Source organism: Scardinius erythrophthalmus, assembly GCF_964197995.2.
Source record: "Scardinius erythrophthalmus genome assembly, chromosome: 4".
In the NCBI taxonomy this organism is placed as follows: domain Eukaryota; kingdom Metazoa; phylum Chordata; class Actinopteri; order Cypriniformes; family Leuciscidae; genus Scardinius; species Scardinius erythrophthalmus.
The window spans coordinates 26,876,887-26,941,108 of NC_138224.1; the positions used below are offsets into that span (position 1 = coordinate 26,876,887).

At 40.0% G+C, this 64,222-nt stretch overlaps 1 protein-coding gene and 1 long non-coding RNA gene across 5 annotated transcripts; one reads left to right on the forward strand and one right to left on the reverse strand.

Moving 5' to 3' along the window:
* Positions 1-8,931: 8,931 nt before the first annotated feature.
* On the reverse strand, positions 8,932-9,534 carry LOC308689561. Its single transcript, XR_014030019.1, has 3 exons — positions 9,466-9,534; positions 9,322-9,369; positions 8,932-9,069 (listed from the first exon to the last, which is right to left on the reverse strand). It is a non-coding gene; the product is annotated as an uncharacterized lncRNA (long non-coding RNA).
* A 15,388-nt stretch (positions 9,535-24,922) lies between these two features.
* Positions 24,923-40,710, forward strand: LOC308689524 (uncharacterized protein). 4 transcript variants are annotated; one of them, XM_081363271.1, is made up of 4 exons: positions 24,923-24,974; positions 25,112-25,138; positions 25,697-25,848; positions 38,876-40,710. In XM_081363271.1, the coding sequence occupies exons 3-4, from the start codon at positions 25,764-25,766 to the stop codon at positions 39,829-39,831; spliced, it is 1,041 nt and encodes a 346-aa protein (XP_081219397.1). In that variant the 5' UTR covers positions 24,923-24,974; positions 25,112-25,138; positions 25,697-25,763; the 3' UTR covers positions 39,832-40,710. The 4 variants fall into 4 exon arrangements, with proteins under 4 accessions (XP_081219397.1, XP_081219396.1, XP_081219398.1 ...); XM_081363272.1 differs by lacking the exon at positions 24,923-24,974 and adding an exon at positions 32,150-32,274 and having other exon boundaries at positions 25,012-25,138; XM_081363270.1 differs by lacking the exon at positions 24,923-24,974 and having other exon boundaries at positions 24,979-25,138.
* The last annotated feature ends 23,512 nt before the right edge of the window (positions 40,711-64,222 follow it).

The window sequence follows — 64,222 nt, forward strand, 5'->3', positions numbered from 1 at the left end:
ATTCACTTTCGTGGTCACTTTTATTTGCATTCTTCACTTCCTTATACATTTTCTTGAGGCTTTTTATTTTCTTTTGTCATGTACATATGAACACCTGTGGCCACATCTGACCATCTCCATTGCTATATTCAAATATCGAGTGGTTATTGAAGACAGTCTCTAATTTTGATTGTATAGAGGCGTCGCTACATTCCATATATTAAAAGTCCTATGACATGCTACTTTTTGTAGGCTTTAATATAGGCCTTAGTGGTCCCTAGTACTGTATCTGAAATCTCTTTCCAAAAATTCAGCCTCGGTGCAGAATTATAGCCACTACAAGCCAGTCCCAGAATGAGCTTCCTTCAGACAGGCCGTTTTGGTGTCTGTAGCTTTAAATGCTAATGAGGAGGAGAAAGGCGGCGCAAGGTGGAGGGTGGGTGTGGCCTTGACCATCTTGCGGCAACGGTACCATGCATGTTTACGTTGGATATATTGCAATGGCACGAAGACACGCAGTCGTTGAAGCATTTCAGTTTGACCCAGAATCTGATCCAGATGGAGAAGCAACGGATGAAGAAGTTGCAACTCAGCGGCTGCAGCAGGACGTTTGCGAATGGTTAGTTTAAAATATTATGTCTGGATACGGTACTTTATTCGGATGGTTTACAGTTATTATTACCTACTGTTGCCTTTTCATGAGAGATCTGTAACGTCTTTAATTTATCTTATTACAATTACATCAAGCTCTGCGATCTTGAAATGCGGATATCGCGCGCGCCATATAACCAACAGGAAAACGGTTATCCAAATAACAAAGAAGTGTACAACACTCGGGTTACAGTGTGTGTATTCACACACTGAATTATTAAATCCCATCACATAGAGCCTCTTTCACCTAGCTATCATCATATAGAGACTGTGTCTGTTCCCCGAATTTGGAAATCCAAAAAACGTTTAAACCCATCTAAGGTTAAAAATTTAATTGATGTTCAACAAATAAAAAACAGCTATAATACAGATGAGCAAATGCTAAAGCTTGGGTTGCTGAATATTCAATCGCTTTCTTCAAAAGCACTCATTGTTAATGATATGATTTCAGACTATAATCTAGATGTGCTGTGTTTGACAGAAACCTGGCTAAAACCAAACGATTACATTACTTTAAATGAGTCCACCCCGCAAGATTACTGTTATAAACATGAGCCTCGTCTGAAACGCAAAGGGGGAGGAGTTGCTGTAATTTATAGTCATATTTTCAAAACCACTAAGAAATCAAGTTTTAAATATAATTCTTTTGAAGTGTTAGTAGCCTACTTAATGTAAAAATATATAGTATAAATGATAAATCACGTTTGAGATTTGTGTTGGCTACTGTATACAGGCCACCAGGGCACCATAAAGATTTTATCCAAGAATTTGTGGACTTTCTATCAGAATTAATATTGACTGCAGATAAAGTACTAATTGTTGGTGATTTTAATATACACATAGATAATGAAAAAGATGCATTGGGTTTGGCATTTAAAGACATTGTAAACTCTATTGGAGTTAGACAACACGTGTCAGGACCTACTCATCGTCGTAATCATACTCTAGATCTAATATTATCACATGGAATAGATGTTGATGCCATTGAAATTCTGCAGCAGAGCGATGACATCTCAGATCATTATCTAGTCTCATGTAAACTTCATTTAGCCAAGGCTGCAAAGCCGACTCCGTGTTATAAATATGTTAGACCTATCACTTCTGCCACTAAAGATTGCTTTATTAATAATCTTCCTGATCAGTTTCACCATATCAGCATCCCAGATAGCTTAGAAGAACTAGATATTGCGACAGAAACTTTTAACTCTCTCTTTTCCAGCACTTTAGACACAGTTACTCCGTTGCGCTTAAAGAAGATTAAAGAAAATAGTTCAACGCCGTGGTACAACGAGCACACTCGGGCCCTTAAGAGAGCAGCCAGAAAAATGGAGCACAACTGGAAGAAAACAAACCTAGAGGTATTTCGCATTTCATGGAAAGAGAGTTCGATTACTTACAGAGAGGCTTTAAAAGCTGCTAGATCTGCTTATTTTTCAACCCTATTAGAAGAAAATAAACATAATCCTAGGTATTTATTTGAAACAGTGGCTAAACTAACGAAAAAGAAAGCTTCAAGCACCGAAGTTTCCAAGCAACACAGCAGTAATGACTTTATGAACTTCTTCACTTATAAGATTGATAATATCAGGGAGAAAATTATAACTATGCAACCGTCTACTACAGTATCGCATCAGGCAGTGCATTGTAGTCTCCCTGAGGGAAAATTTGATTTGTTCGTTGCTGTAGAAGAGGAAGAATTTACTAAACTCGTTAAATCATCTAAATCTACAACATGTATGTTAGACCCTATACCGACTAAGCTACTGAAAGAAATACTTCCAGAGGTCATAGATCCTCTTCTTAATATCATTAATTCATCTTTGTCATTAGGATACGCACCGAAAACCTTTAAGCTGGCTATGATTAAACCGCTTGTTAAAAAAACGCAACTTGATCCTACAGAATTACTCAATTACAGGCCGATCTCGAATCTACCTTTTCTGTCAAAGATATTAGAAAAAGCAGTGTCTTCACAACTGTGTTCCTTTCTTGAAAGAAATTATATCTGTGAGGATTTCCAGTCAGGATTTAGGCCGTACCATAGTACTGAGACTGCCCTCATTAGAGTCACAAATGATTTGCTCTTATCATCCGATCGTGGTTGTGTCTCTCTATTAGTGTTACTCGATCTTAGTGCTGCATTTGACACCATTGACCACAACATTATTTTAAATAGACTAGAAAACTATGTTGGCATTAGTGGAATTGCACTAGCATGGTTTAAATCATACTTATTACATGGCTTGGCTGAATTCCAATGTAGAATGCGGTCTGTTATTTCTTTATAACAGACCGCTGCGGAGTATAACAGACCGTTGCCATGAAAAACAGCGCGTTGCTATGGACGCGGAACGGACTATTTTCTTTGGCGGAAGCAATACAATCGTTTTTAAATCAATAAACTCCTTTTTAAATCAATAATTCGTGTCAAATTATTTATTTATTTTGTAGGTAGCCATGTAATAAGCGGGATAATGTATAGAGAGGCGGTCGTTATAGCGAATAACAAGCCCTTCAGGCTGTCAAGACCCCTCCGCTTCGCGTCGGGGTCTCGTTCAGCCTGTCGGGCTTGTTATTCGCTATAACAACCGCCTCTCTATACATTATCCCTTACTTATCTGACCGTTATCAGTTTGTAGCAGTAAATGAAGAGATGTCTCATCGATCACAAGTTCAGTATGGCGTACCACAAGGCTCAGTACTAGGACCGCTGCTGTTCACTCTGTACATGCTACCCTTAGAAGATATCATTAGGAAGCATGGCATTAGCTTTCACTGTTATGCCGATGATACTCAGCTGTATATTTCTTCAAAACCTAACGAAACTTACCAATTCACAAAATTAACGGAATGCATTGCTGATATAAAAAATTGGATGACTCGTAATTTCCTTCCACTTAATTCTGAAAAAACAGAGATTCTAATTATTGGACAAAAAAATTCCTCACGTAATAATCTAGAATACTGTCTAACACTTGATGGCTGCTCTGTTAATTCTTCGTTGTCGGTTAGGAACCTGGGTGTGCTCTTTGATACCAATCTTTCATTTGAAAGTCACGTGTCTAGCATCTGTAAAACTGCATTTTTCCATCTTAAAAATACATCTAAATTACGTCATATGCTCTCATTGACAAATGCAGAACAGTTAGTTCATGCGTTCATGACCTCAAGGCTAGATTATTGTAATGCTCTACTGGGTGGTTGCCCTGCACGCTTAATAAACAAACTACAGCTGGTCCAAAACGCAGCAGATCGAGTTCTTACCAGAACCAGGAAGTATGACCATATTAGCCCGGTTCTGTCAACACTGCACTGGCTCCCTATTAAACATCGCATCAATTTTAAAATATTGCTGATCACTTACAAAGCACTAAATGGTTTAGCTCCGCAGTACTTGAGCGAGCTCTTAACACATTATAGTCCTTCACGTCTATTGCGATCTCAAAATTCCGGCCAGTTGATAATACCTAGAATATCAAAATCGACTGCTGGCGGTAGATCCTTTTCCTATTTAGCACCAAAACTTTGGAACAGTCTTCCTACCATTGTCCGGGAAGCAGACACACTCTGTCAGTTCAAATCTAGACTAAAAACACATCTCTTTGACCTAGCATACACATAACACATTATAGACTTCTATAATTCAATGTTAGGCTGCATAGATTAGGTCAGCTGGAATCAGGAACACTTCCCATAAATCCTGATGTACTCGTTACATCATAAGAAGAATGGCATCTACGCTAATTTTAGTGTCTTTGTTTATCCCGAGATTTTCCCGCAGCCTGCCGGATCCAGGCCGTATCCAGATCTGATGAAGGACCTGCGCCTGGACCCGATGACAACGCAGTGCTGAAGTGCCAACTAGTCTCTCCCTATGGAGGATCCCTTTACCACTCTACAGATAAAGCATTGTCGGGAAACTCAATTCGCGTATCTACCCCGAATTGATAAAATAAAATAAAATTCTGTATCAAAAATTATAAGGAAACACCAGTACTTTGTTTAGGCTTGGTTTGTAGGGAATTTCAAACCTGCGCACATATATTCAAACGCACATAACTACAGAACCAATTCTTAATGCGCATGTGACCGCCATCTGCGTTTCTCACCGGTTCGCGTTTAAAGTCTGTGTAGAGAGAATGGTGTCGTCTTAGCGGCCACAAATTTAATAACAAATGATCGTTGCAACGGAAGCGAATCAATCAAAACTAACTTTAGCTGGAATATAACTTTAATAAAGAACCGCTATAAAGCCAAAACAATCTCTGTTACCTTAAATTATACGTTTATCTCTGTAAAGCTGCTTTGAAACAATCTACATTGTTAAAACACATACTTGATGCTGTCTACCTTTACATTAGCGCAAGTAACTGCATAGCTAATGTTACAGCCACATTCTACGTATAACAAGCTAGGTAACCATAAACAGTAAAGCAACAACACACTTATATATCATTAGTTGACTTACTTGTCCGAGGTGTGTAGCTGAGCCAAAGAGAGTTGGTACTGATCCAGACTTTAGTTTCAGATGTTCAGCAAGCCCAGCTCTGTACTGACCCTTCGGTGTTCATTTGTACATCCAGTTATTGAGCAATTATTATGCTTCGCTCGCTCAAAAGCCATGCTATCTCTCGTGGACAAACTAAAATTGCGCGCGCGCGCTTTCCTACTAACTAGCTCATTTTCTCATGGGCGGAAAATATTCTCTGGGCGGGCAAAACAGAGAAAGGGGAGGTAACATTTCTCCTTATAACGTCATGAAGAGATTCAAGATCAGCCCGGCAGAGAAAGATAGCAAAAGCTCGATTTACACCAATTAAAATTTCTAGAAACTTGGGGACCATATACAGGCTAGGGGAACTCATATTAATGTTAAAAAACCTCAGAAAGTGAAAATTTCATGTCATGGGACCTTTAACACCTCAGAATCAAAATACTAGTTAAAATTATGTCTTGCTGTGAAATGGCAGAATGTAACTGAAATATTATAAATAAAATGACAAACTGAATGAAATGATGAACATTTCACAAAATTATTTGATTCATCTTGTCAACTCACACTTATTATATAGCACTTTATACAATACAGATAATTTAAAAGTAGCTTCACAGTAAAGCATATGAAAATAAATCAGTGGCAAAGTTAATCAGTTATGAAGCCATTTCACGTTTAGCTATAAAGAACCTCTATAAGTTATAATTATGTCATTATCTAGTTCAATCCAATCCAAAGAAGAGATTTCTGTAGCCAGATAAGTTGAAATGCCAATGAAGAACACCAATAAGTAATAAGCTCAGAAAATGCAAGCAATGCATAGGGAAGGCCATTTGGCCTTGCTTTAATCAGCTGTGCAGTTTTGGATTGAGCAGTTTGATTTGTAAACAATGCTTCAAATAAAGATTGTATAAATTACATAGTTACACCAGTGAGTGGCGACAAGTAATTTTTTTTTTCTTTTTTGTAAAATGCATTCAAGAAAATCTTTCAAAAATGGAGATTCATCCAGTAATGAAACGAGTCAAGTCTTTATGGCTACAGTTGGTAGTCAACCGGAGTAATACTTTTAACGGCGGCGGTAAAATTGGGGATGTGTATTTGCTACCTTTTACCACTAAGTGGCGCTACAATCACAGACTTTGAAAAGTGTCAGTTTATTCTCTCCATTACGTAATCTGCCGCGGCTCATTGACAGCTGTAGCATATAAATTCAAGTGAAACATTGTAGTTTAACAAATTCATAATCACAGTACTGAAATTACAGTACAAATTTAGAACTGAAAATAAATGTATAGGCTTTTATTATTTGCATCGAATTTAAGTTAATTAAACGTCACTCTGTGAGCCCAGTTTTTCTATAATTAGAAAGCTATGCATGCCAATAGTAGCCTGGCAAGCCAGACCTACATCAAGATGTTAGGTCTGGCAACTCACCATAGACACGGCTCAATCCGAGGGGCGGGATAAACGTCTGCCTTTCAAATTCCCACTGCACGCAATAGGATAGCGCTACAACCAACCAGAGCATTTGCCCAACAGCGGAGCTTACGTTAGTTGATAGATTCAACTTTTGCCATATCTGGCCGGCAAAACTACGAACACATCTTCCTTTTTTTTTTAGAATGACTTAAGTGCTGTTCTATGCTCTTTTCTCAAAAAAAACCCTAACTCCAAGTCCTCCAGAGTCGCGGCCAAAGCCGATTCGAAAGACTGTTCGCCAGCAGCAGCCGTCATTCTTTGTTTTCAAGTGGCAGGTAACCGTCGCAACTCTGTCGTCATTATGTTAAGCCCGCCCCGCCTACTCTATACACGATGTGATTGGCCTGACCAAATTTAGGTTTTTGCAGCTCGAAAGTCAACGGAGAGTTGCTAGACTGCCCTGGCTGCAAAATACATTTTGCTGCCGCTAGGGTGCGTCTAGATTTCTAGGCTATGCCAATAGGTTATGTGTGTTACTTTGTGTTCTTTTAATTTGTAGTAGATGTATTAACTGAAACATACACTGCATGAAAAGAGGTGTATCCGGACCAGTATACTCCTGTATACACTGCTGAAATTCGGAAGAATCCAGGAGTATACTGGCCGGATAGCTCAAATTCCATGTGCCTGTATATGTCCGTATACATCCGAAATAATACCAAATCGGATGTATGTTGTGGACGTATACTTCCGTGCTACAGCCATTTGTTGCCATGGCAAGTAATCCCTCAAAGTTTTTTTCAAGAGAACATTTTCACACCTTTGTGCACCTTTTGGCCTTCCCCCCTATTGGTCCTTTTCTTTTAAAACCACTCCCATTACCCAGACCACTATTGGAGGACAGGACACATTGAAAACCCAGGAAAGTGATTTGATTGGTTACTTTTAGAACATAGCCCACCCTAGGCCTTATCTCTCAGTGATTTGATTGGTTATAGGCCAGCTATGCAGATATTGCTCAGTATACACTAAACCCCCCTTCCCCCAATTTTAATACATTCAAATATAATTTTAAAAACACACACAAAGAACAATGAGAAAGTCTGACATTTTTATTAAGGTAAATAAAACATTCCAAAGAGCATTATAAACAAGCATTAAAAAGGAATGGGGGAACAAAAATATTTGAGGGGATGAACATGTAAAGGAACAAAAACAAATATAACATGAACATTCCAAAGAACATTATAAACATACATTAAAATGAATGGGGAAAAAGAAATGTGAACAAAGATGCAAAGGAAAAAAATTCAAAACGTGGAGATAAGCAACATGCACATCAAAAAGGAACAAATATACAAAGTATACAATATAAAACAAGATCATTAAATAAATATAGAAATTAAAGTGTATATATGTAAATATTCATTTTTCAAACTGCCATGATGCACTGGTGGTGTGACATGTAGCGTGGGTCAGCCTCTAGTCTGGTTTGTAGTACCTGGCAGAGAGCAGATAATAACTCTGTGGTTCTGTTTGGTGGAGACCTCAGCATCCACACTGGCCTTCCATCAACAATAGCATCTTCATCAGACATCAGTTCTATTGTTGCAGTCTTCCACAGTTCCCTTTCTCTGTTGGTTTGTACAACACTGGACCTGGTCTCCAGCAACTGCAAAACATGACAGTAATTTAACCACTAAAACACAAGAGAGGAGGATAGTTACATTCTGAAGAAAAAAAAACTAAAACTGCTTAACCAGTTTCTTAACTTACCCGTCTCTTTCATTGACGGTTCTTTGCAGTGTTCTTCATAGTGTTTCTCTTCTGGGCCTTTTCAGGCTGAGCCAAAGAATACTTCCTCCGCAAAGTCTCAAAATACGTCTTGCAACCTGTTGAATAAATCATAAATAAATGTAATGCCAATAAAACTAAGTAAAACAGAGGACATTAAAATGATTACAACATCTTTAAGATTACCTTTTGCACATTCAGGGTCAACGTCTGTAAAAGTTGTCCTTAATTCTTCGAAGAGATAAGTGGTCACAGCCAGGTTATGTGATGAATTTATTCTGGGGGAAAAAGTTGCAGGCATCATTAATGAAATTCAGTTTTGGTATTTCAAATCCATATAGTAGTAGATTAAACTAACATTTACAGTATACAATACGCAGTCTTACCCGGTTTGTGGATCGTATTTGTGTGGGTTGTTCACTGAATTATGGAGGCACCATAATTTTTGAAGTTTGAAATTAAAAAGCGTTTAAATGGATTCACAATCTGCAAGAACCACAAAACTGAATTTTCAGTTTGAATAAGTTGGCCATCACAGTAAACATAAGAGACAAAACATATCAGTTCATAAGTCTTTAAGATGTCACGCGCAGCGCCTCTGATATCTTTCCGGTTCGTGCCGCCTTCTGCCTATACAAGGCCACCAGTGCAGGTGTATGTTGGTCAAGCACAGCGTAGAACTGGTTCCGTATGTTGACGTTTGTAATGCGTTGGAACTCAGCACAAAGCTACAAAAACAAAAACAAACAAAAATAATTATATAAAAAGACTAATACGCGATTTGCAACAGAAAACACATTTGTGGTGCAACATGTTCAGTTAAAATACATTGTTGAGCAACATGGTCACATGCAAAGTGATAGTTCTTACACACAGTGAATAGTGGCATTTACTGTTCCATTTGAATGTGATATATATTAAAAATTTGGCATAGAAATATGTGTGAAGAGTGGCAGAAAAGAGAAGTGAGTCTGTTTTACCTGTGATTCAATCCGAAGAGCCGGCCATTTCCCCAAGAAGTCCTTCACCTGCACAGATAAAACAATCAATATGAAACCAGTCAAATTATGCAATCAACCTCTTTATAAATTAATGATACAAAATTTCAACTGAATGTAACTTACCGATAAAGTTGCTCTCTGGTGACAATGTAGGTCTGCACATGCACACAAAAACAGACAGCAAGATATTTAATTTTTAAGAGACGTTTGATTGATGCTAATGAATTAGGCTCCAAATAAAAGAAATGTGACCCTGGATCACAAAACCAGTCTTATGTTGACGGGTATATTTGTGGCAATAGCCAACAAAACATTGTATGGGTCAAAATTATAGATTTTGCTTTTATGCCAAAAATCATTAAGATATTAAGTAAAGATCATGTTCCATTAAGATATGTCTTAAATATTTAAAACATTTATTTTTGTGAATGGATGCAGCACTATCGCCAATAGAAATGGACAACTTTAAAGGAGATTTTCTCAATATTAAAATTTTTCTGTACCCTCACATTCCAGATTTTTAAATAGTTGTATCTCGGCCAAATATTGTCCTATCCTACGGAAGAGGATTAGGGCCAGGCAATAATAAAAAAATAAAACCATCTCGAGATTAAAGTCATTATAATGCGAGATTAAACTCGTTAAATTTCGAGAAAAAAAGTCAAAATACAATCTTGAGAATAAACTCATTAAATATTGAGAATAAAGTCGTTGTGTTTCGAGAAAAAACTCGTTAAATTTCGAGAAAAAAAGTCTAAATACAATCTTGAGAATAAACTCATTAAATTTCGAGAATAAAGTCGTTGTGTTTCGAGAAAAAACTCGTTAAATTTCGAGAAAAAAGTCGAAGTAATTGTGAGAATAAACTCGTTAAATGTCGAGAATAAAGTCGTTGTGTTTCGAGAAAAAAAGTCGAAATGAAATGTAACGTTAGAGAATAACGCATTTGATCAGTGTTCATTGCATAACCTGATAGAGGACATGGCAGAGTTAGATCACTTAGACAATCTATATTTTTGACTTTCTTTCAGTAACAAAGAATAGAACATTAGGTCTAGGTCGGCTAGGTGTTTTTAGAAGAAAAAATCAGTCCAATTTGCGCGATGTACTCGCTTTTGTCCAACATGAAATTCATGGAGGTTTCGTGGTTTCCCAGGATACCATAAAACGCATTATTAAACTTGTTGATCCTCAAGGTGTGGAATTTCGACGAAGGAGACGCTTGAGAAGACGCCACTTGCGCTGGCCCAAATACACTCTGGCATATGGACAGCTACGATAAACTAAAACCGTACAGCATTGCCATTAATCGCTGTATAGATGGTTACAGTCGTTACATTCTGTGGATGGAGGCGTACACAACCAACAACGATTAATAATGTGTCTTATGGTATCCTGGGAAACCACGAAACCTCGATGAGGTTGATATCAGTAATGAACACTGATCGAATGCGTTATTTTCTACATTTCATTTCGACTTTTTTTCTCGAAACACAACGACTTTATTCTCGAAATTTAATGAGTTTATTCTCAAGATTGTATTTCGACTTTTTTTCTCGAAATTTAACGAGTTTTTTCTCACAACACAACGACTTTATTCTCGATATTTAATGAGTTTATTCTCGAGATTGTATTTCGACTTTTTTTCTCGCAATTTAACGAGTTTTTTCTCGCAACACAACGACTTTATTCTCAATATTTAATGAGTTTATTCTCAAGATTGTATTTCGACTTTTTTTCTCGAAATTTAACGAGTTTAATCTCGCATTATAATGACTTTAATCTCGAGATGGTTTTATTTTTTTATTATTGCCTGGCCCTAATCCTCTTCCGCACTATCCTAACAAACCATACATCAATGGAAAGATTATGTATTCAGCTTTCAAATGATGTATAAATCTCAATTTGAAAAAAGTTACCCATAAGATTGGTTTTGTGGTCCAGGGTCACAAATGGTGAAAAATAGTTACAGCCTAAATTAACATTTGAGTCACCTTGATTTTGGGGATGCTCACTGCACTCCTTCCACTTAAACCTATAATAAAAAAGACGTTAGTAAAGGTTTAATAAAAACTTGCATAGTTCGGTAACTATTAGTTCCATAACCTTAACTTTGTTTGAGTAAAAGTTAACATAACTGCTAACGTTAGCCACTAGCTCATTTGGGTGCATGTAATGTTAGATTACATCACATTGAACTTGTCAGAGCAGGGCGCTTAACACAAACAGCAGCAACACACTCAAAAACAGAAGGACTATCGCTTGCTGAAAAGAGTTATTGACTAACGTTAACATTATTGCCCTGCCACGACATTAACAGTAGCTAACTTTACACTGGATATTCTGTAACTAGCAGGCGGACTGACGGCAATCGCGCCCGCGGCACCGCGCTTGCAACTTAAAAATAGCATCGTCTAACAGTCAAATATCAAGTGTAATATGATATTCTTACAATATTACAATAAGCAAAGTAGTTTTGAAGTGTTTTGGTTTACTTACAAGTTGTTTAATTCTTGATACCACGTCGCTCGAGAGGGTAGCCATCTTGGATAGATTTTTCAGGTAACGTCAGCTGCACGTCATGACGTCATATCACGTGATCGACAGTACACTTTAAAATAGTGAGTAAACCAGCGGTGTTCACTCAGAAATGCTGAGGCACACAAACATAAAAATACATATTTGTTCATAGACATTAATAGTTTAAAGGTGGATTAACTCAGCAAGAGATTGTAACTGTAGTGACCTCGGTCTTCAATTCAGTGGAGTAGAAAAGCTCAATCAGGTTCCTTCTACCTTTTTAATAAATTAAATCAATAAATTAATATAAAGTCACCTTTATTTATACAGTGCTTTTTACAATACAGATTGTTTCAAAGTAGCTTTACAGAGATAACAGGAAAATAATGCAAGAAAGTTTGTTTCTAGAAAAAAATAGCTTCACAGTCCAGCTTAAGTCAGTTCAGTGGTGATTAATTTTGTTGTATAAATAAATAAATACATTTAAATGTGTGTTTATAGCCACTTTGGAGAAAACCGTGATGTCATCGTCCAGCTCAGTTCAGATCTCATATAATAGTGTCAACGCAGGCAGATCAATAATATATATAAATGATATATATATATATATATATATATATATATATATATATATATAATATAAATTATGTATAAATGTATACAGTATATACATGCAAATATTTCTTAAATAAATACATGCATATGTGTGTATTTATACAAACAAAATAATTATACACAGTACACACACATATATTATGCAAACACAAACTTTTATTTTGGATGCGATTAATTTTTTCCCAGCACTAATTCAATTCCTTTGTTAATTTCATTAAATATTCAGATGTTTTTGTGAACGTATATGTTCAGACTGGGTGTTTATTTTGTCCTGTTTTTATAAAAAAAAAAAATTTGATTAAGAGACTTTTTTTCATGCAGTGGTTTTAAGGCCCTGACACAGGCGACGTGAGTCAACCCTAGAGTCGGCTTTAGTCATTGCTAGTTCTTTGACGTCGGTTTTGTGTTTCAGGGCCTTAAGAATATGTTTATTTTTCTGTACAAAAAGCTTGTTTGCTGTAGCCTAACCTAGTAGTCCAGAGATAATTCAATCCTGAAGTCCCCCCTGGCCACCCCTCCCTCTCAGAACAGCCAGCACTGTGTCAGTCATTAGCCGCGTTTCCACTGTCGGGCCAGGGCCGGGCCAGGGCTTTAAACGGGCCGTGCCGGGCTAATGGCCTCGGGCCAATAGCACCGGGCATGCGTTTCCACTGTCGGGCCAGGGCCGGGCCAGGGCTTTAAACGGGCCGTGCCGGGCTAATGGCCTCGGGCCAATAGCACCGGGCATGCGTTTCCACTGTCGGGCCAGAAGCTCCACAGCGCTTCACTAAAACACGCCCGTAACACGCCTCTCTGGGACAACGTCACACTAACCCATCATTTCACCAACAAATGGAAGTTTTATCAGAAAACTAATCAGAAATCACTGGAAACAGCGTTGAAAACATACACGATAAAAGCGGCCGTTTGCTAGCTTTTTTTTGTTTGTTTGTTTAGCAGCTACTTGAATATTTAAAACCCAAGCATCGATGTTTTACCACAGGTTTACAATAAAAAGTGATACATTGATCATAATGAATTAATTTATGTAAAAATTGCACATTAGTCACTCAGAAATAAATTACCGTTAGGTCTATTTCACAAAAGAAAGAGGACACACTTACTTTTTCAGTCGCGTCTGTTTCTTTAGCCTATCTGGTAACTTAGTTACAGGACATATTTACATCACATTTAGAAAAAATGATAATTTCTACAAATATACGCCATACGACCTGAGGAGCTTTAGCACTCTCTCGACTCCCATACAGATATTTTCAGTCAGAGAAACAGGAAGCTCCCGAAAAAAAAAGTTACTTTATTTGTTGATAGTCCGGTTTAAAGAGACGAGACGTAGGCTATGACAGATAAAATAAAAACATGACTGTGATAGCCTTTAATATTGGTCTGATTTCTTCAAGCGTTCGCTGTTGGTTTTTTTACTATGCGTATCTTCAAGCGTTTACTATGTTTACTATGGTAACGGCTAGCGCGCATAGTCTTTTGCATCACAAACAGAAGGCATTCAAACATGAACGCGATTTAAATTATTTTATTTTTAAGTCTTTAATGCTGACAGAATCATCCGGCGCTGCCGTCTCCCAACGGTAAACTCCTCCTCTGTTGGTAACCACTCCTCTAGCCCGAGCTGGCCGGCTTTGGCCCAAGGTATTCGACGGGCCAGAAATCCTGGCCGTTGGCCCCGAGTAAGCCCCGATCAAGTCCCGGAAGTGACAGTGGAAACGCGACTGGCCCTGGCACGCACTAGCACGGCCCGGCCCTGGCCCGACAGTGGAAACGCGGCTAATATATGAAAGGTCTTCACACCTTACAGTTGTCAGTCCTCTCACACCCAGCAGTGTTTCAGCTGTATATGTCCGTGAAATTTCACGGATTCCTGTATATGTCCGCATATGTGAGGTTTCCGGGTTTATCTGGAAATATACTGTTCCATGTTACTCTGATCCGCTTTTTCCCACATACATCCGGCAAACATCAAATTACACAGGAGTTTACCATGCCCGTATTTTGCCGGATTTGAGTCTTTTCATGCAGTGATAGCACTGAAATGAAACTAAATAATGGTAAAATTAAAACATTATCAGGACTTGCTAACCGATGTTAGTCGGACTCGGCAGCATTTGTGTTTTTGTATTCTTTGTGATATTAAGAATGAAATAGCCTACAGTAGGTTGTTATGATCAGCGTAGTTTTAGTTAATAATGAAAACATTGAAGTATAAAATAACATTTTAATAGAAAAATGCTACATTAATGAGGCTATGCATGAGTATTTCAGTTGTGATAAGACGCTGTAGTCTGGTGCACAGCGTTTCGACCTGAGCTTCGCGGTGCTTCAAGCTTTTCGAGTTCGCGTCCCGGCTCTATAAACTAACTTGATAATTTTGTCTCTAGTTTAATATTTATCACAAATAAAAACATTTGAAATGTACATTTATTGGTTCGAAACACTTTTAGGAGCTTTGTTATTCATTGTCTGACATTTTAATTAGTTGGCGTTTATTAAGACGATAACATTGCACATGCTGTTAACCAATGTTGGGCGACAGCGTTTATGTTTTTACCGTTCTTGATGCTTAGAATTATTGAAGGCAGTTTGTCAGCCGATCGCACCTGAAAGTCACAATGGCCTGAAGAAGCTCGTCGTTAATTCGCTACATTATTGTTTTGTAAATAATCACGATTCACGAAATGGAGATGACTGACAGGGATACCTATACAACACATTTCAAAACAGATCCATACATTGAACAAATCAGAAAAAGACTAAAAATATTGGCTAGACAAAAAAGGGGGGAAAAAGACTAGGCTACTAACTAAATAGTATTACTTTAGATAGGATAAAAACATTTTAAAGAACACTAAAATTTAAAATTCATTTTAAAACCCCATAGCACATTTCAAGGTTTAAAGAAAGTGTCATTTTTTTTATTTAAAACAGGTTTGCATCGAGTTTAGCGTTTATTCTCTGTGTGATGCAAAATGAGGAATACAGAATCGTATTCTTATTCTTGCGACATTTCAAATTTGTATTGCCAAAGAAATAAACCAGTTGAAACAATTGGATTGAACACGTCAATTGATTCACGTGAAAAACCTTAAAATACATTACAATGTTTATTTATTGAGATTTATCCTGAAAGGAACTTTGTCTTTTCCTGCTCTTTAAGTTAAAAAAACTTATCATCAGGCTGCTATCCGACACTCTCCAGTGATTCACACCTCATTGTCCGAACTGCCCCACCCAACCCCCCACATGCTATATGAGAGGAGAGGAGTGTCTGAGGCTGACTTAAAACAAAGAGAAGTCTCAATTCAGACTTAAATCGCTATTCTAGACATTAGCATTATTAAAGTGTTGATAATGAAGGAATTAAATAATTTAGGCTACATGTCATAAAAGTTTATCAACTAAATATTTAATTATTTCAATGATTGAAGAATTAAAACAGAATCAGATGCTTTTGTTTGATCAGATGTTGAGATGATTTAGCTACTTCGATTTACCAAACGAAATAGTACAAACTGCAAACTCATGTTCTTTTGTCGCTCAATAAAAACTCTTTCTGTATAGGGATAGTTTTTTTTTTCTTTTTTTTTTTACAGAACTGCTGTTGATATTACGATTGGAATTTTACAGATGTAAATTCAGTCTTCGTCTACTTTTGGATAATAGCCTATTTGTTCCTTAGTGTAAAATGGAAAAGCATGGTAATTTTATTTTATAAATGTTAGCAAAAAACAATGTTGTAACCATTTTAGAAATGCAGGAGACTAATCTCTCTGCGTTAATAAAAAAAAAGTATATGGACACTGTTCGGGATTTAAACCCGTGTCAAGGAAACTGTTGTCCAACAGTGAGTGCTCTACCACTCGACTAGCCTACGAATTGACTCTGAAAGACACCCAGAAGTTTCCTTTGCCTGCAGTGTCCGCACACACGAGAGAGAATCGCTCTTCACTCGTCTTATTCTGCAATAGTACAAATATTCAGCTTCATTGCACCTAATTTTTTTCACTGACTGCGAGATATGATGGTCTTGTCTTGTGGTGTATTTTTTGTTTGGTATAGTGCAAGGGGGCCATGATTCAATCCTGATCAGTGATTGCGCTGCTGTCTGCAATATTAAATAGGCTATTGTTGTCATCTCTATTTTAAACTTTTAATTCTGTTTTTCTGTTCTAAAAGTTTGTTCTATTCTGTTTAAAATAACTTTTACATATGTAATTTTTGCTTTTGTGAGCTTTTACTAATTCTGTAATATTTTAAAAAGTTTTATTATTTTTTCTGTTCTAAAAGTGTTCTATTCTGTTTCATTTGTTTATATTTTACATATTAGTCTCATTTTTGTTGAGATAATAAAAAGACCTTGTGCTGTGTGTTTAAAAAATTATAATAAACAGATAGCTTTCAAACAGAGATATATATCAGTTCACAGCTCCACTTACATTTCAAAATGCGGCAATTGCAGCTGTTTTGCAAAATGTGTCTTTGCGCCACCTGGCGGTCATTTTGCAAACGACTTTGAAATGCAACTGGTTTATTCAAATAGGGTGGTAATAGGTATTCTGGTTTGACCACCAACTGTACATTCAAATTGAAATCTGATCAGATTTAGCAAGTGTGAACGGACAAAAATCACATGAAATGCCTTTTTACACATCCGATTCAAGCTACATTCATATGTGGTTTGAAATCCTATTCAAATTGCATTTCCGTTTCAGTCTGATTGTTCTGATCGGATTTAATGTTTATGTGACTTTATCACGGCATGTAAACGTCCAACGTTGTTATAGGAAACATGCTGAAAGTTGCTGCGCAAACAATGCTGTGTTGTTGCAAAGTGCTGGACAAGTAGAAAATGACAACATAACGGAGACGTGTTATGAAACCAGCGGAGACGACCAGATTGAAGCCGCTCATACCAGCCTCCTATGTTTCTGCCCCTGCCTCAGAAGACCCAGTAATCCAGAGCTGCGGCTACACATTGTCATGTTGTAAATAAGACAACATATGTATTGCAAACTCTATCTTTTTTTTAAAGGTTGTTATTGTTTTTTGTGTATACCTACCAACGCAACATCAATGCCATAGAAACCAATGCAGACATTTCGGAAAATTGAAGATTGGTATGGACACACAAATCGGATCTGAACATTTGCGATACACAATATGGACAGTCAATAATTCTAGATCCGATTTCAATCGGATACACAAATAATCAGATTTGGACTGACAGTGTAAAAACGTAGCCCATGAGTGAGCCATTGAATCATTCATTCAAAATGATTTTTTTTTTTTTTTTTAAATAATTTCAAATTAAATAGTTTTACATAGACTAAACAAAATAGCATGTAACAAAATGTTAATTGCTACAGTCTATTTAGAATTTTAGTAGAATCGTGATCTCTATTTTAAACAAAAGAATCGTGATTCTCAATTTATCCAGAAATGTGCTAGCCTAGAAATCTAGACGCACCCTAGCGGCAGCAAATTTTATTTTGCAGCCAGTGTCGTCTAGCAACTCTCCGTTGGCTTGCGAGCTGGAAAAACCGAACTCTAGTCTGGCTAATCACATCAGCAAGGGGGAAGGAAAACTGTGATAGTGTATGCAAGTCAGAGGTTGAGGGGTGCAGAGCGAAATTACAGGAACTACAGCAGTATGAAGCTGGAGCTCCTGGCACTCAAGTGGGCAGTGGTGTAGAAGATCAGGAGTTACCTGCTGGGATCTAAGTTTACCGTCCTAACAAATAACAACCCCCTGTGCCATCTCAACACGGCCAAGCTGGGTGCCATTGAACATAGGTTGGTTGCACAGCTTGCAGTATTTGATTTTGAGGTGAAGTACCATCCTGGTCGGTGTAACACTGCAGCCGATGCTCTCTCTAGAAGACCAGGGCTGGAGGGGATGGAGCAAGTATCTGAAGATTCGGAGTATGATGGCTGTGTGGCTATTTGCAGCAGGCTTCGCACCGGGACTGCAGTGGAGGCTGATCTGTCAAAGCTAATGGCAGGGCCTAGAGACGGAGGGACAGGACAGCTACAATCAGCCATGGATGATCAAGGAACTGAAGAGGAACTCTTCCTGGAGAATACCCCAACGTTACCTGGATACACGAAGGATGAGCTTTGTTAGTTCCAAGAGGCAGATCCTGTCACGGCAAACTAAGAACAAAAATGTGAGGACTCAAACGCTGGAGAAAAAGAAGTATTTAATAACAAAAATGCAAAACAAAACCCACGAGGGGGAAAAATAGAACCAAGTAAATACAAAAACAATAAACAAACTCAGAACACTCTGGCAGGTCTCGGGGAACAGGAAACAAAAGACAATGTACCGACACAGACTGCGAACAAGAGGGAACTAATAAAGGGAAACTAATCAGGAGGGAACAGGTGGATGAACTCAAACAATAATCAGATAACAAGGGGGAGGGATCAGACAATAACAAGAGCACATGGCCCAAAATAACAAAACACCCATGTGCAGCACAAGACAGGACAGGCATGTGACATTACCCCCTCCCTACGGAGCGGCTACCAGACGCTCCATAAGACCCAGACGGGACGGGAGGGACAGACCAGGGCGGGACGGGAGGGACAGACCAGGGCGGGACGGACAGACCAGGGCGGGGCGGGACGGGACGGGACGGGAGGGACAGACCAGGGCGGGACGGGAGGGACAGACCAGGGCGGGACGGGAGGGACAGACCAGGGTGGGACGGGAGAAACAGACCAGGGTGGGACGGGAGAAACAAAATGATTGTGACACCAGAGTGGCCCACAGGGTTCGAGAGACCAGGACGGCAATGTCAGTCCATCTGGCGGCCAGGGCGGAGACTTTCCCTCAGGTGGCCAGGGCGGAGACGACCCTTCAGGTGGCCACGGCAGAGATTCTCTCTCGGGCGACCAGGGCGGAGAAGATCGTGTAGGCAGCCAGGGCTGAGACGATCTGTCAGGCGGCCATGGCGGAGACGACCCCTCGGGCGGCCATGGCGTAGACGACCCCTCGGGCGGCCATGGCGGAGACGACCCCTCGGGCGGCCATGGCGGAGACGACCCCTCGGGCGGCCATGGCACAGGAACCGACACCGACTCAGGAACAGGAACCGACACCGACTCATGAACAGGAACCGACACCGGCTCAGGAACTGACTCAGGAACTGGCTCCGGCTCAGGCACTGGAACAGACACTGGCTCCGGCTCAGGAACAGACACTGGCTCCGGCTCAGGAACAGACACTGGCTCCGGCTCAGGAACAGACACTGGCTCCGGCTCAGGAACAGACACTGGCTCCGGCTCAGGAACAGACACTGGCTCCGGCTCAGGAACAGACACTGGCTCCGGCTCAGGAACAGACACTGGCTCCGGCTCAGGAACAGACACTGGCTCCGGCTCAGGAACAGACACTGGCTCCGGCTCAGGAACAGACACTGGCTCGGCGGTGTCCATCTTGTCCGAAGACACAGGTTTGGCGATGGCCATTATGTCCGAAGACACAGGCTCGGCAGATGTGACGTGAATAGTCTCTGTGGCGGCCATCTTGTCCGAAGACCCAGGCTCTGCAGACGTGACTGGTCGCTGGGGTGGTGCCGGCAGGACGAGCAGCTTGGGCGGGACCGGCAGGGCGAGCAGTTTGGGCGGGGCTGGCAGGGTGAGCAGCTTGGGCGGGGCCGGTAGGGCGAGCAGCTTGGGCGGGGCCGGCAGGGCGAGCAGCTCGGGCGGGGCTGGCAAGGCAAGGTACCAGGGCAACGCGTCAGGGATGGCAGTCACCTCCGGGATGGCCTCCGGGTTAGGAGCCATCGGAAAGGTCATTGAGGAGGCCTTTCTCTTTCTCCTCCGTCCCCGGACCACCGGAACTGGGACCACCGGAACTGGGACCACCGGAACTGGGACCACCGGAACTGGGACCACCGGACTCGGGTCGACCGGAACTGGGTCGACCGGAACTGGGTCCACCGGACTCGGGTCGACCGGAACTGGGTCCACCGGAACTGGGTCCACCGGAATAGCCACGGAGGGGTTCTTCCTTCTCCTCCTCCGTTTCGGAACCACCGGAACTGGGTCCACTGGAACTTGGATCACCGGAACAGAGACCACTCCCCTGGCGATCCTCTCCCGATGGCGAATGAAACCCTCCACCATCGCCTCAAAGCTGACATGGTCAAAAGCCCTACAGATCAGCCAGTCCATCGGTTCATCCAGCGCATAATTAAACAGATCCCTGCAAGCCTCCTCGCCCAGGTTCAGCCCTTCAGCAGCGCGACGGAACCTCTGACCAAACTCCCTCACCTCCATCCCCTGCTGACGGAGGGAGACCAACTCCTGAAAACGGAGAATCCGCTCCCATTGCGGACAGGAGACTGGTGGCGCCTCTCTTCTCCGCTGAGTCCTCATAATGGTCGGTACATTCTGTCACGGCAAACTAAGAACAAAAATGTGAGGACTCAAACGCTGGAGAAAAAGAAGTATTTAATAACAAAAATACAAAACCCACGAGGGGGAAAAATAGAACCAAGTAAATACAAAAACAATAAACAAATTCAGAACACTCTGGCAGGTCTCGGGGAACAGGAAACAAAAGACAATGTACCGACACAGACTGCGAACAAGAGGGAACTAATAAAGGGAAACTAATCAGGAGGGAACAGGTGGATGAACTCAAACAATAATCAGATAACAAGGGGGAGGGATCAGACAATAACAAGAGCACATGGCCCAAAATAACAAAACACCCATGTGCAGCACAAGACAGGACAGGCATGTGACAGATCCGACCATCAGTGTGCTTAAGTGTTTCTGGGACAAGAAGAGAAAACCCACAAATCATGAGAGAAAGGCTTGTCTCGACCGGTGCTGTTGTTGCTTAAACAGTGGGATAGGATCCAATAGAGATGAGGGCTGTTGTACAGAGTCATTGACGATGTGTTCAAGAAGTAAAAATGCATGTGCCTTGTGTTTATCAGTATCCTTATGTTTGTTGGGTAAAAAAGAAAAACTATATAAACAAAGTAAAAATGAATTTGACTGATAACTACCCCCCCACAATAGATTCTACAGATATCGCGATATATCGATATCGTGAATTCTTTTGGCCACTATAACCGTGGTGTGAAAAATCTAACATCGTTACAGCCCTAGTCCAGAGGTAGCAGTGGGTCAGCAGTAGGGGTGGGGAAAAAAATAGATTCTTAGATGAATCGCGATTCGGGACGTGGACGATTCTGAATCGATTCACAAATGTCAAAAATCGATTTTCTAAAAAAAAAAAAATTCTAATAACGTAACATTGATGGAACGCAAAAGGCGGAACTCTGAAGCGGACGTGCACGTGCGCGGACAGTCTGTGGCGTGCACATAACATAACGCGCACATAACGGACGCATGATGGCTAAGCGCCAAATGTGCAATGCCAGTCACAAAAAGTTACATTTTGACTGTAAGTTACTCTGTTTTTTATTGTGGTATACAGCAAACATTTCAAGTCATAACTCTTTATTATTTAGTTGTGTACTATAAGTCAAGAGCGACTTTGTATGTTACTAATTATTCAGAATATGCATAAGTCCACAAGCATTATACGTTATGATAGCTTCTGGTACATAATTCTATATTTTTGAACGAAAACTGTTTGTGAATTTGCTACAGCAAAATGTTTGTTTTTTTTGTGTGAAGGATTATATTGCTAATTGGAAATAACAAGAGGATGTTGGTTATAAGTCTATTATTAAATGCTACTATGCTAGAGATTCAGAATATGCTGAAGTTTGTATTAATTTACTACAAGTATGCTGCTAGTACAAGCACACATTTATTTTCCTGTTGGTTCTCAGCAATGTTGGGACATATGCTGGCAAATGTAACCTTACAGTTGACTTGCCAAATCACTTCCATTTGTTTTATTAATAAAATTAATATAGGAAGTATTAGAAGTAAGTTCGTTATGGGTCATCATAAATACTTTGCTTTAAAAGTACCAAGTAAAAACATTTTTTCAATGTTTTTGATAAAAGGCACTTCCCTGAGAATTGAACTTAATAAATGTGAACAAGACACTTTAATGTCTGCCATTATGTTTGTCACTCTGTATAGCAAAGCAGATGAGAGTAGATCATGATCAGAAACCTGATTAGAAATCATTATGAATAAAATCGAATTGTTTTGAATCGAAAATCTTTTTGAATCGAAAATCGATTTTGAATCGAATCGTGGCCTCAAGAATCGGAATCGAATCGAATCGTGAGATGGTAAAAGATTCCCACCCCTAGTCAGCAGGTTTACTTACGATATCATCCCCCAGGACGGAACAAGATCCAGGATGCCTGGGCACCCACGGTGTATAAGGTGGTGGAGGTGCATGGTACAACCTACACCATGGAACTGCTGGAAGGAGGTCCTGAAAAAAGACTGCATAGGTCATACATCAGCCCCTGTCTGAGACCAGTCCCAGTGCCTAGGAGAAGAGTGACACCTGTAGAAGTACCTACCCCCGAGTTGGTGGAAGAGATACCTGCACTGGATGCAGAATGTGTGCTTGTGGAGGAAACCAGATGGACTGAGGAAGATCCGGTGGACCCAGTGCTTGGAAATTTGCAGCAGCCAGTGGCACAGCCAGAGAATGATGCTGGAATAAGAGTGGAAACACAGGAGGACAATGATGAAGCACAAGTAGGTGATGAGGCAAGTGTTGTCAGAGAGCTCTCTCAGCCTGAAACGGAAAGAACTGATTCACCTTTGGATGTGATGGTGACTCGGCCTGTTCCCCGAAAGCCCAGGTCAGTGAGTGCTCAGGTGGATGCACCCTGTTCTTCACCACGCAGGATCCAGCTGTCGACTGCTGGGGTTCATAGCAACCCAAACAGGCTGCCTAAGTCTGCTTGTAATTCTGTGTCCTTCAGTCCCAATGTTTTCTCCCAGGTGTTAGCTGGAATAGTTTTGTACACATCTGGAAAACTACAAGGAGTAGTGGATGATTGAAGGATGTCTGCAGTCATTGAGGACGTTGACTGTAGGCAGGGGAGAGTGTAACCGGGGCAGGAATAGCCTGATATTTGATTAATTTCCCCTGTGTTTCACCCTCATGTTTGCTTTGACACAGCTTTGCGCGCAGTTCCCAGTAAGAGTTTGTGCATGCGCAAAAGAGAGATAGTGTGTGTCAGACTGAAAGAGAGCGCAGTTCGAAACAGAGTTACACGGAGGGAGAAATAGTTGATAAAACTGTTAAAGAGAGAAAATATCCAGTTTGATATTGACTTTTCCAGTTTGATATTGACTTCCAAATCATTAAGAATATGTAGTTAAAAAACAAGTTTGTCGCTGCAGAGAAAGATCTATTTTAACTAAAACTGGTCCTTATCTTATTCCATCTCAAAAAGTGTTTCTCTGCAGAATATAAAGGAAATAAATTAAATTTAATTTAAACTTTGTTTTGTTAAAGTGCATTGTATTAAAATGGCCGTGACTGTAAAGGATTACACTGATGGTGGGTTTAAAACAATTCATTTTGACTGTCTGAATGGAAAGCTTAAATTTAAATGGTTAAAGTGTGCACAGGTTTTTAGTCCAATAATTAAAACTTAATCAGAATTTATTAGTAGGAAATTACTAGTTATAAAAAAATAAAATAAAAAGTATATCGACTAGCCTATGCATTTCATTAGGTTTGTGAATTGGTATGTTTTCTAATGGTATCTCCCAAGGGAGAGGATCTCTTTTTTTTATAACTAGTAATTTTCTACTATTCAATTCTGAAAAAAACTGAGGTTTTAATTATTGGACCAAAAACCTGTGCACACTTTAACTATTTAAATTTAAGTTTTCCATTCAGACAGTCAATTAGCAAACACCATCGCACACCTGCAGGTGATAGGTGCGCAGGGAAAAAAATACCAAATAAGTAGGTTAAAAAATCTCAAAAAACCAATTAAGCTCAATGACTGAATACATAATTAACACAACATCATCATAAACAGGTACTAAATATAATTGTGAATAATATCAGAGTTAGTCAATGCACTTTAACAAAACAAAGTTGAAATTTTAATTTATTTATTTCACTTATTCTGCAGAGAAACTGAGATGGAATAAGATGATAAGGATCAGTTTTAGTTAAAGTAGATATTTCTCTGCAGCGATAAACTTGTTTTTTAACTACATATTCTTAATGATTTTTAAATACTCAACTTCTTTCCAATCCTTTGTAATGCGAAGATCAAGAAACGTTACTTTATTCATGATTGACAATATCACAAATGCTCTGTCAGTTGGTATAATTATATTTAGATAAAAGCCAGAAGAAAAAAATATCAGTGGTATTGATAGCTTTGGGAATCTGCGATTGATCCTTTGAATCAATCCTTTATTTTTTCATTTGAATGTGTTTTCTGTATGTGATTTTCAATTATCATTTTAGCGTGTGAGGAGGACTTTTATTATGGTGTGGCGACATGATGTCATAAGGCTGCTCCGCGCTCCTGCGTCTGTGATTCGGCTGAAAAAAGGTTTGTGTTAAAATCAGTTCAACCCGTTCAGACACATATATAGATAACTGCGAAATAAGTTAATTATGAATGAAAGTAACATTAGTAATATATTATATCTAATAACATTAATGAACGTTCTTTTTTTGTGAGTAAAGCACATCCAGACATGAGTAACAGAAAAGGTGCGTCTCATTTCGCTCTTTGCATGTAAATCAGTTTATCATTAACACGCTGTTTGGTCGCTGTCAAGAAATTATATAGAAACTGGCTTTTTGAAACCAATTCAGATTCAATTGAGTCAAATGCTTCTCAAAATGATTGACAGTTTGTGAATGTTCGAATCACAGCACGCTGATGTCAACTGCGTTATAACAGTGTAAATGCAACAAGAACAACAACACAAACGTGTGTAATGACAGCTTCTACAAATCAACTGCCAATGTTTTCAAGACGGTGTAACTATAAATGTCTTACATGTTGTATACAAATCAATACAAACCACATGTAAATCATAAATGAAATATGAATTATTATTGTTTAATAATCTGTGTTCTTTTATTAATTTGTAGTGCTATTTTTTATTTTTTTTTTGGCTTTATGTCATTTAAGGCTATACCCTCTGACTGTCTCTTTTACCAGTACACTGACTACTGAACTAGGGAGCTGATTGAGATGCACCCAAAGATTTTGCTTGGATTAATTTTTCTTTCTGTTAATTATTCTCATCTTGAACATGACAGAGTGTCAAAACAAACAGAAAAACTCCCGGTGAAGCGTCTAAGATCCATGTGACACACTGTTATAAAGATGGCGTTTATTAAAGAAGAGAGTGAAGACATGGAGATTGAAGAAACATTCAGAGTGAAACAAGAAGATACTGAAGAACAAACAGGTTGGTTTCATTCTTTTCATTCAATTCTTTCTTCAGTCATTCTGCGTAATGTACCTCTTTATCTCTATTCATAGATGCAACTTGTCACAAATTAAATTAGTATAAAACAACAAAGAAATAGCCAAAACAAAACAGTTATTTTGGTAACATCAAGCCATCAACATTAACCCAATAACTACTTCTGAATTAAAAACATTGAAAATCGTTGATTTCTATGACTAAATTATGCAACAGTTTCTAAAAAAATACATTTATGTAGCAAAAAATGCAAACCCTGAAATGTGAGTGATCAGCTTAAGTGTGGTCTTAAGCACTATTGTTGTCTATATATATATATATATAGACTGTATATATACAGTGTACTGTGCAAAAGTCTTAGGCATGTTAATATCCCCCACCCCCCAAAAAAATGGTTTTAAGTCAGTTATTTATATCTTTTGCTGTAGTGTGTCTGCAGGAAATATTAGTTTACATTTCCAAACTTTCTTTTTGCCATTAATTGTAATAATCCAGTGAGATTTGTGTATGCGCAAAGAGTCTGACAACAGCCGGTATGATCTGATCTCACCATCAACGAGTCCGTCTGTGATTACATGAAGAAACAGAAAAAAACTGAGACAGACTAAATTCAGAAGAACTATGGCAACGTCTCCGAGATGCTTGAAGAAACCTTGTCTCATATTCGTGTGATGCACATGGAAGCTAACAATTTTCAATATTCAAAATTCCTCACAAAAACTGTTCAGCAAAACTGAACATAGTTTCAAGGACACTATTTTTCTAATATTTTATATGTGAATAATGACAGACTTAAGATCTCTCTGTAAATTTTGTGTTAAAATTAATGTTTAACCAATTCTCTTGGGTCCAGACTGTGGGTTATAGCCAGGGACGGACTGGGGCTAAAAAACAGCCCTGGACTTTCTCCCAAATAGGCCCATCATCCGGCCATTCGCCCCTAGCCGTGCGCGACAGACACTAGCCAGGATGTCCTGATACCATGCCACAATACTGTAGCCTATCAGACAACATATTAACAGCAAGTAACATCTCAAAACCAATGATGATAATTGGGGTTGTGTTTATTAATGAAGCCTCAGCCTTCACATAAAAACAAAAAATGTACAATGCCATAAAATACAAATAATGAAATGTCACTGCAGGCTAACAGAAACCCCAAATTACATAAACTTGTAATTATAAAACATATAGTTACTATATACCAGGGTCCAACCTTTTTGTGTGCGTGGGCTACCTCAAGGGATAAAATAATCTAGAAGGGATTTTTGTTTGTTATACTCAAATATTTATTATACATATAACATGGTGGTGCTTTTTTACTTTTCACCATCATATGCGAAATAATAAAATATCTTGATATTCTGGTTCAGACTTACAATCGTTTAAAAAAATCAACAATTCCTGAAAAATTATAAAAATATTTATAGATTTTTTTTATTTCCTATAAACCTATTGTATGTGTTATCAAAAACAGTAGGCCAAACATTTAGTATAAATATAAATGCAAAAATAAATAAATAAACTGCCATAACTTCTTAACAAAAACATTAGCCTACTGCATTACATTTAATACATATAATAGCCTACATGACTATAACAGCATTTTTAATATGAATATATACAGGCACATTTCTGCCAAAAAAGTTTGTTTTACTACAGTTTTACTACAGTTAATTCATAAGTTGTGGAGTGAAATGTCTTCTAACTGGTTTGTTCTTGGAACAATGTTTCGCCTGTTTTTTGCGTCAATATGTTGAGAATATTATATCAGCGCTGTTTCATCTGGCTTTTAACAAGCTTAAATCACATAGTCATCTGTGGGTTTATAATAGAGATAGAGAATTCTGCGCTGAATTTAAATGCTTCTCAGTGGATCGCGCAGCTCTGTGTAATAATGTTCGCGTGATCAGCTTTTTCCGCGATCGCTGTTTTTTGGGCCGAGCTGATAATGGTCCGCGCTGCTCAGATCAAACACGTTTTGTTCCGCTTTTTGAGCGTTTGCCATTTGATGTTTCTCATACGCAACGCAAATGACAGCATATAATCAATGAGAGTTGGGTAATTTTGTAGAGGCAGTGGATTTGGGTAGTTGACAAATGGCCAAGAAAAAGTACTTTTTTTGGAAAACATAACTTTTTAAGAAAAAATACATATATTTATGTAGTATGAAAACTGCAGTTTCAGAAAATAGTAGTGGTCACTCATTTTGTCAATGACTTCACATTTTTTTCACGTTTTCACTCAACAGTACTGTAAATGTGTCCTATGGTGTGACATTTAAAAAGTACTAAGAAATTATATTAAATAACATAAAAAAATACTTGACAGAATTGTTCACATTATTAAAACATTATTTTCTTAAAGTGATATTTATTTTACATGAAAGTACTAATTAGAATCATTTTCACCATGGATAGATGAACCTGATAAACTTTTCCCTACGAATGTCAATAAAACTTTTTCGCCAACCTTACAAAACTGTTTGAAATTGTACCTATTTAAGAGGAGATATTATTGTAACTCCTCTAATGCCAAACTTGACTCTTTTTTTTTAAGATATTTTAAAATAAGTACATTTTTCTGTTGTTTTATGTTTGTTACACCATAGGACAAAACGTCACACTAAAGGACAAAGATAGTCATTGCATAAAAAAAGTCAGAATATATAGTGTCTATTGTAACAATAATAAAGGAGGACATTTGTTTTTTTGTTGAAACTTTATATATTCGTTTTAAAAGCTTCTTAAGGAGGTCTTGTCCTATTGTGTGACATCTGTGTCCTATGGTGTGATAGGCCAAAGTGTCACACCAAAGGACATTTCCTGTGACATTTCATGTCACACCAAAGGACATTTGAGCTTTTGTGGCAATTGGTATGATACATTTGCATAATATTACATAGTCCTGCTGTTAAAAATACAAATTTATAAATAAAAAATACATAAAAAAAAAATAATTTAGGGGTGTCACACTAAAGGACAAAAAAACTTAACAACTTCAGTGGTCTGAAAACATAGTTAAATATTTGAACAATTCTGAGAGAAATACTTGTCATGTGCACTGCTCATGGGCTTCATAGGGGTCTTCAGTCACATGACCTTGAATGGGGTTTTTCAACTAAATTTAGTTGTCCATGATATTGCCCAACTTAATATCAGGTTATTGCATAACACCAAAGGACATTTTTTTTCTGTGACAAACTTTATGAAATGTACACTTTTAGAAATGTATGTATAGGAAAAGTGATGGCCACTTAGTGAAATAGACACTTGCACAATTATGCCAGGAGTGTTCATTAAGATGTTTAAACATTATTTTCCTTATTTATAAAAGTTAATATTTATGAAATAATGTTGTCTACAGTCACACCATAGGACGATTTTGAGATTTGGCTCAAAGTTGTAAAAAAAAATAAAAAATAACTCGGGTATTAAAACAACAAATTCATGTAAAACAAGAAAATGTTTAACCATTTATAGCATTCTAAATGATGACAATGTGAAATAAATTATTTTTTATCTTCTGTGACGGTGAAAAAGCCACGTCACGTCAACTACCCATTTACAGATTTACAGTATTAGTGCTCCTGCTGTTGGCTGTTCATATTGCTTTATTAAGACGGTTGGACGCAAGTTCTGGACTTTTCCAGAACACAGATTGTCAGTCCGTCCCTGGTTATAGCCCTGCACTCGGCTGTTTTCTTAATCCCGCTCGCTAGGGCTTGATTTTCAATTTCAATTTTGGCTTCAAGATAATCTTGATAATCGACAAAATGATTATTGTGCTGCTGCCGCATTTCACCCAGTGCACCATTCTTTCCTTTACAGCTGTGCGCTTTCGTTCATTCCTGAGTCAAACATAACATCCAAATCAAGCCGAATAAGTGATTGTTGTATAATACAGTCTTATGTTGCTAAACTGTGGGATGTGTTTGATATTAAACAGTGTTATTAAAAGCGCATTAAAGGGTTAGTTCATCCAAAAATTATCTCATAATTTACTCACCCTCAAGTAAAAAAAAAAACATGGTAAACATGTATTGAATCGCGCTAAAATTTATGTCGATAACGATGATAAGCTCTGGCCATTTTTACTCAATATGGATTAATCTAACAGCCAATCACACAGCAGAAATAAATGTGACAACAGCCAGTCAGCGTACAGCTTTTAGCTTGCACGGCAATGTACGTGCCCATTTCCAACTGCAAAGAAAGCTCAACCCGAGGAAGAAAAATGTGGAAGTGGCGATGAAAGTAAAAGTGAAACTGACCTCGAGTTATCATCAAAAGATGACGAAATTCTCGATTAAAAAAAGCACAAATTCAGTTATATACTCATTTGAACCGCACACACGGTTCAAAGCTCAAATGGCAGCGCGAGCTTACTAGAGCACATGTGTTGACTCTGATCGTTCTTGATCATGCAAGCACTAAACAGCGTTGTGAGATCCAGAGAAGTGCTTCAATTCAGCAAGAACACAAATGTCTGTGATTTAAACTAGTTTAAAGCCAGGTGAAACAGCGCTGACAAACAAGAGAAACACTGTGTGCAAGATACAGTCACATAAGCTTTTCAAGGCTAGTGTAGGAACACTATGAAGGTAATATGATGTCATAAAGAATCGCATGCTCAGGGTAAGATTTGTGAAAGTGTACATAAGATTGCAAGCGTAAATTAAATTCGCATGCGCAAAAGAAGATTTGTAAAGGTGTAAATCGCCTTTCAGGTGTAAGAAATTTTTTTTGCAGCATTTTACTGTTATTCTTAAGTGTAATTCGTGTATTGTGAAACTGCAGCTTCGTGCTAATGCAAAATAAATAGGATCTGTATTCTTCTGAGCATTTTTCCACGTTTTTTTTCGCACAAATACGGCTAAAAAAGCACTGCAAGCCTGTGAACAGCAATTTGCAACCGAAAACAAGAGAGTCAAGAACTGCAAAACAGATTAATTGCGTAAAATCTAACTTTGTGTAAAAAATAAGCTGTTGAAAATGTCTAAATGGCTTGTTGTGTGCATGGGGCAAAAAAGTTCCCGAAATAACTCGATTTGTACAGTTGCGTCTTTCTTTTACCTGCGCTTCCAGTTTTGGCACGATTCTCTCACTCATTGAGTTCTGCAAGCGCGAAGAGGAGGGCGGGTCGACCTTCTTCATGTAGCCAGTCAAATAGAGCATCACAGTCCCGCCCACAGCCCGAGAGAGCTTAGGTGCCAGAAGTAAATTTCCCATTCATTTCTCCCATTGACGTTTTGGAAAAATCCGTATCTAAAGAGTTTTAGAGCATGTCTGAGGATTACCAGCTACGGCTGAACTCATAAGCATACAACATATCATTTCGAGTGAAAAAAAGAAGAGAAAATCCCCAAAAAAGTCAAAGGTACAACACTGTGTACATATTTTCATTTCCGAGTGAAGGAACTACTCATCCCATAAACCACCGAGTCTCACTGAAGTCGACTGAAGCCACAACTGCGAAAGAGCCTTTTGAGCGACTTCTAAATCAGACGACGGCCACGCGAACTTTTTCCTCCAGTGAATTTTATATAGTGAATGTGCAGTTAATAGCAGTTCTTTCAGTAGTAATTGTGTAAATAATAGTGATGTATTGTGTATTGAATTTTATATGACAAATGCCTCAACAATTTCCCACTTGTGGTCCATGCTCATTTTATTCATGAAGTTATAGTTCATCCTTAATTTAAATAACATTTAATGTATTTTCTTAATATCCACAACAAGTGAAAATTAAAAAGTGATGGTCAGCAAACCAGAAAGTGCACCACGCCACCGGTCTGATGCATGGACCGGTGCATGGTCTGCTCTTGGACCACTATCATATTCAGTTTATTAACTTGCCATGAATTATTACACAAATGTTCAGTAAATGCATGAAGAGGTATGCCTAGGCTAAATATTGTTTTGACAGTGGCATCATAAAATGCTTGATATGACTCATACCATATGAAGGCTATCAGTAGCCTAGCTAAAGTGAACAATAATGCTAACTAACGTTACCAACCTCCCTGCAAAACTCACCACAACTTTGTAGGTCTTGTCCCTCATGCTGGCCCTTACAAAACCCACAAGCTGACCCTCAGACACGCTACACTCAACTACATGACCTGATTTGAAGTGGTTTTCACCCCTTTGAACACTTTTGTTTTCCTCTTTGAAAAAAGCCATCATGGCAGCCAAGGAGATCATGATTGCACTGATAAGTCTACCGTGCAAAAACGCAACACAGGTTTTTTTTATTTTTTTTTTTTATTAATGATCTTCAGTCTTCACGGACCTTCGCGGGGTTTAACCAGACAGTTACACGAGTTCCACCAATCAGATGCATCACTGTGGGATTGTTCAGGATTGCGGGTAATGAAGTACTTATCCAAGACATCGCGAATAAAAGGTATTTATCTCAAAACAAGGTTAGTGCCCCATGAACTTTTGCCGTTTATATGAGCATATACAATCGCTTAGTACAGCTTAGTCTACCATGTATGGTTACGTTTTTATGGCTTATACCCCAACTGTCAATGGAGAAATTGTATTGAATTCTTACTTCCGGCACCGGCTGTGGGCGGGACTGTGACGCTCTATGAGCTTCTCACTAGCTCTCGATTTACTCTTATCTGATTGGTTCAATAAACATGCAAGCATCGTTATTCTTCATTTGGTTCTGAAAGTTCTCGTTGCCGAAATGGTACTTTTAATGCACATACGTGTTAAATAAATAATAATAAACAAATAAATCATGATTGCTTAATAAGCTATGCACCATTAAGGCTGACTGACATTCATACTGAATTTCAAGCTGGTGTTAATATTATTGGATTTAAATGTTATATATTATTATAATCTGTTACACCACTGAGCTGATGTTAAACTTTACAATCAAAACATTTAATACCCGTTCTTTAAGTAATAATACCATTCTGATGCAGTGTTTTTCACATCATGTCTCTGTTCATGATATTTAACACTCAATTATATATTTTGTAATTGTCTTGGTCGCACTGTCAATATTGATTCTGATTAGTGATTACTTTCATTTGACTGATCAACCTATTATATGTAGCTACGTTATTATACGTTTATCTCTGTAAAGCTGCTTTGAAACAATCTACATTGTTAAAGGTGCTATATAAATGAAGATGACTAGCTAGTATGAATAACAAAATTTTAGTAATTAGTATGAGTAACTTATTTTAGTAAAATAATAATAATTCTGGAATCCTCCCGATCAGTAGACAGGTGAAATTATGCATGCAGTAGTGCAGATACAAGGCCTACATTCAGCAGCATTAAGATTACACACTGATATGGCCTGATGAGCAGGATACATGCACTAAATACACAGAAATCTTTCTTAACACATCAGCTCGAAATTCAGTATGGACTCATATAGGCAGCCTAATGGTGCACAGCCTATTAAGCAATCATGATTTATTTGTTTATTTATGTAGCATGTAGGCCTATGTGTACATTAAAAGTACCATTTCATAAACGAAAACGATGCTGAGCCAAATGAAGATAAAGATGTGTTCTGGTGACTGGTGTGTTTATTGAACCAATCAGATAAGAGTAAATCGAGAGCTAGCGAGAAGCTCATTTGATTGGCTACATGAAGGTCGACCCGCCCTCCTCTTCGCGCTTGCAAAACTCAATGAGTGAGAGAATCGTGACAAAACTGGAAGCGCATGTAAAAGAAAGATGCAACTGTACAAATCGGGTTATTTCGGGACCTTTTTTGCCCCATGCACACAACAAGCCATTTAGACATTTGCAACAGCTTATTTTTTACACAAAGTTTGATTTTACGCAATTAATCTGTTTTTCAGTTCCTGACTCTGTTGTTTTCGGTTGCAAATTGCTGTTTACAGGCCTGCAGTGCTTTTGGCTGTATTTGTGCGGAAAAAAAAACGTGACAAAAGTGTAAGCGCGGAAAAATGGAAGTCAGAAGAATACAGATCCTATTTATTTTGCGTTAGCACGAAGCTGCAGTTTCACAATACAAGCATTACACTTACGAATAACAGTAAAATGCTGCAGATATTTTTTTCTTACACTTGAAAGGCGATTTACACCTTTACAAATCTTCTCTTGCGCATGCAAATTTAATTTACGCTTGCAATCTTATGTACACTTTCACAAATCTTACCCTGCGCATGCGATTTTTAATGACATCATATTACCTTCATAGAACACTAACTGCACCATGATATTGTGGCAGAAACATGGGATATTCGTTTATAATTGTATTATTGTGTATATGATGTATTAAATTATTTAAAAGAGGAGCCTAATGGAATATAATTACAGTATTTTTGTGATTTAAGCTATAGCATTTGTGCATTTATACAAAATGTAGCCTATTTAGTAAAATGTACATTTTACCATGGTAGTGAGGTGCTATATGCATGGTTTTAATTGCGATCAAAATGAATGCTACTATAGAAGACCAATGGTTAAATTTGATAAAACTCAAACAGTCAGAATATCTCAATTTTACCATATAAAAATTAGGTTGTTACAATTTTTACAAATGTTGCTGTTTTTGTTCATTTACATCTGCATTATAACTCAAGCTACTACTACTGTCAGCTCACTTTCAAATGTGCATTTCTAAGAGACAACATGTAATTTTATTAATATTGCAGCCTGCACTGCAAACTGTGATGAAAGCAACACAAACCTTTCATGACTTTAAACAATATCAGCCGTTAGAGCATGCAGAAACTAACAAATAATTTTTTCTATTGATATTAATTTTGTTAAGGAAAAATGACTGGAAAAGTGTAAAGAATTCAAAAACGTGGAGTGTTTGTTATTTTCTGACAATATAGAGTAGTTTAAACCCACAATTAATGGTCTGTTTTCACTTAGGAGCAGAAATCTGCCTTTAAATTTGAAAGAAATCTCTTATCGTGATCATTTTTTTTGCCCATATCGCCCAGCCCTACCTCATCATCTATTAATATTTCTTGGGGGATTCCACAAGGGTCGATTATTGGTCCAACTCCAAAAAAAAAAAAGAACAAAATTTTTTTTTATTGTATTTGTTGCCTCTTGGGGTAATTTTTAAGAAACATGGAGTAGGTTATAATTTTTATGCTGATGACCTTAAATAGTATCTTTCCATCGAGTATGGTGACTATTCATTTGTCTCCCGTTTGACAAGTGTTTGACTTAACTCAAAAGGGTGATTTGGCAAATAACTTTCTTTAACTCAATGAGGTTAAAACTGAACTTATCCTCTTTGGAAAAAAGTTCAGTTTTTCTGTATAAAAAAAATTAAATATTTATTTTACTTTTTTTTTTTATTTACTTTGTCAATGCATGCTCTGAGATTGTTGGTTTTATGCTTTTGTTTATGCTCTTATGTAGAGCAATTTGTATGGTTTTGAAAGCTATATGACATTAAATTTAGTTGAGTCCTGAGGATCCTAATTAGTTGATTCAAGTGTGTTTTATTAGGGTTAGAGCTTAACTTTACAGGAAGGCAGATCTCCAGGAACAGAATTGGGCTTAACTAAACATTCAGCGGTGCATTTCCCAAAAGCATCGTTAACAACAATGGTCACATCTTCCATGGTTATTAACGTAATTTAACAATTTGCCATTTGCTGAAACTATATTTTCCAATGAACATTAGCAAACAGCATTGCAAACTTGTGTGGTTGGAAATCCAGATGTCCATCTGTGGTTAGAAGTATAGTTTCTTGTTAGTGTTACATGTGGACTAGATCATGCTCTTAGGCACAATAACAACAACACAAGCTAACATTCAGTGCAATATATATTTAATTTAATTTAAATATGTATGAATTTCAATCAATATGTTTTGGCATGTCAACAACCAGTGCCAAAAACCAGTGCATAAATGCATATGACTTAAGAGGGAACCCCATCAAATAAATGAAGTGCTTTATCTTTTAAGGAATGCTTACTTTGACCCGGGAGAACGGATCAGAGATGTCGCCTCAACCCAGAATTGCCAGATTTGTGCCAGTTATATATCAATGATTTTGAATATTTGTTGCAAGTTACAAATGCAATTCTTTACAGTTTATTTGAGTAACAACATCATTCCACCTGCAAGGAACAGAGAACGAAAATGTTCTGGAAAGTGATTTTGTGCCTCTGTGATGGTACCAAGAGCCATCGCTCATTTACAGATCGCATGCTTGTGGTAGGGATGTAGACTCGTAGGAGTGAGTGGAAGTAGGAGGGTGCTGAGCCTGTATTAGATCTGTAAGCAAGCGTCAATGCCTTGAACTTGAAACATGCAGCAAGTAGTAGCCATGCAGAGAGAAAAAAGAGAGGTGTGATGTGGGCTCTTTTGGGCTCGTTGAAGACAAAAATTGAGGTTTGATTGCACATGATGGAAGTCCAAACAGAAGAGCATTGCAGTAATCAAGCCTAGAAATGACCAGGGCCTGGACAAGAAGTTGTGTTGCATGCTCAGTTAGGAAAGTCCTGATCTTCCTGATGTTGTGTAGTTTAAGATTACTCCAAGATTTCTGACTGACCTTGATGGGAAGTCGTGCTGTAGAGATGGATTGGCAGGGAGGACGAGAAACTCAGTCTTTGCCAGGTTGAGCTGCAGGTGATGTTCTTTCATCCATGCCGAGATGTCCGCCAGACAGCTTGAGATCCGTGCAACTACTGTGGGATCATCTGGTTGAAATGAAAGGTAGAGCTATGTGTCATCAGCATAGCAATGGTAGGAGAAACCATGTGCCTGTATGATGGGTCCCAGTGATGTAGTGTAAATGGAGAAGAGGAGGGGAACTGAGACCCCTGGATCCAAGGCTATCCCGGATCCCGAGATCCAAGAACTGAACCCTGGGGAACCCCTGTGATCAGTTGATGAGCTTTGGATACCTCCTTCCATATGGAAGTCAATGGACCCATCAACTGTTTGGTTACCGACATTCTTCAAAATAACTTCTTATGTGTCTTGCAGAAGGAATAAATTCATACTGGTTTGAAACAACTTGAGGGTGAGTAAATGATGACAGGATTTTTATTTTGAAGTGAACTGTTCATTTAACACAATTGTAATAAAGTAATGAATTAAAAAATAAATAAAGAAATGGGTCATAAACAAATTAGTAATATACATTTCAAATAATTATAGTTAATAAAATAATAAACAAACAATCCTACACCCCCGTAACTAATTTGCAGCATGGATTGATACAGCAGAACAAAAGTAATGTTGTTAGCCTGTCTTTTATTGGAACGGACCTCCACTGAAACGGACGGTGCCAAACCTCCTCTTTTCTCATGTAGGTAACTTAAACTCAAAATAAACAAATGTTAACAAAATATACCATTAAAAACTTAACCATTAAAAAAGTGTGCACCCAAACTAGTCACTTGTGGTATGAAATAAAAACAAATTGGAAATAAAACTGAAAACGAACCAAATCTGTGTCTGTCATCATTATGAAATCTATAGCATGTACTGCAAAAATCATTTAACCATGAAATGCTAAAAGATAACCAGAATAATGTGTAAACAAACAAAAGAGAAGGATGTATGTGGGTGTTGTTTAGTTACCGTCTTACTGTGTGGCCCCATCGCTGGCCATCACAGAATGGGATCTAGAGGGTATGTGGTAGGATGACTGGAGAGAAGAAGTTTAGATACATCTGCCTCAGTGAGGGGAGAGAAGGAGAGAAGATTTCTGGCTGTGGTTGCTTGATCTGAGTTTCTGTGCGTCTGGAGCTGAGAACTGACTGCTGTAGTAGTTTTGTCCATGAAGAAACTAGCAAAATTATCAGCAGTTAAAGGTGGTGGAGGGGAACAGAGGAGACAGTTTGCATGTGTTTGAAACATTAGCCGCATTTCCATTACCTTTTAAATTGTGCAAATTGAAATTGAAAATGCACCCAATGGAAAACCGTCAATTGCGCAAAAACTCCCATTTATCGCAAAAAAGTTTTTATGCTCACAGGTGTTTTTTCTGGCAATTCGCAAATTTTCGCAAAATTGCAATGTAAACAGTTTTTGCGCATTTACAGGTCAGTTTACGTAGATGGCGCGTATGTTTTGGACAGAAGACAGAGTTCTTTATTAAATTCATAAAAGACAAAAGAATTACAGGAATACTGGATTCTAAACCTCAAAGACATGCCACAATCAAGAGCTTGAAGCAGATAGGAGGGAGAAACACCTCATATGTGCCACTCACAAGTATAAGGGGCTTTCCTCACCATTAATGCTTGGATAACACGCCTACGTCTCCTTCAATTAGAAATAATGACTAGTGAGGTGGCTGGGATATAAACCTACCAACATCCATTGCCATGATTTTTGGAATGACTGATCGCGAGAAAAAATAAATAAAACGTTTTAGTCGCATAACATCGGTTAATGGAAATGCTGTCATTTTGCTATATTTTTTATAGACATTTAGAAAAAAAATCCCAAAAGTTGTGCACAAATCTGTAATGGAAACGCGCCTACTGTTGATCTTGTTTTGGAAATATGAAGATTTTGCAGCATGAAGACTTCAACTGAAAAGGATGGGAGCAGAGACTGATACATACTCAGGTCAGATGGGTCTTTTGGTTAGTGCTGCTGCCCTGAGTTTGGTCCGGTGTTGACGCAGAACATCAGATAACCAGGGGAAAGAGGGAGTAGCACACACTGGCCTGGAAGAGAGAGGACAGATGTTGTTTTTACAAGAAGTTAAAGTGGAACATAAAGTGTCCGTTGTGGTATTCACATCCAGAGATGAGAATTGTGTGGGTGAAGGAAGAGAGGCTGACAACAGAGGAAAGACGGGAGGGAGAAACTGAGCGCAGTATTTGGGACGTGTCCTAAAGAAAGCAAAGAATTAACAGTATTGACAAGAGATTCTGAGAATACAGGTAACACCTTTTTCAGTTGTTTAGTGGGTTTAGAATTCATAGGTTAGGTTTTACATGTCTAAAGGTTTTCATGTCTTTGTGCCATTAAACTGGTGTTAACTTGTTTTTGTTTCTTTTCACCCTAGACCTGATGGTGCTAAAAGAGGAGAGTCAAGAACTGAATGCAAACAGTATGAGAAAAAAAGATCAGTATGAAAAAAGCCATGATTTCATGACTGAAGAGAAATCTTTTACGTACTCACTGACTCATAAAACAGAAACTAGAAACCTCCAGATGAGAGTTGACACTGGAGAGAGCCCTTTGACCTGCCAACAGTTTGGAAAGAGTTTCAGTCTAAAAGAAAGCCTTAAAGTCCATTTGGAAATCCACACTGGAGAGAAACAGTTCATATGCCCTCAGTGTGGAAAGAGATTTACACAGAAAAAAACCCTTATTGTCCACATGAGAACTCACACTGGAGAGAAGCCTTTCACCTGCAAACTATGTGGGAAGTGTTTCACAGTAAAAGGAACTCTTAAGACTCACATGAGAATTCACACTGGAGAGAAGCCGTTCGTTTGTGAGCAGTGTGGAAAGAGTTTCAGATATAAAGAAAGCCTTAATCATCACATGAGGATTCATTCAGGAGAGAACTGTTTTGTATGTCATCAGTGTGAAAGGAGTTTCACAGACAGGAATCATCTTAATGATCATGCAAAAATTCACATTGCAGAGAAGCATTACATGTGTCATCACTGTGGAAAGAGTTTCAAACACAGAAAAACACTTGAGAATCACATGATAATTTACAATAGAGAGAAGCATCAAATATGTCATCACTGTGGAAAGAGTTTCGAACACAGAGCACACCTTGAGAATCACATGAGAATTCACACTGGAGAGAAGCCTTTCACCTGCCCTCAGTGTGGAAAGAGCTGCACGACGAAAGGAAATCTTAAGATTCACATGAGAGTTCACACTGGAGAGAAGCCTTACAATTGTCTTCAGTGTGAGAAAAGTTTCACATATCACACAGACCTGAAACGGCATTTGCAAACTCATTCTGAAAAGAAATTGCCGTCTTCTAGCCTAGAAATCTAGACGCACCCTAGCGACAGCAAATTTTATTTTGCAGCCAGTGTCTAGCAACTCTCCATTGGCTTGCGAGCTGGAAAAACCAAACTCTAGACAGGCCAATCACATTGTGTATAGAGTCGGTGGGCGGGCTTAACATGATGACGGCAGAGTTGTGACGGTTCGTTGTGAATTGCCTGCTACTTGAAAACAAAGAAGAGCTGCTGCTGCTGGCAAACAGCGGTCTTTCGAAACGGCTTTGGCCGCGACTCTGGAAGACTTGGAGTTGAGCATTTCTTTGAGAAAAGAACAAAGAATGGCACTGAAGTCATTCGTAAAAAAGGAAGATGTGTTCGGAGTTTTGCCAACCGGATACGGCAAAAGTTTAATCTATCAACTAGTGCCGCTGGTGTGAAAATGCTCTGTTTGGTAGTAGCACTATCCTATTGCATGCAGAGGGAATTTGAAAGACAACCGTTTATCTCACCCCTCGGATTGAGCCCTGCCAATGGTGTGTTCCCAGACCCAACATCTTGATGTGGGTCTGGCTTGTCAGGCTAGCCGTCTTCCTCAGTGTGACTAGGTTTGGAAAAATTAGCAATTTCAACAATCATCTGTGCATTCACTCTTGAAAAACAATTCAGTTGTGATCAGTCTAATAAAAACATCACACTTGCACATACATATGAAAAGTCTTGTAAATGTGAGACCCTGTTTGTGTTCTTTGTTAAAGAGTATGGCAATAGAAAGTGTGAATCTATTTAAAATAAAGGTTACTTTAACTCTGCAGCTGAATGTGGGTTTTATCTGATTGTCCACCTTCATGACAACTTATTGTATTATTACTTTTTATTTATATCCTTCACCTCTTTATTATTCTTTCCTTTGAGGCTTTTTATTTTTGCATTTTTATTCCAGTGGCCACACCTGACCATCTTCTTTGCTATAGTTTCAAATATTAAGCGGTTTAGGTAGACAGCCTTTAATTTAGACCAGGGGTGGGGAACGTTGGTCCTGGAGGGCCACTCTCCTGTAGAGTTTAGTTCCAACCCTAATCAAACACACCTGAACAAGCTAATCAATGTCTTCAGGATCACTAGGCCACATCCACACAAAGCCATAGCTTTCTCTATCCGATGTTTTTCCCCTCAATCTAAAAAAAAGATTCCCTCGTTCTCGTCGTCTCAAGAAATATCTGCGTACACACGAAACTACTGAAACCGAATCAAAACGGTGTAGTATACATGCTTTTATACCAGTGTGTGGCACTGTAATTCTGCCACAGAGATACACTAAAAACGGAGAAGACGACTTGGAGCGTGCGCATATACCTTGCTGTATACAATAATAGTAGGCTCAGTAGCTTCTGCTTTTCTTTTTCTTTTTTTACCAAGAACTTTGAACCATTGAACAATATGAACAACCATAAATGGCCTGGTACAAAATAGGGACAAGTCACGATTTTCGAGTATTCGATTAGTTAGCGGACGCATAAAGCTTGCCACAAAGAACCGGCAAAGTAATCATTATGATGTATCAAATGTAGCAAGGAGACATTTTAAATGTTTATTAATAAATTAGTGTTTTCTGTGTTAGTCTCGGCTGCAAAGATGTTGACGATGCTGACTCGCCATCTCAGTAGTTGAACGCGCCTATAGAGATAAATGCACATTTCATACGGATTACATATGAGAGTTGTCTGTTTCTTTTCGTTTTGAAATGTTTTGTTTAAAAGTAGACATTTCAAGCTTTCTATATATGTATTTCTGAGTTTCGGTTCATTTATGAGATGAGCTCCAGTTCATGAGCAATGCAAGTCGCGCCGGCGCCTCCATGTCCTGATTATATTGTCTGCTATATTTGCTTCTTATTAATTAAATCCAAGCAATTGATTGATGAAACATTGATTACAATTAAGATACAATTCATACAAAATGGAAGTCACTTTAAAGAAAGGTTTTATACAAAACAAAACTTAAAGGGTACATAACATGCACAGTTTCACCTAATCTCATGTTAATCTTGAGTACCTATAGAGTAGTAGTGCATCTTTAATATCTCCAAAAATTGTTTAGTTTTATTATATTTATAAAAGAAAAATACAGCTTTCCGATTCTCTCCGGAAAAAGCCGAGGTCCTGGAGGCGGAGCTATAGAGTCAAGCGGTAGTGCTTGATTTCCAGCAAAAGACAGAAATCTGATCCAGTTGTACTTACATGAATGGGGTCTTTTATCACTGGGACCGCTCCACGTTTTAATAGCAAACGATTTGCAAATCCAGCGTCGACCTGGGCCTTGTTAATAAAACATTCGTCACTGAAATGACCAGAACACACAACCGCACTTGGTACACTCCGTTGCTGCCCCCGGAAAAACAAACTGCATCCACTGTTCCTGTAACACTGGGTTCTTTGGAAAGCTGAACACGGTAAGCTTTCCCTCACATCAAAAAACACCCTTTTTTGGAGACATTCTTGAACAAATCCTATGCAGCACTGTCTGCCGATGATTTCCTGTTGAAGCGCGTTGATGTGCGCGGTCTCGCTCTCCTCTGGTCGACGTGTGCGCTTTTCAGAGAGAAATGCTCATATGAGTTCCACTCTCATCTACGTCATTAGATCCAAGATCGAAAAAAAACAGCCGAAACTTGTACCAACCCGGAAGTAAGATTTTCGGCACAGAAATTCTCCGTTATTCGTCCAAAATATTTTTTTTAAACTTTGCCCATGTTTAGCATGAGAATCCATCTCTTTAACACTGTAAACAACTCTGAATACATGAAACACCATTGTACCCCCCCTTTAATGAAGTGGTCAAAAGTATGTCTGACCCACTCCATATACAGCTCTGGAAAAAATTAAGAGACCACTGCAAAATTATCAGGTTTTTACTATTTATAGGTATGTGTATGTGTAAAATTAACATGTTTGTTTTATTTAACTACTGACAACATTTCTCCAAAATTAAAAATAAAAATATTGTCTTTTAGAGCATTTAATTGCAGAAAACGACAACTGGTCAAAATAACAAAAAAAATCCAAAATAACAAGGATTCCAACCTTGCTGAAGCACCCACAGATCATCACCAATCCTCCACCAAATTTCACAGTGGGTGCGAGACACTGTGACTTGTAGGCCTCTCCAGGTCTCCGTCTAACCATTAGACGATCAGGTGTTGGACAAAGCTGAAAACTGGGGGTGCTTCAGGTAAATTCAAGTTCAAGTAAAGTTCACATTCAAGTAAATAATAATAAGAAATAAAAGAGTCTCAGTAACTTCTGCAGCACGAATACAAGCATGTAATCCGCATTGTTGTTGCTCTTACGTGAAGTAGCGGTGTCTGACTAGGGTCGACACGTGGGGATATACAGATTGGCTGTACACACAAAACACATGAGTGTCGTATTCAGATTTATCTACTCTAGGACCCGTTTAAAAAAAAAAAAATAGCGGTTTCAGTATCCCAAAACGCCAGATCCCTGTGGACGAAACGGCCATACGATACAAAATGTTTACGTATACAGCTAAACACGTCTGTGTGGACAAGGCCTAAGGCTACAATCAGGTGAGGTTTTTTTTTCAAGGTTGGAGCTAAACTCTGCAGGACATTGGCCCTCCTGTACCAACGTTCCCCACCCTTGATTTAGACTATGTAGAGGCATTGCTCCATGTCATATGTTTGTTGGCTTTTTTGCAATGTATTTGTGGGGTGTTTTGAATGTGCTGCAAAATGGGGACATTTCTGAGAATAGCTCCAGTTGGGGAATAAACACCAAAAACTGGAAATTTTATTCTTCTCTCAACGACGAGTACATTCCACACATAGGAAGGGCAAGCTGTAGCTGTTACACACTGCGTTTGCCGCCGTATTTCAAAGTCGTTCGCAAAATGACAGGTGGCCCAAAGGGACATTTTGCAAAACAGCTGCAATTGCCGCATTTTAAAATGTCAGTGGAGCTATTATTTAAAAAAAAGCACACAGCACAAGGTCATAAAATCTTTTTATTATTTCGACAAGAATGAGACTGATATGTAAAAAATAAAACAAATAAAACAGAATAGAATAAACTTTTAGAACAGAAAAAATAATTACAGAATTGGTTAAAGTTAACGAAAGGCGGTAAAAATATTATTCTAGTTGACTACCAACTGTAGGAAGGATGTTGGTACTGTTTGTTTCAGCATATACATTAGCAAGAAGTAAGTGAACCCTTTTGCATTGGTTGGTTTTCTGCATTAATTACTTATAAAATGTCATATGAACTGAATTGTCAGAAAAGTATAGTTATACAGTGTGCTTAAAAGAACAACCCCAAAACAATTATAATCTGTTATATCTTTATTGAACATGAAACATTCACAGTACTATAGAAAAAGGGACTACCTTGTTGCTGTTATCTGTGATAATTCACAGCTGAAGGAGAGATGAGAGAAGTACAGAAATTTGTGTGGAATGTCTCAGATTTCTTTGAACTTGTAGCAGGTCCCGCAGCTCTCATGTACGCCCTACATTGATGTTTCATGATACTGCCAGTTATGTTAGAGAAAACCAAAGAAATAACAGGCTTAAATACGAGTTCTTGCCACAAGGTCTTATTGGTCAACGTTGCATTGCTTCTGTTTTTGTTGAGACACAGGGTCTCAAGTCACAACTGTTTCAGAGACATTTTACTTGACTCACATTTCTTCCCTTCCCATTCAACCAATTTATGATTTGTTTGCATGTAATGTAATGTAAATGTATTCAATGTGCTAACCTTTTGCTTTCTTCCCAGCGTGTTCACGTAGCACGCTTTCATGTTTTCGAGAGATGTCTTTTTAGATTCCAAAATGAATCTTTACTGACTGAAACGATGTCTCCACATTCGTTTTCTTGAACCACATTATCATTGTTAGTTAGTTTTATATTAATAGTACACCTGTATGACTTCTCATTTTCCTTTTTGAAGTACTTTTTGAACTCCATTATTGAGCCGAGTTTTGACTGAAAATAGTCTACTGTTGATGACTGTGCAAGACAGATGGATTCTGGGCCAGGCTTGACTGAGCATGCTTCAAGGTGCGTTCACACCAAACGCGAATAGAGCGTCTGGCGTGAGTGATTTCAATGTTAAGTCAATGCAAAGACGCGTTTACGCACGTCTGGAGGTCCTGCGGCGCGAGTGAGGCGTTTAGCACGGTGCGGTGGACACAAATGATGCGATTGAGCTTCTGGCCCGATACGCACTAATGATTTTATTTGGTGCTTTTTGCGCATTCACGCGTTTGACGCAAATTCGCGTCTGCCGCTCAAGTTGAAAAATCTGAACTTTGGCGTCTGTTCGCGCCGCGTTAACCAATAGGAGCCTGATTGCTGCTGTCACGTGGTGAAGTGAGGGGATCAGAGTTGCCAGATTGGGCGGTTTTGCAATCTATTTTGCGGGCAAAAATGGGTTTGGGCCATAGACTGTAAAAAAATATGGACGATGCCCCTTCGCTCTCTTCCATTGGTGAGAACTGAAGCCGCCAGTGTCCTGATATGATGCTGACATCTTGGAACTTGAGTCTGCGCAGTAGCGATTTCGGAACCAGACCTGTGCAGTAGTGAGCAGGAAGTAAAGCCGCGAAATCAATGCTCCGCCCTCACTCTCGCAGAATGCACTCTCCCTGAGTGCACTTTTTAAAAAAATTATTGCAGTACGACAAGAGGCTTGTTAAAATAAAGTAAATACAATCTCCTCAGTCCTCCGAAGATCCCGAAAAAAATGTCCGTTGGTGCTTCAGTGACTACTTCGCTCAATCACAGCTGTCAATCATGACGTTACACCACCGTTTTTATTGCATCACGCAACTAACTAAAAAGCAACTTATTTTTGAAACAGACACTTGAACTTACATCAGCGTGATAAAAACGACAGCAAATGAAAGAAACCACCTTTGGAAAAAAAGATATTTGAAGTGTAATTTAATTGTTTAGTTGGTCTCACGTCCTGTTGAATAACATGGGGAGGCAGGGCTTATGACCTATACTAGGACCAGTCACGGGGGGGCGATCGAGACGTTTTGGCTTCACTTTTCAGGGCTTGTGCGGCACGCTTGGTTTGGGCGGGTGATTAAAAATTGGGCTGGTTTCGGATCAGTTCGGCGGGTTTTTGTAGCCGAAACACCGGCACTTCAGATCCTTCTTCCTGCGACCCTCTGTTCAGAAGGCAGCAGTCTCACTCACTGATTCAGACACTCACACACCCACTACAGCTCTGGCTGACGTCACGTGCCGCCCCGTAAACTCACAACAGACACTCCCTCTCACTACTGCTACGTCAAGCACGCCGGCACCGCCTTCCCCCCAAACACACTAGATTGCGGTGTTTTCAAACTTAGTTAGCTGACTGACACTGTCAATATGCCAAAATGGGCAAAATATAAAAAAGTTACAGGAAAGATTGGGAAAGAGATCCAGATTTAAAGTCATGGATTGCACAGGGTGCAGAAGAAGGAAAGGCACACTGCAAATACTGTAACGCTGATATACGTGCTCATTTAAAAGATCTCAAAGATCATGCAGCCAACAAAAAGCATAAGGCAAGGTGCCAGCCAACGGTCAGACCATTTACAGTGAGCAGAGTGGGTGAGTCCAGTAACCCTGACAACAATGTCCAGAAACAACGAGAACTGCGGATAGCAACGTACATTGCGTGCCACACGGCCATTAATGCTGTTGATGAACTATCTGATATACTGAAAGACGAGACAGGTGCATTCCAGATGCACAGAACAAAATGCACTGCTGTTATTAAGTCATTGCTAGCACCTCATTTTAGACAGGAGCTACTAGAGGACATCGGTGACTCCCCATTCTCGCTTTATTTGGACGAGACAACTGACATTACAGTGAGCAAATTGCTCTGCATATGCATAAAATATTGCTCCAAAAAACAACCGGTTTATTAACACTTACTTGGGTTTGGTGGAGCTCTCAGATGCTGATGCTAATGGAGTTGTGGAGGCAGTCATTTGATTTTTGCAGGAGTGTGCACTGGACATTGCTAATATGGTGGGGATAGCAACAGATGGGGCCAGTGTAATGATCAGCAGGCATCATTCGGTGTACACGTTACTGAAACAGAGGCAACCGAATTTACAACTTATAAGATGCGTCTGCCACTCCCTGGATATAATTGTAATAATAATATTTTTTGTGTAGCCTAGAATTGGCCTGCAAGTCATGTGCTGCAAAGAGTTGACACCCCTGTTCTATCAACGCGATTTTCATGTAATGTTATTCATGAATATGCATGTTTCATGATGCAATTTGAAATAATTGAAATGTTAAAAGTGGGATATTTTGTATGTCCATATATCCACTCAATGTTTTTATGTTACTGAATGCTTTTGTTCCATGCGACTTTTGACAATAAACAGACTTATTGAGAGCCTAAGTTGATCGCATTATTTTCCGTAACATAAGCTTATAGTTTAATATATGTACTGAATACTGAATTGTGATTGCTTTATTACATTTTATTGTTGTTATTCTTTTTTGTGTATTGTAGCGCTTTGAGTCTAAGCTGACATTAGCTGACATTAGAAATAAAATGTATTATTATTATTTATAGTAGGCTATAGTCAAAATTATTTTTACATTTTGTTGATATATTCAATATAAAGACATTACCAGAGGGGATAATGAATATCTCCTTTTGTTACCCTGTAAATCAGAAAATACTGCCAATAGCCTTAAAAAATTGATTACCGCCCTATTTTTAGGCATAAAATGTCATATAAATCAGGCCAAGAATGATATATCAACAAATCCCTCTGGACAAACCTTCACAATATAGTTAGGAATACGACTGTAAAGTTTGGTGTATGTAGGTGCTACAGAAGTGAAAAATCGTCACTAGGAATGTGAGAAAAAACTCATTTTGAGAAAACGGCCTTTAAAGATTTTTATGGCAAAATTCCACTAATTTCTATTGAAAGCCATTAATTACAGACAAAATATGCTTTAGGTCCAAGTAAAATCCATGTATCACACTGTATAACATCCAAAACTCATTATTGCTTCATCCATCACTGATCATAACATCCAAAACAACACATCAACAGTCCATCACACAGGTGTGACAAAAACTAAATATATCACACCCACAGTAGACATCACAGCAACATCACGTGACGCTTCTGAAGATGACTGCAGAGTCAGCAGTCGAAACTGTCAATGTATGACAACAAACTTTAAACCTGTCGTATATGAAAGAATCACTTATAAATACAAATAGTAGGCTAAATAAACTTGTTTGGATTAACACATCAACATGGCCTTCAACTGAAGACCATTACATCACAAACTTCAAACTGACAGAACACAACCTTTACGCCTAGTTCCCCCAAGCTAATTTACAGTCTACATATCCATGCCAGCACCATATGTAGGGCCCTCCTCCATCTCCTGCTGGTGTCTTTTCACTTTTTTGGCTGTGCTTACACTTTTACGGCTTCGTTTTGCACTAGCAGAATGGACACTATTGGCTTTTGAAATCCTAACCATGTCATCATCCTTCATTGCATTGATAGTTACGACTGTGCTCTGAAGCCACAGTTTCTCCATCACAGCCAGCATGGTACAGGCACCCTCATTAAATATAGAAACAGCCATACTGGCTGCAGCCTCAACTCTGCTTTTCCCCACAAAGACTGTTTTTGGACATTGGGCCCATATGACCGAGTTGAGGCATTCGTTGGCATTCTGAGTGCCTCCATGCTGCATGCGCTTGAGCAGGCTGTCACTGGACATCCGGTGATAGACAGGGATGAGCTTCTGACCCACCTCCCGTGATAAAAAGTTTCCTGTGTGAAGACTATGGCTCTCTGGCTTTTTTCAATTCTCCTCTGCTCTCCTGTACCAACACCAGGATGGATTACACCTAGTGTTTGTAGGACTTTTCATCACTAGGCATGGAGTGGAGGAGACCTGCCCATATTTCTGCCTTCATTTGATCCAGTGACCCTTGATTATTTAGAATAGCCCCCCTGTAATAATTCTTTTTGGCAGTGAGCTTACCCTGATCTTTGCCCCCTAACTTACACTCAGCACTCAGTTTCCTAAGTGCTATGCCCATACGCTTGTGAGCGTGATTTATGCACTCAAGCTTAACAATTTCATGTCCAGGGTATGGGTTGAGCGCAACCACCTCCTTGAATGCTGCACTGTCCCCATCTGACAGCATCTCTGTGTAGCACAGCTGATGCTGAGACACAGACCTGGCCCACATCCTCCTGGCTGCCTTCTGCTCCATGGCCTTACTTGACCCTGAGAAATTTTTTGCACAGTCTACATGACTCTCCTTCCAGCTTTCAAATTCCTCCCGCGTAATCTTACCACCTCACCTAGCACACTCTCTCAGGGTACAAGCATGGTAGTAGGAGGATAGCACCTCAAAGTCCACTACCAGCCCAGTGAGGATGTCGATGCACACACCAATGCCGTAGTGGGACGTGAAGCCTTTCTTCTGCCAAGTGCCATCAAAAGACACAGTGATATTTATCATGGCATCCTCATCCTCCCTTACTATCTCAGCCACATCAGGGTCAATATGGGCATATCTGCATATGCCTGCCTGATCTGATCCGTGGTTCTCTGCAGTGACTCCAAGCCTCTCTCAATTTCAGCGACTGAAATTAAATTTATAGCTTATTACTAACTGTTCATCCACATTATAAAACACAAATAGATGGAGGCCATAATCTATAATGCCACAAATGTTACAGAGAGAGAGAGAGAGATAGAGAGAGAGAGAGAGAGAGAGAGAGAGAGAGGCTAGATGTAAGACAAGAGATGGAACGTTTCCCATTACTGCAAAAATAAGTTTTTCCATTCTGGGAAAAAGTATCTTCACTAAGAGATTTACATCTTGGAAAAATAGCCAAAACAATTTTAACTGGAAGTTCTCCTAGGAGAGGGGACAGCAGCTCCACTGAGAGCTAAATATGTGTCTGCATGAGGGACTTAAAACCACTTTAGGATCCCACAATTACATACTTGTACAGATAGTAATTATATTATACAAAAACTGAAATGTGTTGTGTAATGTAATTGTTTTGTGTATATATAGTGTGTAAAGTATAGTATATATGTGACACCTATATTTAATATATGACATGTAGCTATGAATTTCTGTAAACTGCTTTGACACACAGAGAGAGAGAGAGAGTTTTTTTCTATACATGTTACTGTCTTTCGGTGTCTCTGATTCGTTTTAACATGAAGACCAGGAATCTTCATGATTTTTTTTAGAGCTGCATATCCCAAGCCTAACTCATGAGCTAACAGCACCATTCGCACATTCACATCAAACGCCACATCGTTCCTGGATGCGTCTTGAAGACGCGTAGATGTATAGACACTTTGCCTGTACCTATCTTCTTTGCAGAGACTGCACTCTAGTACTAAACTACTACAGAACCCATGATTCTTCGGATCGATGTTAACTTTCAGCCCTGTCCCTGCGCAATTAGGACAAATTAAACCACCGATCAGTTCATTCAAACGCGCTACATGAACTATCAGCCACTGCTGTGTGGCGCTTTGATTACCTCCGCTGTCTGAACACTCCTGTTTTCCAAACGACAGTTTACGCATCGACGCACAATGTGATGGCATTTCATCATCTTCTGTCTTCGTTGGTAATCCCTTGTGACTTCTTGCTAATGACAACTGTTTTCGGTTTTTCTGAGAGAATTTTACACGCATATCTTTCGACATTTTGAACTACCGGCGCAGAAATGTCAGAGCGCGTCACGTGACGATTCTGAACCAATCACGTTGACAGAAATTGGCATCAGCCAATGAGATTGCGCATTTCGAGTTAAATCACCCATTTCACTTTCATGATTGGTTGCTGATCAACAGGAAATGACCAAATTTAGATCTGACTGCATTGCAAAGGAAAGAGAGAGCTTTCCAGCGGTGCATATGATGACAGGGAGCAGAGAGCGATCGCGGAGCAGCGTGATGATTTAGAACACCAACTTTTGATGAATTTAGACGAAATCTACAGATGCAAACAGACAAAGTGTAGTAAAATAAAGACCTAAATGTGTATTTTGGACTTTTTTTCAGCACAAGTCTGAAAGAAGACATGTTATTGAAGATATATAGCCCGAAATCTCAAAATTGACCAGTGAAAAAAAAAAAACGATGTTTTTGACTGCCGTGTCTCGCCTTCAGTCGAAAAATGGGTAATTTTAAAGCTTGTTAATGATTTCAATGTGTTTAAACGAGAAACAAGCCAAAACTATTTTGGCCGTTTTTTTGTGTATTCTCATGGTTTTTGACGAGGTTTTGGGCTGGAAAAGCCTTGCTGGCAATCTGGAAACCCTGGACGGGATAAACTCCTGCTCGTAGTCATTCATTTAAAATGGAGGAAAAATTCATTTTAGCAGTGATCAGTCACCCAGAGCTCTACGATAGTAGTTCCTATTTTTACCGAGACAGGAATAAAAAGGATCTCGCTTGGAAAAGGGTCAGTGAGGAGACAGGGCAAACTGGTGAGTTGTAAATATGTTACACATTTCACTTTTGAGTCAGGTTATTGACCTGCTAATCAGCTACCAAGCTGCCTTTCCGCTATTTTCCCGCTAATATACAGCTACTTTTCGCTAAACAAGATAATGTGTTTATTCAGAGGAAGTTTGCAGAAAAAAATGGAAAAGCCTCAGGGACACGTACCTGAAGGAGAAGAGGAAGGAGATGAAGAGGAGTGGGTCAGCAGCAGGGTCTGCGAAGAGGTGGAAATTCTCTCAGATCTTGGGATTCCTCGACCATGGAGGGGGTCGAGGCCCAGATCGGAGAGGACAACCACCTCAAGGACCAGGGACAGCCTGAAGAAATATCAGGGGAGACAGTGACAGGTGTGTTTCCAATGAAGCCACATTACAAGGCATTTATGCTGTCATGTTTACAGATGAAGAAATGTAATCTCTCTATGACTATTGTTACCAATGTGTTTAACATTTAACAATAAAATGTAATATTGTCTTGACAGAGGCAAATTATCAAAGAGGGGATCATCCAAGATCACCTGCCTCTTCTCCTGTCTCCCCAGTCCCTGGTCCCTCCCCAGTCCCTGGTCCCTGGTCCCCCTGGAACCCACAGGAGTGTGAAGGCAATAGTACAAACAATATTTCAACATGTTACGTGCACAAAACATTAGTCTCCTCACTAATAATCATTGTATTTGTAAATGCAGACACAAATCCATTGCAATGTATGCAACCAATCATCTGCATACATACTTTTTAGCTACTGTTCATTTGCATGTTTATCTATGTCTGAAGTATAACTTTTATTACTTAATATATGTTAAAGCAAGTTCAAAACAATATCACTAAATTTAAATACAAATTTTAAACCTTCACTGTGAACATGGAAATCAGGTATCATCTTTCTGCCTTCTCATTGCAGTGCTGTGTTGTATTTTTTTTATTTCACAGGCCAACAGAGGAGGAGAGCCCGCCGGCAGCCCCGTGAGCAGTCCCAGGATGGTTTGTCGGAGGTGGAGCAGGCGCTGATGGAGCTTGTGGCACAACCTCCGGCGCGACCTCCAGCCCCACCGCCACAGTCCGCCGATGAGCACTTCCTCCTCAGCCTTCTGCCTTTTCTACAGAGCATGCCGCCTCATATCAAAGAAAATTTTAAATTTCAAATATACAAATTGGCAATGGAAAACAGCACCGTTGTGCTAAATTTGGAGCAATTTGACCCCTCCTCCTCCTCCTCCTCCTCCTCCTACATGTTGTTCCCTGTGGCTTTTCCACCTTCCAAGCAAGGTCCTTTTTATTCCTGTCTCTTTGTAAATAGTTTGTACAAGTTAATTTTTTTTATTTTTAAATTCTGTTCATATTGTTCAATATAAATTTTCTATATTTATAGTATTTCTATATTTAGTATTTTTATCTAGATTTTGAGAGAAAAAAATCACAGGACAGGTTAATTATTTTTGGAGGCTGGCTCCATTTATCATGAAAACAAGAATAAATAAATAATTTTACCTTATATACTAACATGGAAAACCTGCCATTTTGAAAAAAATAGTGACTCTAAACTTAAAGGGGACCTATTATGCAAAATTCACTTTTGCATGCTGTTCGGACATAAATGTGTGTTGGCAGTGTGTGTACACAACCACCCAATAGTGATTAAAATCCACTCACTCCTTTTTTATTAATCCCCATAAATCATAAGCAGTGTCTCCAAACGACCTGTTTTCAGAATGCGGCTTTAGTGACGTCACTAAAGCCACAGGCCCCGCCCACGAGTGTTGACAGACACTGCCGTTTTAACATAGACCCCCCCTGATCGAGTTCACAGCGAGCTGTACTGACGAGAATGTCTCCCAAGCGTTGTAGGTGTTGTGTGGCTGGATGTATTAATCCACATAGCTCCTCTATTTACTCCCGAAATCTGAGGCAGCCGCTGGAGACGAGGTGGAATTATTTTGTTTTCAAAGAAAATGCTCCCTCAACTCTACCGAAATTCGTTTATGTACTTACACACTTCTTATACTGTGTTTACTCAGCTCTTACGGTGATTTTCTGGAGTAAAACTGACGCTTCATCTTTTGTGTGATGTACAATGAACTTTATTAAACTCATCAGTATATTTTTGATCATCATTCGGACCTGGTCCTAAACAGCAGACTTGTAGGCTATTAATAGTGGATACATACAAGCACATGACAAATACGTTAACTGTAATTAAACTAAACTATACCTGTTCCATCTCCATACAGCACTCTGACTCTGTAGGCATTATTGTCCGACTCCGGGTCGAAATGAACACCGTTACTAAGAGTTTCTGATATTATCATCAATAATAATAATAATGGAGGAAAAACAGTTTTTAGATAGTCATGAGGAGGACTTCAAACGCTACTCTGTCGGCTGCCATGGTACTGCTCCCTCCGCCAAGAAGTGTGCCATGAAGACGTCCCTCAGCCGGACTGCCTCTCTGGAGGAGTTGTTTGCTGCAACCCGACCCAGACCTGGCAGTGGCTTCTCTCCAGCATGTCCCGCGCATCCTTACAGCAGGTGCCTCTCTCCCTTCCGAATACGTCATGAAGTTGTGCAAATCCACAAAGAAATTATGATAAATAAAAAAGTATGCTAATTAGATGTTTCTGATTTGGAAAATATTTTGATATGTCCAAGTCAAATTGCCATCGAAAATTTAAGACCTTTCATAAATAAAAATAAGACTTTTTATGGCCTTAAATTAAAAAAATCTAATTTAAGACTTTTTAAGGATCCGTGGACACCCTGAATATAAATAAAATGACCTTTTACAGGTGAGGTCATGTAGCAGCAACTGCTATGGTAAGACCTGTGTAACGAATATGACTTAGCTCAAATGATTATAGGGAATCAAAATTATGAATCGGGTTGATTCATCTATATTCTTACAATATTAATAAATTATTGAAGCTGAAATTTAGACTTATTCGTATACATCAATGTTCAATTACAATGAATTATAATTCAATCATTAATATACCAAAATGTCCCTCTTTCAGATCAATTAATCAGAGTAATTTTAAGGGAAATTAATATATTAGTTAAACAGTTGTTTGTCCCGCAAACTGGTCGTAAAATTAATTCCATCAACTTCTCAACAAAATTATCTCTTTCTTATAATTCGAAGAAAGCTATATTTTCTGGCCATGGAAAATTACTTTCTTGTTCTTATAAAATGTAGGTTACTTAACAGTAGCGCATTTGTAAAGCGTAGCTTGATCTTCGTTTCATTGACTTGTAAAATGAACACTTATACAGAGACAATCTAGGATATAATGGGTTTTTAATAATCGGACTAATACTACATCGAACTAAGGAATACAAGTTCTACAATTTACATGAGTATGCATATAACAATACAAACAGTAAAAGACAAATACAAGACTAAACGGATAACAGATGAGAGAGGGAGAGGATGAAAGGGAGAAAGTGAAACTAAAATTCAGGATGAGAGAGATCACCGAGATGATCCCAGCATGGCAAAATCACAGACAGTAACCCTTAAGAGACAACAAAGAAATCACATTGTAAGTTCAATTCAATAATCGATACTTGCATGGCACATGTTCTCTTTGTATGAGGGAGGAAGGCAGGGTTCTGCGTGTCTTTCAAGCAGCGTGAGTCGCAGGGCTGTAGTACTCGAGTCCGGTCTTGGACTCGAGTCCGGACTCGAGACCGCTTTTCTATGGTCTCGGACTTGTCTCGGACTCGCTGGTATTCGGACTCGGACTTGTCTCGGTCTCGGCCACTGGTCTTGCCAAATATGGCTTTTGGTCTCGACCGAGTCCAGGTGTCTTTATTATGTTCCCAGTATTCACAACTACGTCGCCGCGATATTAAAACAAAATATTATTGAAGGGAAAGTGAAACATGGCCACCTAATAACTATGGGCATTTCGGCTCTTTTATATGAGCCGGCTCGTTTCACTCAGCTCACTGAAAAGAGCCGGCTCTTTTGACTCACAAACGGCTCTATAAAAAATTATTTTTTAAATAAACTCGCTGAAAGTCCACCGCTAGTGCAACGTGAATATTCACATTTTTAATTGTCCATAACACCCCGAGAACTAGCCTGCTTGCCTTGCACATCTAATTAATGGGCAAAGTTTTCCGACTTTTTTCTTACCTTTCTTCCTTTGCCTATTCCACGAGTGATAGGCTAAAATATTATTTTTCGTCACTTCATCCACCCGATCCGCGGTTTAACCGCATCTCTTGTGTGTGTGTGTGTGTGTGTGTGTGTGTGTGTGTGTGTGTCTGTGAGTTGGCTCGGCCTTCCCTCATGCAGTTTAATTGGTTGACAACGCGTGTATGATTGACAGGAACAGAATGTAAGGCGGATCAGACAGTTGAAGCGAATGTGTGTGCTCCTTTAGGCCTAGGCTAGATATTTTTTTTTTTTAATTAGTCAATTATTTTAAATAAAATTAAAATTATTCATTATTTCATTATTACTTAATGATTTAATTTATATATAGGCTAGCCTATATTTTTTTAGCAGACTTTTTTTTTCCTGTCCTGGACTCGGTCTTGACTCGGACTCGAACCTTTATGGACTCGGTCTTGACTCGGACTCGAACCTCTTTGGACTCGGTCTTGACTTGGACTCGACTAGTCCTGGTCTTGGACTTGTCTTGGACTCGACAAAGGTGGTCTTGACTACAGCCCTAGTGAGTCGTCTGAGGGGAGGCGTGCGCGTGCTGTGTCTTCCGGCGCGCGTGCGAGCGCGGGAGCTTCAAAGAGTCTCTTTCTTTGAGGTGAAGTTGTCGGGAATGATTCAGGCTAAGTTCATTCAGCTCGTGAATGAGCAGAGGCGAATAGGAAAACGAAAGAAATAAAAGAGAAGAAAAGAGAAGCAGGCCGAAGCCGGTCCGGGCTTGGGTTTTGGAGGAGGAAGAAGAGAGCGAGGATTGAGGGTTTGGACTTTTTATCAGTGTCCTGTGTACGCCTCCTTTTTCGTGGATGACGAATCAGTTTAGAGCAGGAAGTTTGTCCTGGTGTGTTAATGCTGCCCGACCCTCGTGTGGAATCACGAGGGGATAAAATGTGATATTATGCTCGGGGAATTAAAACGCATGGAACCATAACGTTTATCACAGTCTCTTATCAAAAATCTTCTTCGTCATGCACAGGGGATCAAAACAATACTAAGGACGAATATTGGCAAAGATAGCAACATAGAGATACATTATTTTGTTGACATAAAGGCACTTTAAGATTACATTACTGTAATTCAAAAACACAACTACTCTAATATCATTCTGGGGAACATGCAAATCACCCAGAACACTCTTTATACAGTTGTAATAGTTGGTAAAATGAAATTTTTACTAGTGGAAGTCCATATATGGTAATGTGCGTGTCTGTGTGTATCTGTGTGTTTTGGAATGTGTGTGCGTTGGAATGTTGCGCCCCCGTTATCAATGTGATCGGGTTACAGGATGCGATTCTACTGGGAGAACATTCTTCAGAGAAAAATACATTTCAGAGCCAACACTCGAAGATCATAACTATATGATCACAACAACATTAATCACACATACATACAGGAAGTTCAGATACAAGTCTGAGTTACATACATTAAAAGGATATAAAGGTAAACACAACGGATGTTTGTGTGTGTGTGTGCGTATGTATGTGTGTGTGTGTGTGTGTGTCACACAGAAAGCTTTGTTATCTCTCTGTGGTCCAGAGAGGGGAAGGGGGTTTGGAATGCAGAACTTTGCAAAGTAAAGAGAATATGTTGACTTTTTTTATCCTCCAAGGTGCAATTTATGTCGTAAAAGTCCATTTGTTGCCGACTAGCTGGAGCCAACACAACTGATTTACCTTCGGGGGTTCAGAGTGGAACAGCAAGAAGGAATGTGCGTTTATGTTCTGATTCAATGAGCCATGATTCATAGCCAATGTGGCTACACCTGTTTTCACAATAATGCAATAATGCATACTTGTCACACATTTCCACAGAGTATATAGGCCTACTGAGCTTTGGTTATTGGTAGAGCACAAATATGAAAATAGTACCAAAGTAATTATGGCTGCTTTCACACTGAGCTCGTTTGCTGCGGTCCGAGCCCGAGCACGATTGTTCCCAGCAGCGTTGGTCTGGTTTCACACTGAACTTGATTCTACTGTGGCAGTGGCTTATGTAGGTTGTCTACAAACCGGAAGGTTGGTGGTTCAATCCCCGGTTCCACCTGACCAAGTGTCGAGGTGTCCATGAGCAAGACACCTAACCCCAGCTGCTCCTGACAAGCTGGATGGCGCCTTGCATGGCTGACACCGCCATCAGTGAGTGAATGGGTGAATGTGAGGCTATATGTAAAGCGCTTTGGTGGCCATAGGTCTGTGAAAGCGCTATATAAATGCAGTCCATTTACCATTTACCGAACCCTGGTGCGTTTGCGTGCATCTTACGTCATCGCAAACGCGTGCAGAATACGCATGGAGAACACAACACGACTGAGCATAGTGTTTATTTGTTTATTTTGGTGCTATTATGCACAGCATAGTGAACGACAACTACGTTTATGTTCATTGCATGGTGTAATTCAGCACATATCCAGAGGACGGCGTGTTTCTGCTGCTCGCAGAAGACTTTTTTTGAGAAGACAGCCGAGTGCAATAAATGCATTTGTATCTTTACTGCATGCTTACGAACGAACCCAAGGTAAAGTGTCATCTCCTACACACACACACACACACACACACAAATAAATATATATATATATATATTTATTTATTTATTTGTGTGTGTGTGTGTGTGTGTGTAGGAGATGACACTTTACCTTGGGTTCGTATATATATATATATTGATATGTCTTTAGATGCCATCTGAAATTTTCTTTCTTTTATTGTAATAGCAATGAAAAGGACCTATTCATTCCCATCAAAGTGAAATAACTGAACCCTAATAAAAATGGTAATTTCTGAAGAAAAAAAATTATATATATATATATATATATATATATATATATATATATATATATATTATACAGTCAGAGAGAAAGTATTGTTCCCTTTCGTTGTCACTCCGAGTTACGACGAATGGGGTTTCGCTTAGAAATCCTATCATCTTCGAGTATATAAAACGAGCCAATGGCAATGAAATGCCATGGGTCTGCGGAATTTGCATAGCGTAACTCCGCCCCACCCTGGGGGTATATAAGGAAGTGCGCTGGCAACATGCAGATATGTTTTCGCTTCGGAGCCAAGTTGATGTACTTCACTCCACAGCCAATCCTGAGATTCATCTCTTCACTTCTCTTCGAGACGAGCCTCTCTCCAAGTGTTGGTGTGACAGCGAGTTCCAGCTAGTGCACATTCCCTGCTTATCTGTGCAGTGATTTGCCAGTGTTTGTGTGTTCTCTCCCTGGTCGCTTCAGCATTTGTGGAGAAATCTCCTTTCTAAAAGAGCTTGCACGCGGCACGTCTTTTTAAAGATGCCTCGCCCGTGCACTTCTGGTTGCGGTCTTCTCGTTTCTGACTCTGATGGGCACAATCGCTGTCTTGTGTGTCTGGGCTTAGAGCACGCTAAGGCAGCGTTTGTGGATGAGTCATGTTCCCATTGCGGGAACATGCCCATCGCACGGTTGCGGTCTAGACTCAATGACCTTCATGGTAGAGTCCCCTCATCCGCACCCCGTTCTACGGGCTCCGCGAGAGCTAGTACTTCGGCTGGCGGCCAGGGTAACCTGAGGATTACGGTGTGGGACAAAGCGCCGACTATTCCACGCTCCACACCGTCCTCTAGCGCCGTGCAACCCGCGAGTGGTTCAAATGAGCCCAAGTCCTCTGACTTGCCGCGGGTCTCATTTGGCGCTCCAGCGGAAGATTCGATGTCGATCGCTGCATCACAGGGTGGGCAAGAGTCCTTGGGAAGTGAGGATTCGGCTGTGCTGCCACCTTCGGGTGTGCCAGCATTGCCCGAGTCTGATCCCGAGATGACTGCCATGCTTTCCCAGGCAGCCGCGGCCATTGGGCTTGAGTGGTCCCTGCCACCTGGTCCGGTGCGCTCGCGGCTGGATGATTGTTTTTTGGGTGCCGCCACTGATCCTCGTCAGCGCGCGTCCCCAATGCCTTTCTTCCCGGATGTGCATGAGGAGGTCACGAGGTCCTGGAAGGCACCATTGTCTTCTCGTGATCGCTCGGCGACCTCCTCCGCCCTGCCTCCTCTCGATCAGGCGGCCGCCAAAGGGTACACTGGGGTTCCCCAGGTTGAACGCTCTGTTGCGATGCATCTGTGTCCTCAGAGTGCTTCTTCCCGTGGTGACCCAAAGCACCCCTCCAAAGCCTGTAGGTTCTCTTCCACGCTTGTGGCGAAGGCCTATAGAGCTGCGGGGCTGGCGGCCTCCTCACTGCATGCCATGGCGACACTCCAGGTCTACCAGGCCCAGATGTTGCGTGACATGCACGAGGGGAGGACTGACCCAGCGCTCTTTGATGAGCTGCGTGCCGCCACCGACCTTGCTCTCCGAGCGACGAAGGTGACTGCACGCTCCCTGGGTCAGGTGATGTCCACTTGCGTGGTCCAGGAGAGACATCTGTGGCTCAACCTGGCCGATATGCGTGAGGCCGAGCGGACCCGGTGCCTCGACACTCCCATATCCCAGGCTGGCCTCTTCGGCGGAGCGGTTGAGGACTTTGCCCAGCAGTTCTCGACCGCCCAGAAGCAGACTGAGGCTCTCAGACATGTCCTGCCCCGACGGCCAGCTGCTGCCTCCACCCAGCCGTCGGCACAGGTGCCTCAGTCTGCTCGCCGCCGAGGGCGCCCTTCTACGGCTCCCGCCCCTCCCGCACGGCCCCAGCAGCAGCCTCCATCCGGGTTGCGTCGTGGAGGACGCCGTAGGAAGGCGCCACAGCCCTCTCCCGCCCCGTGCCCCGCTAAACGCCAGGCCAAGCGGCGCTCCTGAGACGGGCTGCTCAGAGATGGCGTTGAGTTCTTCCCAGGAGCCGGTAGCAGGGCCGCTCCTTCCCCCGGTGGAGGGTCGGGGGAGAATCCTTGGTTTTCCCCACCCCGCTGCTCGTCCCACGACGAGCAGCACCCTTTTGTGGTTAAAGAAAGAACTCACTCCCCCATCTCTGAGCACACAGAGTGTCCGGATGACAGTGCGCGCCGCTCACAAGCCTCGCCACTCTCGTCCCCCTCTGATGCCAGTTCCCTGCCAGAGCACGCCCCAGTGGGACGCTGGTCCTCCCCTGGCCTCCTCTGGCAGGACGCGGCTAATGCCGCCTCGCTAATTCGGCTAATTAGGCTGTCCCGCTGGGTCGCGAGGACCATCAGGCTTGGCTACGCGATTCAGTTCGCGCGGTCTCCTCCCCGCTTCAGGGGAGTCCGCTTCACTATGGTCGGTGGCAATGCCCCGGTTATGAGAGCGGAGGTCGCTACCTTACTGGCGAAGGGTGCGATCGAGACTGTCCCTCCAGCCGAAATGAGGTCCGCATATTGGTTTGCAGCGATCGACCTGAAGGACGCCTACTTTCATGTCTCCATTCTTCCTCGACACAGACCGTTTCTACGGTTTGCTTTCGAGGGGCAGGCATACCAGTACGCGGTTCTCCCTTTCGGGCTAGCCCTGTCTCCTCGCGTCTTTACGAAGGTCGTCGAGGCAGCCCTTGTTCCCCTTCGGGAACACGGGGTTCGCATCCTGAACTATCTCGACGACTGGCTGATCCTAGCTCACTCTCGAGACCAGGTTTGCGAACACAGGGACCTTGTGCTCCGGCACCTAGCTCGTCTGGGCCTTCGGGTCAACTGGGAGAAGAGCAAACTCTGCCCCGTGCAGAGGATCTCTTTTCTCGGTATGGAGATCGACTCGGTTGCCATGTGCGCGCAGCTTACGAGCGAGCGCGCGCAATCACTGCTGACTTGCCTTCGTCAGTTCGAGGGCAAGAGTGTGGTCCCACTGAAACTATTTCAGAGGCTCCTGGGGCATATGGCATCTGGCATCGGTACACAACCACCCAATAGTGATTAAAATCCACTCACTCCTTTTTTATTAATCCCCATAAATCATAAGCAGTGTCTCCAAACGACCTGTTTTCAGAATGCGGCTTTAGTGACGTCACTAAAGCCACAGGCCCCGCCCACGAGTGTTGACAGACACTGCCGTTTTAACATAGACCCCCCCTGATCGAGTTCACAGCGAGCTGTACTGACGAGAATGTCTCCCAAGCGTTGTAGGTGTTGTGTGGCTGGATGTATTAATCCACATAGCTCCTCTATTTACTCCCGAAATCTGAGGCAGCCGCTGGAGACGAGGTGGAATTATTTTGTTTTCAAAGAAAATGCTCCCTCAACTCTACCGAAATTCGTTTATGTACTTACACACTTCTTATACTGTGTTTACTCAGCTCTTACGGTGATTTTCTGGAGTAAAACTGACGCTTCATCTTTTGTGTGATGTACAATGAACTTTATTAAACTCATCAGTATATTTTTGATCATCATTCGGACCTGGTCCTAAACAGCAGACTTGTAGGCTATTAATAGTGGATACATACAAGCACATGACAAATACGTTAACTGTAATTAAACTAAACTATACCTGTTCCATCTCCATACAGCACTCTGACTCTGTAGGCATTATTGTCCGACTCCGGGTCGAAATGAACACCGTTACTAAGAGTTTCTGATATTATCATCAATAATAATAATAATGGAGGAAAAACAGTTTTTAGATAGTCATGAGGAGGACTTCAAACGCTACTCTGTCGGCTGCCATGGTACTGCTCCCTCCGCCAAGAAGTGTGCCATGAAGACGTCCCTCAGCCGGACTGCCTCTCTGGAGGAGTTGTTTGCTGCAACCCGACCCAGACCTGGCAGTGGCTTCTCTCCAGCATGTCCCGCGCATCCTTACAGCAGGTGCCTCTCTCCCTTCCGAATACGTCATGAAGTTGTGCAAATCCACAAAGAAATTATGATAAATAAAAAAGTATGCTAATTAGATGTTTCTGATTTGGAAAATATTTTGATATGTCCAAGTCAAATTGCCATCGAAAATTTAAGACCTTTCATAAATAAAAATAAGACTTTTTATGGCCTTAAATTAAAAAAATCTAATTTAAGACTTTTTAAGGATCCGTGGACACCCTGAATATAAATAAAATGACCTTTTACAGGTGAGGTCATGTAGCAGCAACTGCTATGGTAAGACCTGTGTAACGAATATGACTTAGCTCAAATGATTATAGGGAATCAAAATTATGAATCGGGTTGATTCATCTATATTCTTACAATATTAATAAATTATTGAAGCTGAAATTTAGACTTATTCGTATACATCAATGTTCAATTACAATGAATTATAATTCAATCATTAATATACCAAAATGTCCCTCTTTCAGATCAATTAATCAGAGTAATTTTAAGGGAAATTAATATATTAGTTAAACAGTTGTTTGTCCCGCAAACTGGTCGTAAAATTAATTCCATCAACTTCTCAACAAAATTATCTCTTTCTTATAATTCGAAGAAAGCTATATTTTCTGGCCATGGAAAATTACTTTCTTGTTCTTATAAAATGTAGGTTACTTAACAGTAGCGCATTTGTAAAGCGTAGCTTGATCTTCGTTTCATTGACTTGTAAAATGAACACTTATACAGAGACAATCTAGGATATAATGGGTTTTTAATAATCGGACTAATACTACATCGAACTAAGGAATACAAGTTCTACAATTTACATGAGTATGCATATAACAATACAAACAGTAAAAGACAAATACAAGACTAAACGGATAACAGATGAGAGAGGGAGAGGATGAAAGGGAGAAAGTGAAACTAAAATTCAGGATGAGAGAGATCACCGAGATGATCCCAGCATGGCAAAATCACAGACAGTAACCCTTAAGAGACAACAAAGAAATCACATTGTAAGTTCAATTCAATAATCGATACTTGCATGGCACATGTTCTCTTTGTATGAGGGAGGAAGGCAGGGTTCTGCGTGTCTTTCAAGCAGCGTGAGTCGCAGGGCTGTAGTACTCGAGTCCGGTCTTGGACTCGAGTCCGGACTCGAGACCGCTTTTCTATGGTCTCGGACTTGTCTCGGACTCGCTGGTATTCGGACTCGGACTTGTCTCGGTCTCGGCCACTGGTCTTGCCAAATATGGCTTTTGGTCTCGACCGAGTCCAGGTGTCTTTATTATGTTCCCAGTATTCACAACTACGTCGCCGCGATATTAAAACAAAATATTATTGAAGGGAAAGTGAAACATGGCCACCTAATAACTATGGGCATTTCGGCTCTTTTATATGAGCCGGCTCGTTTCACTCAGCTCACTGAAAAGAGCCGGCTCTTTTGACTCACAAACGGCTCTATAAAAAATTATTTTTTAAATAAACTCGCTGAAAGTCCACCGCTAGTGCAACGTGAATATTCACATTTTTAATTGTCCATAACACCCCGAGAACTAGCCTGCTTGCCTTGCACATCTAATTAATGGGCAAAGTTTTCCGACTTTTTTCTTACCTTTCTTCCTTTGCCTATTCCACGAGTGATAGGCTAAAATATTATTTTTCGTCACTTCATCCACCCGATCCGCGGTTTAACCGCATCTCTTGTGTGTGTGTGTGTGTGTGTGTGTGTGTGTGTGTGTGTGTGTCTGTGAGTTGGCTCGGCCTTCCCTCATGCAGTTTAATTGGTTGACAACGCGTGTATGATTGACAGGAACAGAATGTAAGGCGGATCAGACAGTTGAAGCGAATGTGTGTGCTCCTTTAGGCCTAGGCTAGATATTTTTTTTTTTTAATTAGTCAATTATTTTAAATAAAATTAAAATTATTCATTATTTCATTATTACTTAATGATTTAATTTATATATAGGCTAGCCTATATTTTTTTAGCAGACTTTTTTTTTCCTGT

Coding starts and splice junctions, on each gene's coding strand:
- LOC308689524 (XM_081363269.1), top strand. CDS start 32,139: ATGATCTTCAGTCTTCACGGACCTTCGCGGGGTTTAACCAGACAGTTA. Junction 32,275..38,875: donor CAAGACATCGCGAATAAAAG/GTATTTATCTCA, acceptor TTTTCACCCTAG/ACCTGATGGTGCTAAAAGAG.